General features: G+C 33.6%; 5 protein-coding genes across 12 annotated transcripts in view; 4 read left to right on the forward strand and 1 right to left on the reverse strand.

Moving 5' to 3' along the window:
- Positions 1–21,414: 21,414 nt before the first annotated feature.
- On the forward strand, positions 21,415–21,903 carry LOC120089976 (stigma-specific STIG1-like protein 1). The gene has a single exon (XM_039047431.1). It carries the CDS (start codon positions 21,415–21,417, stop codon positions 21,901–21,903), a length of 489 nt encoding a protein of 162 aa, XP_038903359.1.
- A 6,846-nt stretch (positions 21,904–28,749) lies between these two features.
- Positions 28,750–31,156, forward strand: LOC120090568 (cytochrome P450 71AU50-like). The gene is made up of 3 exons (XM_039048296.1): positions 28,750–29,616; positions 30,026–30,620; positions 31,086–31,156. Exons 1-3 carry the CDS (start codon positions 28,750–28,752, stop codon positions 31,154–31,156), a joined length of 1,533 nt encoding a protein of 510 aa, XP_038904224.1.
- A 9,931-nt stretch (positions 31,157–41,087) lies between these two features.
- LOC120090569 lies at positions 41,088–41,975 on the reverse strand. Its single transcript, XM_039048297.1, has one exon. The coding sequence runs from the start codon at positions 41,973–41,975 to the stop codon at positions 41,088–41,090; it is 888 nt and encodes a 295-aa protein (XP_038904225.1).
- A 14,236-nt stretch (positions 41,976–56,211) lies between these two features.
- Positions 56,212–59,909, forward strand: LOC120091572 (cytochrome b561 and DOMON domain-containing protein At4g12980-like). The gene is made up of 3 exons (XM_039049668.1): positions 56,212–56,890; positions 57,936–58,193; positions 59,381–59,909. Exons 1-3 carry the CDS (start codon positions 56,234–56,236, stop codon positions 59,756–59,758), a joined length of 1,293 nt encoding a protein of 430 aa, XP_038905596.1. The 5' UTR covers positions 56,212–56,233; the 3' UTR covers positions 59,759–59,909.
- Positions 59,910–64,657: 4,748 nt separating this feature from the next.
- Positions 64,658–72,089, forward strand: part of LOC120091816 (pyridoxal phosphate homeostasis protein-like) — a 9,532-nt gene continuing 2,100 nt past the window's right edge. For 2 of the 8 annotated variants that reach the window (XR_005485842.1, XR_005485843.1), the window contains exons 1-7: positions 64,667–65,056; positions 65,148–65,214; positions 65,845–65,891; positions 66,325–66,412; positions 66,911–67,044; positions 67,335–67,433; positions 70,627–70,754. Coding sequence is in view for 6 of the 8 variants with exons in the window: in XM_039049952.1 (XP_038905880.1) it covers positions 64,835–65,056; positions 65,148–65,214; positions 65,845–65,891; positions 66,325–66,412; positions 66,911–67,044; positions 67,335–67,433; positions 70,418–70,523; positions 70,627–70,754 (891 nt within the window). In the remaining 2 variants the exon portion in view is untranslated. Of the gene's footprint in view, positions 65,057–65,147; positions 65,215–65,825; positions 65,892–66,324; positions 66,413–66,910; positions 67,045–67,334; positions 67,434–70,417; positions 70,524–70,626; positions 70,760–72,089 lie in introns of those variants that run through there. The other 6 variants (XM_039049952.1, XM_039049955.1, XM_039049957.1 and 3 more) reach the window with 6 other exon arrangements.

The raw sequence follows: 72,089 nt of genomic DNA on the forward strand, positions 1-72,089 counted from the left end.
TCGAGTAAAGGTCATAGTGCATCGAGCATCGAGTATCGAGTAAAGGCCATAGTGCATCGAGCATCGAGTATCGAGTAAAGGTCATCGTGCATCAAGTATCGAGTTTTTCAGCGTTATGACCTTTTTTTTAGCTACGCTTGAAGACAAAACGCTCATTTCTACTGCAAAATAAGGCAGTGTTACAATGCCCCCCACAACGTTGCAATGCTCCAGATTTTGATGCAATTCATCTCGCGCGCCTTGCCAACTCAACTTTAGCATAGTGTTGAAACATTAGCCCAACGCTTTTTGACTTTTCTACGATTTAGTGTTGCAACGTTGGCTTTGGCGTCGTGACACTATGCCTGCTAGTATAAATTTTGTTGTTTGAATTTTTCAGAAGGGAGAGAAAAAAGAAAAACTCAAACTTTTAGAGAGAGACTTCAAAATTACATAGCTATTCTTGTAAATTTTGTAGAGATTCAATCAATTTGTATTCAATCATTGTACCAAATATGCAACTATCAATGGATTGCTTGAAGAATTTCATCATCTATGAGTAGGTAATCTTTTTTCTTGGGGAATTGTGTAGGTTGACATTTTCTTGAGACTTTTCCTTGAATTTTCTTTCATGTAATTACTTTCTTTTGAATGTTCTTGCTGAGATTTAGAATAAAATTGATTAAGATTGAATTGACGACTCAAGATTAATCAATTTTTGTATGCAAAAATTACATAGTTCTATAACAAAATTGTAATTATGGTTGCAAGAATTAGTAGTCTTGATAGAAAATGTGGACTTCTTTTCCTCTTTTCTTTAAAGAATCTATTAATTTAGAACATTCATGCAATCAATCTTGAATTTTCAGTCTTTTGATTTCAAGATTGGAATAGTTAAGAAAACCCATGAGTTTAATACAATTTAAGGATTAATTGTGAAATGCCTTTAGGAAACAATTAAGATCTAGATTAGGATTAATTGTCAAGTTAGCTAATGAGGGCATTAAGAATTTATTCTTAACTATTGAATAATCTAATTGTATGATTCTTTGTTAAGTGAATGATAGAATTGCCTAGTTTACATAAAATCCCAAAGATTTCATTTCAATTTGAATATCTCATAATCTCTCTTTAACTAAATTTCCTATATCAATTTTTGCTTTTTCACTTAGTTAGCTCTAGTTCTTAAAACAAAAAAACCCGTTTAATCTTTTGCATTTTGGAATTCAAGTGTCTATTTTAGGCCGATTAATAGAGGTTGTCTTGGGATCGGTCTCTTGCTCCACACTATTATTACGTATTAATTCTAGTTGTAATTAAAGTATTATAAATTTTATTTGTGGATAAGATAGAATTAATGACACCTATTTTAGTACAAACAAACTGTATGCACTTACACATATCCTACTATGAGCTACATTTGAATAGTCTCAGCATACACAGGTGAGAGGGCAACAACTTCATGTTAAGAAAGTTAGGTGATTATGTCTATGACTTAATTAGATTTTCTATTTTATTATGTATTTTGAGTTATGGGTAGAATAGTCTTTTCGTTAACTAGCTAAATAGATTAGGTTAAGAATTTAAATGGGACACTGTATATGCTTAATTTTGGTATTTGGAAAGAAACTTTATTCTATTTTTTATGATTGAGTTTCGTTACCACGTACGCTTTGAAGTTCTTAAATTAGGGTTGCATATACTTGAGTTTTCAAGTAATTAAGTTCGATCAACTTGCTAGTATAGTATTCGAAGAACCTTGAACAGGGTCTTGGAAACCTTTGGGAGAACATTATATATTACATTGGTCAATAGAATACTAGATTCCATTTTTTTTTTTAATTATGATGCATCTTGTATATCGCTTAACTGGAATGTTTTTCTTTAGTCTCTCCTCTTTTTGTATCTAACTTTGAGCTCTTCTCTAGCTCTCCTCTTGTATATCTTGATCATCAATGAGACGTGACGATCAAGATATTATATATTTCGTTGGTCAATGGAATACTAGATTCCAATTTTTTTTAATTATGATGCATCTTGAGCTCTTCTTTCATCTTTGGAACGGAGACGTGATGAGGGTGTTATGGATATGTGTCAACTTAGTTGAAATATTCGAATGTGCCTATTGATCCCTTGACCTTTATTAACTTATTAAAAAAAAAATCCTTGAACAGGAAACTAGTCTTCTTTATCTCTTAACCCTCTATCGATAATCACAAGCTAAGAGTATTAATGTATGTCTAGTCTTTTCCTTAAGATAGAAATCAAATTGATTTTTGAAGGCTTCGTATTTGAGAATTAAAGAGTTTGATTTCCTAATTTCAAATCATTAGAGTTAAATTTCATTTAAGAAAAGAAACCAAAACAACAAAGAGAGAAAAAAATTTTAATTCTTATTTTCTTTGAGAAAAATATTTAAAGAAATAACTAAAAGGAAAACATGAATTGGGTATTGGGCCAAAGAGTACTTCACAAGCAAGATGCAATGCTGAGTATGAGAAAATTTCAAGGCTGATAATGTACGTCACAACTAATTTAGTAGTACACCTCAACTTGTTTTATATAACATTAATATAGAAAAAAATGGGTTAAAATCAAGAAAATGGTAGTTTTCTTAAAAAAGGACAAAAATAGGGTAGTGATAATTTTTTTATAAAAAATAATATAGTTTAAAAAAAAAAATTTCAGGAATAGAGTTTTAATGGAAATTATTGGCAAAAATGTGTAATAGGTAAATCGTGGGTGGGGTACATGATAGGTCTACGATTTATCAAAAGTATTTTTCATCTTTGATTTTCCTGGTTCATTTCGTTGTTCGAAGAAGAAAGAAATTTTGGAAATTTCCTTGTTTGAAGAAGAAGGAAATTTTGGATGAGAAATTCTCTCTAATTTTTCTTGTTTATTCATTTATTTATTTATAGGCAATCCTATTTATTTTCTTGTTTGAAGAAGAAGGATATTTTTAGAGAAAAATTTTGGGAGAGAAATGTGGACTAAAATCGTGAGGAAGAAGGAAATGGACCGATCCAGGAAACGAGGGAAAGGGTTGTCAAAATAGGAAAATCTAGAAGCGACTGAAGAGGAGAGGGAGAGGAAACAGAAAATCTAGAAGCGACGAAAGAGGAGAGGGAGAGGAAACAGAAGCTTCTGGAGAAGAAAGGGTGAGAAGAGATTCCAGGTTTCATGTCGTCATCAAAATTGTGGAGGAAGTAGGGCTTTCTTGTTGGGATTTGAGGAATCTATGGGAGAGAGAGTGAGACAGAGTTGTTGAGTTCGGAAGCAAGTAAATAATAACTCTATAACAAATTGTAACAACCAAATCTTTGAATTGAAGTCGTGGACCCCACCTATGATTTTGGAATCACGTGTTTGGCAACCACCCAAAATAACTTTTGAAATATTGTATTTTAAACCGTTTTTAGGGATGTTTACAAATATAGGAATTTTAATCAAAATATTTACAAATATAGTAAAATTACTATCTATTTACGACAGGCCACGATAGACTATGATTGACACTGATAGTAATCTATTGTAGTTTATCACAATTAGAATGTGGTATATTATTATTTGTAAATTTTTCAGCAGTTTATCATTTAAAATAATTTTTTCAATTTTTATAAAAAAAAATTAAATAAAAATGATTTTTTTTAGAAAGATACTTTTTTTCACTAGTCATCCAAACATGCCCTTAATTTGAATAAGCCGAGAGTGTATATATATATACTTTTGGGGTTTTTAAACTTTAAACAAGTGTAATTTTGAAATTTTAATTTTTTATTTTGTCTAAAAGTCCTTAAACTTTAGAAGTACCTAAATTTTAAAATTAAAAATTTCATGTTAAATACGTGTCTAAATTATCAATTTTGTATCTAATAGATACTTGTATCAATGATCCCTGAAGTATTTTTCCACATCCTATGTCTTTTGAAATCCATAGATCAATTAGACATAAAACTAAAAGTATATACTTCATTTGATAACTATTTTATTTTTTATTTTTTAAAATTAAGCCTATAAACATCTTTTATACCTCTAAATCTCTTGTTTTGATATCTACATTTTACTCATGTTTTTTTTTAAAAAAAAAAATGAAAACTAAAAAAAAAGTAGGCTTTTTAAAATATTTTTGTTATTAGAATTTGACTAAGAATACAACTTTTCTACTTAAAATTGATACAAATTTTGGTAAGAAAATGAAAGTAAATATGCTTAAACTTTAGAAAAAAAAAAAAGAAAAGAAAGAAAGAAAAGAAAAGAAAAAAAGAAAGAAGTTACCAAATAAAGTCATAGGGTTTTATTTAGAAAAAAATAATTTTCTTTTATTTAAAATAGATTAATTTATTTTAAATTTTTTAATTATGTGAGAAATCTATTGATACAAAATTAAAATGTTAAAGGGCATATTAAACATTTTTAAAATCTAAAGACTTATTATATTCCAAATTAAAAGTTTATAATTAACTAAAAGTTTTTTAAAGTTAAAGTAATTATTAGACAAAAACATGAGATGTCAAAGCTAAACTTTGTAATTTAACCTCTTTTTCCTGATGTTTCTTTCTTTTCTTTTCTTTTTTTTTCATGAAAGTTTTTTCATACAACATAAAATTAGTTTATAAAAAGATTCATTAATTAATAATGACACATTAGAAAATATCTTCTTTTTTAAAAAAAAAATTTAGAAACTAATATCTTTTATTTTATAAATTAAATTTCTTTTTTTATAGGATAAAATTAAATTTATTTTCAACCTTGATGCATAATTTAGTAAATTCTTTTGGCTTTAATGGTGGAAAAATTATTTCGATATTTGTAAATACATCATACAAATAAATATATAATTTAAAAATAGAAAAATTATTTTAAATGACAAGACAATTGAAAGTATTTATAAATAGTAACAAAATATCATAGTGACCACAATTGTAATATATCGCAAATAGATAGAGAAAATTTGCTATATTTATAAATATTTTAATTCATTTTCCTATATTTAAAAACAACCTTATGAGAATTGTTTTTTTTAAAAAAAAAAAAATAAAATCATGTACCTATTTAATATTGATATGGAATTCTTTTTTATTTATGCTTATCAATTATAGATTAAAGATAAACCATTTTTATAGTACACTTTTCTATATGTGTGTTCCATGTGATTTTTGTTGATATATTTGCCTCCTTTGCTCATTTTTTTTTTTTTAAAAAAACATCCATTATAAAATGGTTAAAAAGTAATAATAGCAATAAGAAAGACCTTAAAATCATAGAAAACCTATGCATTTGTGATTAGATACATGAAAAAAAAAAATATTTTTTAATAGTAGTAAGAATTTAAGAGTTATGAAACTTTTATTTCAATTTTTTTTTTTAATTTTCATGAAATATCATTAATTTCTTTAGAATAAATAAAATGAAAAATTGTTTACATTCATTAATTTTATTTTTCATTTATTCATCAATGATTATAAAGTATTTAAGCACTAAAAAGTGCTCATATAATTGTTTTAGTTAAACTTAGATGTGCAAAGAACTTTTTTTTTTTTTTAAGTTGGGTATATATTTAGTTAAAAAAATAGGATATTTAATTATCTTTATTGCTGTAACTTCTTTAAAAAATAAAGATTATTATCTAATAAATGCAATAAATAAAAGTATAAAAATGACAAAGATGATAATGAGAATAAGAAGAAAAAAATCTCAATTTAATTGTATTTTTATATATTTTTTATAACAAATATTTTAATATTAAAACTCTTATTTCATTTGAAGAAGTGAGATGTAGTATTTCAAAATAGAGAAATATGACATTTTGAAGGAAAGAGATAAATATAAAGACCAAAAAAAAAAGAAACAAATATAATAAATAATGACAATAATAAAAAAAAAATTCCTATAAAAACAAAAAATTACATTATGTTTGTCATTCATAAGTGTCTTTCATTTATGTTTGAATGAGAGAGACATTCCTATGTTTGTCATAAATGTCTTTCACTGATAACTGTTTATATGAGTACTGGTAAATAAGTTTTATTTATGTTGTGGATGGGCCATTAGTACATCTATCCGTAATATACTGCATATGCATATATTAGTGAGCATTGAGCAATTTTATATGTATGATTATTTAATTATTTGATATTTCTATTATCGATTCAATGTTTTTTCGACTATGGATCTTAGTTTGGATAGCGTTAGAGATATGATATCACATCTGTCAAAAAGAACATATTAGTTGAACTCAATAAATCTAAAAACATAAAATATAATTGAAATTGTCTATCAAATAAGCTCTTAAATACTGGTTGATATAGTCTTTCTTTCTTATAAAATGGTTCGATAAAATTTTAAATATAGAAAAATTAACTAACTTATTTACAATTTAGTCTTTAATTAGCTAACTTATTTATAATTTAGTCTTTCTTTCTTATAAAATGGTTCGATAAAATTTTAAATATAGAAAAATTAACTAACTTATTTACAATTTAGTCTTTAATTAGCTAACTTATTTATAATTTAGTCTTTCTTTCTTATAAAAAGTTAAGAATAAAATTTCAAATATACAAATATAGGCAGTAAAATTTTATTATATTTGAAATTATTTCTAGCAATTTTGCCATTTTGTCAGTATTAAAAATAATGTTATAATATGAAAAAGGGTCGATTGGATAAATGACTAAAATAAAATGATATTTTTAAAAAATGGTCAAAACAGTTTCAATTTGCAAAAATGGCCAAACAACTATTTTTTTTACTTTTTAGAATATAAAATAGACAAATATACCCTTATTTTCCAATCCCTACAATTTTTATTTTTAAACCAATCTAGTAAATAAAAAATAAAATATCTAAATCTTAATTACCCGACTAAAAATCTCCTAAAATTTCTAAATTTGAGATAATATACTAATTAAACAAATTAAAAAAAATGATGTTTTAAAAAAAAACTCATGAGATTCGGTGTTCATGATAGCCTCTAAAGAAAGTAAAGTAACCTACTAAAAAGTGGGCCACACAAATACGTTGTAACATCTAAAATTTTGTAGGTTAATTCTTGCAAAAAAAAATGAAATCAATCGCCATACAAATACTTTGTAACAATAAATTAAATCTTTTGATGGAAATACTATATTAGGCAAAATGATTTTCTATTAGATAACTTAGTGTATGATATTTATAAGACATTGAAAATCTTAAATGTTGGAATAACAAAAGGTAAATAAATAGTGTAAAGAAGACTCTAATAGATTTAGAAAAACATGTAAATACTTAATATTTGCACATTTAAAAATCACTTAAAATCTTAAAAAAAAAAAATAGTGCATGCAAATACTCGATATTTACAATTCATAAAAATCTCGAGGGTTAGAATAACAAAAACCAAGAGAATAATGTAAAGAAGAGTTTAATAATTTGAGATAAACATGCAAATACTTAGTATTTACAATGTTCCAATGGAAATCTTCTATCAAGAACACATTTTATTTCTAGAGAGAGAAACCAGATGAGATTAGGAGAGCTTTCGGGCCCTCAAATTTGTCCAACCCTTCAATTTGTCCACAATCAAGCATTTGACAAAAATATTCAGTGATCACGGTGTACTTTTTAACTTTTCCTTGACCCTACAGAACCCAAACCACTCATCTTACTCCATGCTATTGAAAACGATCAGCAAAATAATATATTGATGAAAAAAGGTTGGGGTTATCCACATCGACTTTCCTATTGGATATTATCCTATATTGTTAGTCGCTAGCATTGTTTCCTTTTGATAGAGTATATAAAATTTGGCCTTAAGATTATTCATCAAGAAAGAAGATGAAGATAGGTGGAAAATTATACAAATAATACACTAAGGGAGCATTTGGTCTACTGGGTGGAATTAATGTGAAATTTGGATATGTGTTGATGCCAACGACAACAGACAATAGAGGTAACTAGTGTAAGGCAAACTAGGAATTTATTGAAGACGTTTTTTTTTATTATTATTAATTTTTAAATCTCTAATATTTAAAAACAAATAATTAGCAATCAAATCTTAACAAAATCTAAGTTGGATGAGATATGCACTACAAGAAAAATGAGCTCTCCCGACGCCTAAATCGGTCATCGGGAGCTCGATCATCGAGAGACAGGGTGTCTCCCGACGAAGTAAAACATCGTCGAGAGTTTTCTGACCCCGTAAAGAACCGTCGTACTTTTGCTGAGGTTCCAAAAAAGTTTATAAAATTGGCTAAGAGTCAATTGTTGGTAAATAATTATAAGTTTATTCTTTCAGAGTAAATTGTAGACTAAGAGTGATGAACATCATCTATGCTAATTCTTCCTTCATTTTTTTGTAGCCTCATTTCGAACTTGATCTATCCAGTCAATGACTTAACCATTTTATAGAACATCAAATACAAAACTCCTTCAAGGAATTTAGAGCAGATTTGCACAGACATTACAGGAAATGTGGAGATCCTCAGCAAGCACGTGCCAACTTGTCTAGCTGGCTTAAAAATAGGCCAGAAGATTGGTATTTTTTGTGTGACTGCTTTGAGAGTGAAGCATTTCAGGTTAAAATAATTTAGGGCATGTATCATTTACTGCATTTACTATTATAGAATATTTGTTATTTATTTTTTTGTTGAAAGGTAGGAAATGTAGGAGATGAACAGGAAGAATAGAGAGAAATTACCGTTCGACCACGTGGGCGGATCGAAGTCATTCATGCAAATTCAGGCAGAGTTGCAGGAAAAGGAAGGTCGAGAAATAGGACATGTTGACCTATTTAGGGAACCACACTCTAAATGTGGCAAGTTCGTGAATGAGGCAGCTGAAAATGCACATGTAACCTTTTTTGTTTTATTATCGTGTTATTTTTAATTAGGTATGATTACTACATTATTTAGTTGTCTAATATGTTGCTATCCTACAATTATGGTAGCAAAGTAGTTAGCTATCCTGCAATTATGGTAGCAAAGTAGTTATGTCTTAAGTAGCTTTATGATAAAGAATTGTTGGCTATCCTGCAGTTATGGTAGCCAAACAACTAAATTTTGATGTGCTTTTTGTCGTTTTGTGTGTCTTTGTGTGTTTTTTGATGTTTGGGAGGTTTCATGTTTGTCGTGGGGGGTGGGTAGAGTTTGATTATACTCGTTTTGTCGTTGAACTTGGAGTTCTTGTGTGTTTATGAATGTTTATGAAGTTCTAATATGTTATGGAGGTGAGTTGAGATTGATTTAAACCATTTTGGGGAGAAAATTTGAGTTTTATGTGTGTTCATTCTTGTTTATGAAATTTGTGTATTTTTTGATGTTTAGGAGTTTTCATGTTTGTCGTGGGGGGTGGGTAGAGTTTGATTATACTTGTTTTATCGTTGAATTTGGAGTTCTTGTGTGTTTATGAATGTTTATGAAGTTCTAATGTGTTGTGGGGTAGGTTGAGATTGGTTTAAACCATTTTGGGGAGAAAGTTTGAGTTTTATGTGTGTTCATTCTTGTTTATGAAATTTGTTTGTTTTTGTGTGTTTTTTTATGTTTGGGAAGTTTCATGTTTGTCTTGGGGGTGGGTAGAGTTTAATTATACTTGTTTTGTCGTTGAACTTGGAGTTCTTGTGTGTTTATGAATGTTTATGAAATTCTAATGTATTGTGGGGGTAGGTTGAGATTGGTTTTAACCATTTTGGGGGGAAAGTTTGAGTTTTATGTGTGTTCGTTCTTGTTTATGAAATTTGTGTGTTTGTTTTATGTTTGGGAGGTTTCATGTTTTTCGTGGGGGTGGGTAGAGTTTGATTATACTCGTTTTGTCGTTGAACTTGGAGTTCTTGTGTATTTATGAATGTCTATGAAGTTCTAATGTATTAGGAGGGTGGGTTGAGATTGGTTTAAACCATTTTGGGGAGAAAGTTTGAGTTTTATGTGTGTTCGTTCTTATTTATGAAATTTGTGTGTTTTTGTGTGTTTTTTGATATTCGGTAGGTTTCATGTTTGTCGTGGGGGTGGGTAGAGTTTGATTATACTTGTTTTGTCGTTGAACTTGGAGTTCTTGTGTGTTTATGAATGTTTATGAAGTTCTAATTTGTTTGTGGATGTTTTTGTTTATGAAGTTTGAACGTGTTGTGGATAGATGATGACATTTGAATGTTTTTGTTTTATTGTAGAATGTTGTTCGGAGATGAGGTTAGACGATTGTTCAAGATGTTGTGTTCCAGATGTATTCCAGACGTTGTTTTCATTTTATGTCTTCTATGTATTTGTGAAAACAAATTTCTTTTATTTAATATCGACTTTGTTTTATTCTAGGATATTGTAATTATTTATTTATTTGTTATAGTATGGACTTTGTTTTCATTGTTTTATTTATTATGTGAATCTATTTAATTGGTTAATTATGTTTTACAAGTTATTCCGATCAAATTTTAAAAAATCACAAATTATAAATTAAAAATATTTAAAAGAAAATTTTCAACTAATGAAGGAACTCCCTGCGCATATATTACTGCGTTGGGAGTTCCTGTAACTCCCGACGCATAAAACAAACCGTCGAGAGTTCGAGAACTTTTGACGCATGAAACAAATCGTCTGGAGTTCGAAAACTCCCGACGCATAGAACAAGGCATCGAGAGTTAGTCGAGGAACTCCCGACGCCCTATACATGTATCGGGAGTTCCTTGACTAACTCCTGACACCTTCCTTTCATGCGTCAGAAGTCCTTCTCCCGATGGGTTTTTTCCGACGATTCATTATTCATCGGGAAAGGCTCTCCCGACACATTTTTCACCCTTTTCCGGCGATTTGTGAAGTCGGGAGAAGTTCGATTTCTTGTAGTGATACTTAATTTATGAAGAGATATATCGCACACGTAATTGAAGCAAGATTGAGAGGGCAAAATTGGAAAATTTATCTAGGGAGATAAGCCCTTGGCCATAAATTAGAATTCAAAAAATGACCATTTTTCAATTGGGTGTTTCATTTTGGCCATTTCATTTAATTTCTCAAACAAAACAAAAAAATGATGACCCAAAATGGCATCCGCAGTTTTTTTTAAAAAAATTATTTGTTTTGTACAAGAATTATGGAAATGGGAAACTGAATCTTCAACCTCTAAAAAGTTCATATCAACTAAAGCTGACACAGTTTGGAACACAATTTTTCCATTAAATAACAATCAAACAAAACTCTTATTAAACACAGTAGTTAAATTCGAACTATAGTATTACATCAGTAATATAGATCATACAATATAATCGAAAGAGTCTTTACCTATCCATTTTCCATCTATCTATTTCCCCCAAATTTTTGGTATAAAAATAAAAGTGTACTAAAAAAATTGATTATAATAATTTATGGGTTTAAATCTTATTTTGATTCTCTGAGTTTGAATCTTGTTCTATTTTGGTCCTTAAACTTTCAAAAAACTTCATTTCTAGTTCTTGAACTTTAAAGTATTTACTTTGATCCTTGCTATTATGATTATATTAACTTCTAAACATAATGATGAGATGACTTGTATTTTTTTATGGTTGGGTGACCAAATAAGTTATTCATGCTAAAAAAATCTAGGGTTTTAGTTTTGAATTAGGTGGTAAAATAATTTTCTATAAGAGATCTTAAAAGTCATTTTGCGTCAAACATTTTGGTTGTTCACTAGACACGTTGATTGCTGATATTTTACTTCACCTTCATTTTGTTCAACCCATGCTAGATCCAATTTCATTCTTAAATATATTTTATCTTTAAAATGTTAACATAGTCCTAACAATAGAAACCAAAATAAACACTTTCTAAAAGTTCAAGATCTTAAATAGATGTTTTTAAAAGTTTAAGAACCAAAATAGAATAAGGTTTAAAGTTTAAGGACTAAAATAGGATTTAAACCTCATTTATGTATCCAAAACTTATGTGAGTACTTTTGGAATTCTATAATTTTGAAACACTATTATGAATTGACATGAAAAAAAACTTTAAAGTTCTAATGGAATGTAACATAACTTATTTATATAACTTTTAAACTCTATTACCATTGATAGATTTTGCTATATTTATAATTTATTAAAAATAATACTATCAATTTAATTATTAGCCATAAAAGTATTTTCCATTGTAATTATCCTATATTTTATTTTGGTTCCTAAGATATATTTAGTTGACAGTCATAATTATGTTTTATGTTTTCAGATTCATTGATTTCAAGAAATATGCGTTTTAACAAACAATCTAGATTCTATTTCTAAAAAATGGTTTCAAATTCTATAATCCAAAAAATATAAATTTTGAAAGCAATATTTTTATGCTGCTGTTGTATCTAAATTTTGAATTTTGAATTTTAAAACGTAGAATTATATTAAATAAAGATAAATGGTATAGAAATACAATATTCCTGATACAAACACATTTCATTTGTATTCACGATACAAACTCAATTCATTAAGTTCAAATATGTATTATAAATTATATAATATAAAAAATAATTATATAAGAAAATTAATATAAAACATGTTCATAAATTAATTAATGGGCTTCTTGCAGATTTGGCAAAATAAGCTTAAAAAATTAGGTTCATTGCTCAAACTTGTTAATTTTGAAAAACTAGCAAAAAGCAAGCTCAACCCACTTGATGTACTTGATATATTTGATATACCTGATACACTTGATACCTTTGATACACTTGACACACTTTTGATATACACTTGATACAATACCAGAATATACTCTTGATATACTTGATACATTGCTGATGTCAAGGAAGAACAAATTGCCTCGTCAGCAGATGACAAGAAGCCATGTAGAAGCTGATATAAATGCTCTTGTTGGTATCGCTGGTGTCGCTGATGTGTATACTCTCGCTGATGCTGATGTGTATGCTCTTCTAACAACCTCTGCCATATAATTATTCTCTACCAGCTGTACAGAAGATTCGTTAGTTATTTTTTGTCCTTATTCTAAAACCTAAGTGTATATATCTATACATCACTACCCTGTATTACGTGTGGGGAAAAGATTTAATATACGAAATCAAATATACAGAAAAGGGAATAGAAATTGCTCTCCTAGATCTTCATCTTCTGGGGTAACTTTTTCTTCTTCAAGCTTATCTCATACAGCTGCTCGACTTGGTATCAGAGCACCAGGTAAGCTATGGAAAATAAACCCTCTACAAACTTTTTCTCACCTATTTTTTCTGGAGCTACCAGCAGTGGAAGCATCACAAGTCCTCCTCTAAATCAACTTCTCAACCAAGTGACATCCATCAAAATGGATAGGTCGAACTTCTTGCTTTGGCAGAATCTTGCATGGCCAATTCTAAGAAAATATAGATTGGAAGGTTATCTAACTGGAGAAACTCCTTGCCCAGATCGTTTTATTCAAATTCCAACCAGTGGTCGATCCGGTGAAAGCTCCAGTACAGATCCAACCACTGTCTCAATCCCTGATATCGAAATGCAATCAAATCCAGCTTATGATGCCTGGATAGTAGTGGATCAGCTTCTTTTGGACTGACTTTATAACTCAATGAACCAGGAGATAGCAACACAAGTGATGGGTTTTCAAACCTCCAAAGAACTCTGGGAAGCAATCCAAGAGTTGGTTGGAGTCCAATCCAGAGCTGAAATAGATTACCTCAAAAGAATGTTTCAGCAAACTCGTAAAGACGCATTGAAAATGAGTGAGTACCTTGCTATGATGAACGTTTTGCTGATGGTCTTGCCCTTGCAGGTTCCCTCATCTCCTCCTCTTATCTGACTTCACAAGTGCTAGCTAGTCTTGATGAAGAGTATAACCCAGTTGTAGTAGCAATCCAAAGCAAAGAAACAACATGTTGGTCTGATCTGTAATCTGACCTGCTGTCATATGAGAAAAGGCTTGAGTATCAACTTATTGTTAAGACAGGAATTACTGGAATAGCTAATGACTCACTCTCACCCAGCCTACCCTCAGCCAACATTGTGCATAATCAGTCCAATCCTTCAGCACATACCCCTCGAAACTCTTATGGATATACACAACCACCAAATTTTAGGGGTGGAGGAGGTCGCAACAGGGGTCGTGGTCGTTGGAATAATGCATCCACAACTAGACCAACCTGCCAAACATGTGGAAAACTTGGGTATACAACTGATGTTTGCTACTTCAGATACAATAAGGAGTTCAACAACCTCAGACAAACTCACAACCGTATTGAATGTACTCAACTCCCACCAAATCGAAGTCAAGAACAGAACACCTCTATTCTTCTTACTCATTCAGCGGTAGCTTCACCTGAGTCAATTGCTGACCCCAACTAGTATGTAGACAGTGGGGCGTCCTCACACATCACCAGCAATTCAAGCTTCCTCCAATCCTCATCTGCCTACACAGGTAACGACAAAGTAGTGGTTGGAAATGGTAAATCCCTTCTTATATCTCGCTATGGATATAAAAATATACCTCCTAGTTCTGGTGTTCTGTCATTATTAAATATTCTTTATGTGCCTGCCATAGTTAAGAACCTGGTAGTGAACTTGCCAAAGACAACAATATAGTGGTTGAATTTCATGCTGACTTTTATGTGATCAAGGACAAGAAGTTAGGAGTACCAATCCTGAAAGGCCGGCTTAAAGATGGGCTATACCAGCTGAAAGATGTCAACCAGTCTATAAATAATGCACCAATTACTTTAAGATTGTCAGATGCTCGCTTGACTGCTCCATTCAAAGAGTTCTCACGTCAGTCTGCTTTTCAAACCAGCAGGACAGTAACCATAATCTTCTCCACAGGTGATTTGGCCATCCATCCCCTAAAGTTTTGTCAAAAGTAATTAGTGGATGTAACTTACAAATTACTGATAATGAGAAGTCATTTTGTCAGTTTGGAAAGTCTCATGCCTTACCCTTTTATGACTCTCTTTCCCATGCAAGCACACCTTTTAAACTAGTGCATACTGATCTATGGGGGCCAGCCCCAATGCTTTCTGCGGATGGATATAGATACTATGTGTTGTTTGTTGATGACTGTAGTCGATTTACTTGGCTATACCCGTTAAAATAGAAAAGTGACACTGCAATTGCCTTTAAACACTTTCAAGCCTTTGTTCTTAATCAATTTAACAAATTCATTCACATGTTGCAAATGGATGGTGAGGGTGAGTACAAAATAGTGGCACATTTAGGTGATCAGCTTGGAATTCAAATAAGGGTTCTGCCCCTACACTTCAGCACAAAATGGTCGAGCTGAACGTAAACATCGCCATGTGATTGAAACCGGTCTTACTCTCTTAGCACAGGCTAAGATGCCACTGCACCTATGGTGGTATGCCTTTTAAACTACTATTTATCTTATTAATTCTCTTCCCTCTCCTATCCTTCAGGGTCACAGTCCCATGGAAGTGTTACTTGGAAGCAAATTGGACCTACTATCTCTAAGAGTTTTTAGGTGTGCGTGCTATCCACACCTTCGTCCATACCAGCACCATAAGTTTGCCTTTCACAGTAGTAAATGTGTCTATCTTGGCCCTTTCTCAATACACAAAGGTCACAGATGTCTTACTGAGGATGGGAAGCTTATCATCTCTCGCCATGTTATATTTAATGAAGACAAATTTCCATTCCAAATAGGCTTTGCTAACCTTCAAATCTCTACTCCCACAAATATAGCTCCATCAATCTCCACATGGTTCTCTTCACCTTCTGTCCATCCATCCTCTTCACAACCCTTACCTGAAACAAATCCCTCTATCCAACCTCAATCTTCTCACACTTTTCCTACACCAGCCACAAGTTCACCTTCCCCACATCCTAGCCCATTACTGTCTCCCTCAACTACTTCTCAATCCCCTACAGTGTCACCTTAACAACACCTCTACCCTCCCCTCCACAGCAATCCCTACAACTTACCACTCAACCCCTCATTGGCACTCATCCAATGATCACCAGAGGGAAGGCTGGTATTTTCAAACCCAAGGCTTGGGTTGCTGAACGTATTGAAGACCTTACTCAGAGTGAACCAACTTCAGTCTCTCAGGCTCTTACAGTTCCACAGTGGCAAGAAGCTATGAATGAAGAACTTGCTGCACTGCAACATACAAATACCTGGTCACTGGTACCTCCTTCATCTGATCAAACTGTTGTTGGTTNGGTCTATCATATCAAACGTGATGCTCAAGGCCTTGTTCAACGGTATAAGGTATGTCTTGTTGCCAAAGGGTTTCATCAACACCCTGGTTTTGACTATTTTGATACATTCAGTCCTGTTGTTAAGATGTCTACTGTTAGAATTGTACTTACTTTGGCAGTGTCTCATCACTGGCCACTTCACCAAATTGACTTCAATAATGCCTTTCTCAACGGCAAGTTGAAAGAGACTGTCTATATGTCTCAACCCTTAGGTTTTGAAAGCAAAACTCACCCACATTACGTTTGCAAGCTCAACAGAGCTCTCTATGGTCTCAAGCAGGCTCCTCGTGCGTGGAATGATGAACTCAAAGCGTTTCTTTGTCAACTCGGCTTCAAAGTAAGCTCCCTAGACATTTCTCTATACTATATTCATACCTCATCCTCCATCACTCTATTGCTAGTCTATGTAGATGATTTGATACTCACCGGCAGTGATCCAACTCACATCGATCATCTTGTTGCCCGACTGCATACACAGTTCTCTCTCAAAGATCTAGGATAGCTTAACAAATTCCTTGGTGTCCAAATCTCTTATACACCCTCCGGCCTACATCTGCATGAAGCTCAATACATAACTGATCTTCTCTCTAAACTAAACCTCAACTATATGAAACCTTGTCCAACCCCTGCAGTACCTGGCACCTCTCTGTCCCTGAGCATTGGAACACCCCTTCATGACCCATTTCTATATCGCAGCACGGTTGGTGCTCTCCAATACCTCACTAATACAAGACCGGACATTGCCTTCATTGTTAATAAACTTAGCCAATTCCTCAAAGCTCCTACTGATATTCACTGGTCAGCCATCAAATGTGTGCTTAGATATCTTGCAGGGACTTTCCACTTTGGCCTAACCATCAACTGTGACACTTACCTCAATTTAACAGCCTATTATGATGCAGATTGGGCCTCAAATATTGATGATAGAAAATCTACAGCTGTTTATTGCCTCTATCTTGGATCGACTCTCATTTCTTAGTCATCTAAGAAACAAATGACAGTGGCTCGTTCCAGTACTGAGTCCGAGTATCGAGCTATTGCTCATGCTACAACCGAGATCATTTAGGTGAAAAATCTGTTAACCGAGATTGGTTTCTCTCCAAAGGGTATACCTGTTCTCTAGTGTGACAACATGGGTGTAGGTGCCTTAGCTGCCAACCCTGTCTTTCACGCATGAACTAAGCATATCGAAATAGATGTGCACTTCATCCATGACCTTGTCCTTCAAGATCAACTTCATGTTAGACATGTACCCTCTGCAGAACAATTGGCAGATTGCCTAACTAAGCCTTTACCCTTTGATATATTTGTCTACCTTCGAAGCAAGCTCGGACTAAAGGACTTACCCTCTCACTTGAGGGGGGATGTCAAGAAGAACAAATTGCCTCGTCAGCAGATGACAATGAGTCATGTAGAAGCTGATATAAATGCTCTCGCTGGTGTATATGCTTTCGCTGGTGTGTATGCTCTCCTTGGTGTGTATGTTCTCGCTGATATCGCTGGTGTGTATGCTCTCGCTGGTGTGTATGCTCTCGCTGGTGTCGCTAGTGTGTATACTCTCGCTGATGCTGATGTGTATGCTCTTCTAACAACCTCTGCCATATAATTATTCTCTACCAGTTGTACAGAAGATTCGTTAGTTATTTTTGGTCCTTATTCTAAAACCTAAATGTATATATCTATACATCACTACCCTGTATTACGTGTGGGGAAAAGATTTAATATACGAAATCAAATATACAGAAAAGGGAAGATAAATTGCTCTCCTAGATCTTCATCTTCTGCTGCAACTTTTTCTTCTTCAAGCTGATCTCATACAGCTGCTCGACTGCTGATACACACTTGAGCTATTGATAGACACTTGATTCACTTGATATACTATTGATATACAGTTGAAATGACTGGTTATTTAAGTGTTTAAAAAGATCACAAAAATGATGTTTTTGAAACACTTTTTTCTCTAGTTATTCCAAACACGTCCAAATTATTAAAATGAGTATACTAAATTGAGTGTTAATGAAATTTAGGTTGAATATCCTTAGCCTATTGTACATTTGTACTTAAAAATGAAAGAAACAATATCGTTTAAAAAGGGGAAAAACACTACAAAAGGGATAAAAAAATATATAGTAAATATAAAAATTAAATTGAGTAAAAACTAATATTGCTACAAACAAAAAATACAAAAAGTATACAAATCAATAAGAAAAAACACAACCGATAAACTTTAATTGTGGTATATTAGTTGATTGATATACCAAAAAACGTGGGTTTGTTAAAAGGGCAAAATTGGAATACAAAATAAACTAAAACTTAAATTTGAGAATTTTGTCATATCTGCAATTTTCCATATGTTAAAGAGACACCCGTAATTATATATTTTGGATTTGTTTTTTTTTTTTTTGAAAGGTATTGTAATTAAAGTGTGGGGTGGAGGAATCGAATCTCAAACCTTGAGGTCGATAGTATGAACACTAAGTCAGTTGAGCTACGCTCTTGTTGGCATATATTATATATTTTGGATTTGCCACCCATTGCAAATTCCCTTAATTAATGATAGTTTATAGTCAACCTAATATTTAGTGGATAATTACAACGAGTTTTGTGGTTTATAAATATAGTATTTAAAACACATTTAAAACGATTATTTGAATTGGAATCCAATTTATGAATTTGCTATCAAACACACATATATAAAAACATGAAATGCAACCCTTTTTTCATTGAATCTCTTGTTTCCATTTTTTTTTTTCAAATCTCTTATCAAACATGCCATAAAATTTCAAATATATTCTATTTTGTTTATTTTGATCTTTAAATTTTAGGTTATCCTATTATAGTCCTGAAACTTTTTAAATGTCTTTTAGTCACTAAACTTTTAAAAAATAATAATTTTATCCATACCTCTATAATTTGATTTCAATAAATTAATCACAAAACCTAAAGTATAATTTTAAGTGTGCTACTAAACAAAAAAGTTCTAAATTATGTGTAACATGGTAACATATGCATGTATTCAAACCACATGGATTAACAATCGAATATTGAATAAAAAAAAATTTATGAAAAAAAGAGCAATAATAAGAATCAAAATAGTTAAATTTAGGTCTCATTTGATAATTGTTTAGTTTTTTATTTTTTGTTTTTGAAAATTAGGTCTATTTTCTTCCAATTTTCTTACCATAATGGGTTCATATTTCTTAGGTAAAATAGTTGAATTTTTAGTCAAAATTAAAAAACAAAAACAAGTTTTTAAAAGGGTTGTTTTTAAATATCGAAAAATAAACCAAAATATTTACAAATTATGACAAAATTTTGGAACTATCAATGATAGACGCTGATAGATACTTATAAACTTCTATCAGTATTTATTAGTGATATTGATAGACACTGATGGAAGACTATCAGTGTCTATTATTGATAATTCGAAAATTTTGCTATATTTTATAAATATTTTCAACAGTTTTACCATTTGAAATAATTTTCCTTTTTAAAAACTACTTTTAGTTTTCAAAACTTGATTTGGTTTCCAAAAACATGGGTAGAAAGTATATAACAAAAGAACAAATTTAGATTTAGAAGAGATGTTTATAGGTTTAATTTTCAAAAACTAAGAACTAAAAAACAAATGGTTACCAATTGAGATATTTTTTTTAAAAAAAAGTTTTCTATATGTTGGTTTTCTTCTATGGATTAGACTGAAACAAAACTCAAATCTCAAATGTGAAAGAAAAATATATGAATCTAATATAGAACACACAAGTCAAACACAATGTTATAACCATACAATGACAAAAATGCAAAACTAAAAGATAAAAAGAGGTAGAGAGCCACAAAGATTGGTAACCCAAATTCGATGCAATATTCACCTACTCTGAGGGACGATGTGTTTGATGAAAAGAAACTTCATTAATATAAGAGTTAAGCGATTGCAACAAAAAGTACTTGTTTGTTAGATTTCTTCTACAGTAACTAACATACAATTCACTCGGTAGTGCTTAATTTAGACTCCCTCCAAACTTAAGATCTTCTCTCTACTACTACAAAACTCTTTCCAAGTCTTTTGAGATCCCTTCAAATAAACTCACTTAATCTCCCTTTAAGTATGAGAACGCATCAATACACACAAACTTAAACTCCCTCAAATATAAAAAAAGCTCTTAAGCCCAGTCACAATGACTCTTGGCAACAACCTCATAATGAGGTTCACATGATTTTCTTTGCAATGAAACTTAAAGCACAAAAATAATTCCCATACATTAAAGGGCTAATCCTTAAAAGAACAAAGCACTTGATATATATTAGCTGCTTCAACATACAAGAATCTTCTTCGCAAGAGATATGGAAAGCATCATTTGCAAATCCGAAACATACAAGTAAAGTATTTTCGGACGAAGACTACATAACATAAAACAAAGTACTTGACATCCATCCGAACAAATTAAGACAGACGAACTGTAATAACAGTAAAATTGTAACATTTTGAACCTTAAGGATCAAATTGAAACTATACTTAAAATTTAAAGACGAAAAATATAAATTTTCCGTATAAAAATATTGGAAACAAATACGACATCCTTTAATCGTAGTCCACCAACGTTGAAAAATGAAAATAATGTATATGGTGTAGCATGCCATACCTGTATGCATATGATTCTTGTGAGTTAGTCAACTTGAAATATCATTAAAACTTTGCATTCAGACCTCTCTTTTTCTATACCATCTTTGCTTGTGCGTGTGAATTTATTGCTTATCATTTTATGCCCTTTTAAGAGATTTATATTTAAATTAATGTTTTGGTTCTAAGAAAATACACCACACAACCACAAAATAACATTAAATTAAAGCCATCTCTTTTGCTTCAAATTTAATGTTTTTATTTTTCCTCTTTTTGCATTGCAAACCCCTAACCTTTGCTTAGCCTAGCAGCATGCCTTAATTTCCCTCAAGTCAGCTCCTTCATAGAGACACAATAATATTTCAAAAAATCCCTGATTTACCCCTTTGACCTTTTGAGTTATGACATTGATTAATTAAAATTATGTAGAAAACAAGTTTTGTGAAGTGTCCCAAAGCAATGAAAACCTTCTTTTTTAATTAATTTTTAGGGTTATTGACCTAGAATTCAACAACACTCTTTTCCCTTCCTTTTACCCATCTTTCTCGCATTAAGTCCTACTATATACATCAAAGTCTCCCTCCCCTAACTTCCTACCCCTCTCTCTAAAAAAAACTCTCATTTTCGAAAAAATCAAATCGATCAACATACGCCTTTTCTCTTCGAAACTTCCACAGGCAAAGCCATGGAAGTTAAGAAAGTAATGCTCGTAATAGCCATAACCATGGCTATATCCATCACACTCACCATGAAGAAATTTGAAGAGTCGTCGACGACAACAACAACAGAAACAAAAACATATCAGGCAGAGACAACAACGGCCATTGCCGAAGACTCTTCGACGACAATGACAAAGTTGGAGCCGTCGGGAAGGCTGAGCCGATTCTTAGCGGAGAAAACGAGAAACCCTAGAGCGGCGAGCCATTGCCACAAGAACAGGAAGATGTGCGAGAAAATGCATGGAAAAGGGTGGGAATGTTGCAACAACAAGTGCGTGAACTTGATGAATGACAAGCATAATTGCGGAGGATGCAAGAAGAAATGCAAGTATACGGGGGAGTGTTGTCGAGGACAGTGCGTTGATGTTGCCTATGACAAGCGCCATTGCGGGCGTTGCGACAACCGTTGCAAGCGCGGTAAATTTTGTGTATACGGCATGTGTGAGTATGCATGATATATTCAAAATATTATTCTTAAGACAATTATTACAAAGGTTTCTTTTACCTTATCCATTATTTCAATGGATTATCTAATTAATCATCTTGAATTTTCTTGTTAACAAAAAAAAAAAAAAAAAAGCAATTTGAAAAAGTTTCAAATACAATAAAAAAGAATCACATAATTTATTTATTGTGGTTCTTGTCAAAGTTGAATTAAAAATATATATTTAAAATAAGAGTGGTGTTATACAAAAGAAAATTAATTAAGTATTATTTTGTGCCATTGTTTTTTTTTTTTTTTTGGTTGATTAGGGAGGATTTATTTGTAACTAAAACATGTTATTACATGCTTCACAAGTATATATACCATTTTTTTGTTCTCATTTATCTTCATATTGTGTGATTTTCTTGTTTGATCTGGATGTGACAATTTTTTAAGGAATGAATAAATTTGTTATAATTTATTAGCTTAAATTTGTTGATTTAATTCTAATATAGAAACTACACAAATGTGGCCAAATACAAAAATAAAGTTTTTTTTTTTTCCAATTTGCTTTCAATATTCATTGTGGAGAAATTGAATCTCCAACTTTAAGACAATATAAATTATGTGTACGAATATAGATAAATGAGCATACTTAAATAGAATTAGAACTATAGACTTTACTAAATATTATGTATATTTCTTCCGTCTATAATATATGTCTTGTACATGATGTTATATTTGCATATAAAATGAGAATTAGAGAGAACAAAGAGAAACCTTATGTTTCAATTTTTTTTCTAGTAAATTTGATCCTATGGTAATTTGAAAAAAAAAATTAAAATTTAGATTAAAATTTAATCTCTATCACATATTTCATAAAACTCATAAATAATCTATATAGAAAGAATTATATACGATGATTTTATCAAATCATAGGAACTATAAATTTGGGGATCAAATTTTGTAAATTTATTTTAGTAGACCAATGTATAGAGTCGAATAGTTACTCTATTATTCTACATTAGGTTCTAAAAAACTACAATTTTTTAATATTATTTGAAAAAAAATATATTTTGAGATCGTAATAAGAAAATTTCAAAATTAAAATATTTGTTTCTTGTTAATCATATTTGGTTAACACTTAAAAATTATTATTTTTTAAGTTAACTTAAGAAATAGCATAAGAACAAATAAGCTTACTTTAAAAATTTTGAAAATATTATAAACATAAATATTATTGTACCTAAATTTCGATACCTACTTTCACTTCATTCAAATTTTTTATTCATAAAATGAAAAGAAGTCTAAAAAAATTTTTGGGATCCCCTCCTATAGAACCTCTCATAATGTCCCATATCTATATTAAATTAAATATGATAAATCGACATATATTATATTTTACATCCATTCGCATGTTTGAATCTCTATTTCATCATTATTTAAATTTAAAAATATATACTTTTAAGAACTATATAAATACGAAATCAAATTAATAGACCACATGAATCGAAAAACTCGACTCCAATGGATAATATTTTATCTAGAAATAGAAAAAGAAAAACGGAAAAGTTAACTCTTTACTAATTAAAATTTAATTTTTAAATTTTTCTTTTGACAATAAATTATTTTTTACGTTTCAATTTCTAAAAGTAAGAATGAAAAAGTAATTCAAAAACTAATTTTCCTAATTTTTAAGATTTGGCTAGAAGTTGAAAAATGTTCGGGAAATCATATTGCAAATCGAAAATCTTTTGTTGTAACAATTTTTTTAAAATGAAAAATAAAATACATATTCAACAAGCTTCCAATTTATAATAATAATAATAATACTTTTGTATGAGAATTCCTTTTTTTTATATACATAAAATTAAAGGAAATTATTTCAAATGATAAAACTATTGAGAATATTTATAGATATAGCAAAATTTTAGAACTATCAACGATAGACGTTGATAGACAGTAATAGACTTCTATCAATGTCTATCAAGTCTATCAATATTATATTCTGTAAATATTTTAGTTCATTTTTCTATATTTAAAAACAGTCCTAAAACTAATAAAAGAATAAAAAAAACCCACAAAGGGTACATCGTTCAGAAAAATAAATATATAACTTTTCTAGATTAACAAAATCTAAAAAGAACAAACTTTTTTCAGAATGAAAGATCAAACCATTAATTTTTAAATAAATCTTATGAATTGAGCTATGTTTGATAATTCAAATAGCTTTTATATCAACTTCATTCTTAAGGTTATAGGTTCAAATTTATCTTATATTTTTAAACAAATTTAAGCGTAGATGTTCGGTCAAATGTATCATATAACTTTATGCCAATTGGATTAAGTAATAGGCTACAAATAGCTACTTGTTTAATAGGTAAAAAAAAAAAAGTTCACATTAAAGGGTTTGCTTGCAAATGTGCTATTTATAGTATGCCTATGCGCCTAAGCCTAATTTTCATTACAAGCCAAAGTCCAAAATACTTTATTATTTTTTAATACCCAAAGGTCCAAATTCCACCAAATAAACAGTTGTTCTAAATGTTTGCTTTACGAAAAAAAGTAATAAAAATTGAAACGTAAAATAGAAGCTATACACAAAATATGATAATATTTATCAGCCAAGTTCTCCATCTTGAAAATTGCATGAAATCACATGCATTTTCCCTCGAAACATGCTCCTTCTCACATGTACTTTTACCTTAATATAAGGCAAAGCAAAAGAACAAAGACCCTTTTGCCATAACTTATATCTCAATGTTTCATTATTAGTACATATATTTATGCAGCTGTCCAATCACAAGTTATCACGTGACAAATTCTTATATATATATATATATGATTGAAGGGATATATAAACAATGGATACAACCTGGACTATATAGCAACTAACATGAGTAACATTTAGGGTATGTTTAAGAGTGATTATAAAATATTCAAAGGTACTTTTGATGATATGAGGATTGCATTTAAAAGTGTAAAATTGAATATTAAATTAATTTCTAGTGATTAAAGATGTGTTTTGGAGGGATTTTGAATATGACAGAAATAACTTTAACCCTTTTAAATTACTATCAAACATGCACTTAGTGATAATTGACATTTAGGGCCTGTTTGGCTTGATTTAAGATAAAAATATTTTTCAAAAACTTATTTTTGTTTAACCACTTTTGATAAAAACTGATTGAAATACATTTGAAAAACTATTTTGAGTTGATTGAAATACATTTGAAAAACTATTTTGAGTAGTTTCGGAATACTCCAATTTCTTCTCAAATGATTTATTTTTTCAATTAAACACTTGAAAATGTATCGCAAACACACTCTTAATCTTAATAGTTCAGTCTTCTAAAATGTCAAAATCAAAAAGTCCATTTTTTTTCCTTTAATATAGTTTCTAGTTGCCCTTCGTTTGTTATGATATGCAAATGTGTATTGGGTTTTTTTAAAATTGTGTTAAAATTATTAGGTAAATTTTTAAAAATGGAAAAAATATATGGATACTAGTTTTACAAATACATATGCCTTGGACTTAATATTTCAAGTTTATCTTATCATATATGAAAATTAATTTTCTCTATTACAAAGTTATAGGGTATGTATCAAATGCATTTTTTTCTTTTACAATATCAAATGCATATTTATACTTACATGAAAACAGATTATTCATATTAAGTGAAGTAATAAGTGGTTTCTTAAACAAATTAATAATTATTTTTCTTAAAGTTTACAAATAGTTATTTAAGTAATTAACTTCTATTTGGACGAAAAAGAAATTAATTTTTAAGTTTAATATTAACCATGAGTTTAACTATTTCGTCTTTCCCATCATATTTTTATTTTTTGAAGAGACCATAAATACTTTTACCCAATTTCATAAAATATGTGAGATGGTTTTAATTTGTAATTTGTAATTCACGTTACATTCGGTACAACTTCAATTTAGGATAATTGTTCTAAATTTGCTGAAAATATTTTCAAATATAATAAAATGTTTTTATTTATCAGTGATAGATCGTAATAGATCATAATAGATATCTATCATCGGTACTAATAGATGTCTATTACTGTCTATCACAAAAATTTATTATATTTGTGAATAAGTTAGCTCATTTTTCTTTATTTAAAAATAACCACTCAATTTCATTATATATTTTTATTGTACTAATAGTATTTGATATTTCCATTACACCCATGCTTTCAAATAGGAATTAAAGGAGTTTTTTAATATTGTTTTTAAACATTTATTATAATTATATAATAAATTTGAAACTTAAATTATTGCAGTTTTGTAGATCTCACATTTTGAGAATATTTCTCTAAATCTCGCATTTTCAAAATGCGAGAAATTTTATAATATTAAAAAAAATTATTCAGAATCGTTTTGAAAATACGATGATCAATTAAATTGGTTGGAGGCGGTTGGAGGCATGGTTTAGTGTTAGAGAGGCTTCTATTTTAATGCATTAAATCAATTGGATGCGCATCGTTTAAAAACTAAATATTCATTTAAAACTCTATCTTAAAAATTGAAAACTAAATATTCATTAAAAGCTCTACCTAACTTTAAGTGAATCTAAAGCTTAAAAGGATTTGATTTTAAAATAAATATGAAATTAATTTATTTTTACGAGTGATTTTAATAGATTTAATTCAAAACTATTTTACCAAATGCAAATAACGATTAAAAATGTGAGGTGCTACTGAACAACAATATGAAATTGTGGAGATGTTTTAGAATAATTGTTTTACAAAATTTTATGCTTCTTCGCATTTTTAAAATGCGAGCATATGTGAATTCAATCCTCTTATTTTTAAAAATGTGAGGTTCTGCTAAACAACAATATGAATAATGAATTTGATTTTATACGATAATGAATTTTATTATAACATTAACATATAGGGACTATTTAGGACGCTAAGTGAGATAGGATGTCTAAAGTTCACATGTTTGTGGCGTTCATATATCTATGAAGTTTATATATTCATATATTTGTGTTTGGGGTGCAAAATTATTTGATATGAGTTTATATATTTGTGTTTTGGATGCAGAATTGAGTTTATATATTTTGGGTTTCTAGTGCATTTTTTGAATTCTAAATATCTGCTTTTATGACAACTATTTTTGTTTTGAATTTTTTTATTCAATAATTCGACACATCTTTATTTAAATAAATATTGATTGCAATTTTTTTCTTTTAATTTTTAAAGCTAAGTTTCTTTCTTTTTTCTTTTTCTTTTTCTTTTTTTTTTGGGTAGTGAACAACAATTAACATATTACATTTCTTGCATAAATATGGTTAAATAAATTGAGAAACCAAAGAGAAATCAAAACTTTTTATTTCTAGCTAATTTTTCTCTATAACTTTCATTATCATCTTCTTCTTTTTCTTCTTTTTCTTCTTCTTCTTCCTATTGTTGCTCTTTATTTTTACTCTATCATGAATTTTTTTTTAATTGAATCTACTCCATCATCTTAGCCGCCAATGGAATGTCACCACATTTTTTCAACAATTTCACTTTCAACTCCTCCAAATTTGGAGGATCATAGAGAACAAATCTCCATTTTCAATTATTCTTGCTAGAAAATGTTATAGGAAAATATATTCATTTTACGGTTTTTTGTTATTTCCATACTTTTCAATTACATACATTTTTTTCGTTTAAATATTCTAATCACTCATTTGATATGTTAATTCAATTAAATACAAATATATTTACAAATTTTTACATATAAATATTTCACCTAATGTAAACAAAATAATATTATTTATATAATCAACAATCCTACAACATACTTTTAAAGTCATCACTCTTATAATAGTCGGAAGTGGTTGTAGAAGTTGATTATTGAAGATGATTTTCGCTGGAGTTTGTAATCGGAGGTGATTGTTGGAGCCTGAAATTGATCGCATGAAGGTGATATTGGAATTGGTCGTCAGAGTTTGTCAATAGAGGTGTTTTTCGGAGCCCAAAGTTGGTCACGCAAAGGTGGTCGTCGAAGTTGATTATCGAAGATGATTTTCACCAGAATTTGTAGTCGGAAGTGGTTGTCGAAGTTCGAAGTTGGTCACGTGAAGGTGGTATTAAAGTTGGTTATTGAAGTTTGTTGTCGAAAGTGATTGTCAAAACCCCAAGTTAGTTGTCGGAGTTGCTCGCTTGAAGGTGGCCATTGAAATTGATCATCGAAGGTGATTTTTATTGGAGTTTGTAGTTGGTGGTTTTCGGAGTTGGTCATCAGAGTTTTGTTGTCGAAGGTAGTTGCTAGAGTCTAGAATTGGTCATCGAAGTTGGATCACCAGTGTTGTCATCGGAGGTGGTTGTCGGATCCTCGAATTAGTCATCGAAGTTGGTCACACAAAAGTGGTCGTTGGAGTTGTCATCGAAGGTGGTTGTTGGAGCCTGGAGTTGGTTGCCGGAATTGTCATCGGAAGTGGTTGTCAAAGCTCAGAGTTAGTTCCCAAAGTGTGCCAGCAATAGTTACCAATAAACTTCTCTAATAGTTTTGTAATCTCTTTGATATTTTGATACTTGACATGTACATAAAGCATATATCTTATACTCTTTTTCTACCATTGCTTCTTCTCTTGGTTTGTTTTTCTTCCTCTCTCAACTCTATCTAAAGTTTGGTTTCATATGGTATAGGTAAGTATATAATAGGAAAGCAACATATAACTCTCAAACCCACCACTTCCCCACAAATCTCTATCCTAGGATTTTAATTTTTAAAAATCCTATAATTATTCATTAGTTTCAAACGACCACATTTTTCACACATCCATAAGTTGGTTCATGTAAATGCACTATAAATAACATAAAAACTTATTCTTTTCAGCATCCGTTGTTACTAGCTACAATAAAACATAGCATTATTATGGCTTTGATTTCAGCCACCATTTTTACACTTATCCTTCTTGCTTGCATCTTACATTTATTACTATGCAAAATCAAGGCAAAAAATCTTCCTCCTGGTCCAAAAGGATTTCCCATTATTGGTAGCATCCATTTATTAAAAAAACTTGTTCATAGAGATCTTCAAAAATTATCTCAAACTTATGGTCCCATTATGCACATGAAATTAGGGTTTAAATCCACCATTATCATCTCTTCTCCTACTATTGCCAAGCTCTTCCTCAAAACCCATGACCCTATTTTTGCAAGTCGTCCAATTTCTCATACTTCCAACCAAATGTCTTTCAACAGAAAAGATATAGCCTTTGCTCAATTTGGCCCTTATTGGCATAATATGCGTAAAATATGTTCATTTCAATTGCTTACATCTCTCAAAATCGACTCTTTTTCATCAATTCGAAGGCAAGAACTTGGTTTGTTGATTGATCGTCTTCGAGAGGCTGCGAAAAATCATAGTATTGTGGATCTTAATTCTCAAGTCTCTTCTCTTATTGCTGGTGTGATTTGTGTAATGTTGTTTGGGAAGAAATTTGTTGATGAGGAGTTTATGGCTGCAATACATGAAGTCACTTTCTTGGCTGGTGCTCTTAACTTGGGGGATTTTATTCCTTTTATTGCCTTTCTTGATCTTCAAGGATTAGGTCGTCGTTCCAAAGCTATTAGTAAGGCCTTTGATGGATTTTTAAACACGATTATCGAGCAACATGTCGAGTTTAAGGACCAAAATAACACTAAGAGTGGGCTTTTTGTGGATGTTATGTTGGATCTCATGAGGTCAGAAAAAACAAAGTGCCAAATTGATCGTACGAGTATCAAAGGCGTAATGTTTGTAAGTATACTTTAAAATTTCATTCAACTAAAGTTGGTAATTCGTTAAAGGTCCCATGCTCAAACGATGAAAATTCAAGTATTGAGTACTTACTCTTCTTATTGTCTATGAACTTTTTAATTACAACTTTTCAATAGAATAATTTATTTTTTAAAAAATAATCCATGGGAACCTTGGCCTAGTCCATAAATTAAATGAGGAATTTTGTAGAAATAAGAATGAAATGGGGAGCGAGAACGGGGATAGAGAATTCATCTCCAACTCCGTCCTGCCCCATCCTGTGTATATCTCTATTGGTAATGTATGAAATCTAAAATTAATATCAACCCAAAAACGATGAACGTAAATAGATATATCATCTTTATCACAATCTTCATTATTTCGCTCACATGGAAACCATATTTTGTAGGACTTGATTGTTGGAGGAGTGGACAGCACGAGCACCATAATCAATTGGGCATTATCCGAGCTAATCAAGCATCCCCAAGTAATGAAGAAAGTCCAAAAGGAATTAGAAGAAGTGGTTGGTTTGAACAGAATGGTGGAAGAATCAGACTTGAACCAATTGAAATACTTGGATATGGTCATAAAAGAGACCTTCAGAATGCATCCACCAATTACATTAATCCCTCGCAAGTCCACCGAAGATTGCAATGTCAACGGCTACCATATTCCTAAAAATACACACACATTGATAAATGCATGGGCAATTGGACAAGACCCAAGTACTTGGTTTCAGTCTCATAAATTTTTTCCAGAGAGGTTTGTTGATAGCCAAATAGATATCAAAGGGAAAAATTTTGAAATGATTCCATTTGGATATGGTCGAAGAAGTTGTCCCGGAATGCAATTAGCGATGACTTTGGTTCGATTGATTGTGGCTCAATTGGTGCATTGCTTTGATTGGAAACTTCCAAATGGTGCATTGCCAAGTGAATTAGATATGACGGAAGAATTTGGTTTAACTTGTCCTAGAGCTCAAAATCTTAGGCTCATACCTACCTATCGTGTTCGTATTTGAATTTATTTCAATTCAGTATGGATGTAATTGTTCTTTTATCTTTATGAAGAAAGTTAAAATATCATTTCGATCTCTGTACTTTAAGATTTGTTGAATTTTCGTATTTGTACTTTTGAATATTCAAAATTTTACAATCTTAAATTTAGTTTTTACTTTTATTTTATGGTGGATTTTTTTTTAAAATTTTTTTTTAATTATCTATTAACATTCTTACATTAAATTTTAGAAACATACTCGTATATATGATAATTTTTTATTATTACTTCACCATTTTTTCTATTAAAAGGTTAACTTTGAGAGACTAAATGAAAGATTTATATAAATTTATAAAATTAAACAATTAAAAATTCATAGATTAAAATTGAATAAATTATATAGTATAAGTATGGATGGAACATTATCGAGGCTTTCTATCAATCAAATAATATTTATATTTACTATCTAGCACTTCAACTAACAAGTAGTATCAGTAGCAAGACCAAGTCGAGCCACAGGGAGCCCAAGATAAAACCTTTTTAAGCTAAATCGGACTTTGTAAAGCAATAAAAATGGAGGGGAGGAGTATTGAGTTTAAGATGACAGAAAAACTAAATTGCATGAATTTATAGTGCAAAAAGTAAGATAGATTGAGAGTGATACACGAGATTACATTCGCCAATTAAGAGGTTGTTGGGCTATCTAGGAATTAATTCATTGATCTATCGTGCAAAGATTCATGGGTTTTCTAATTATCAAACCTAATTGACTATCTGGAAAAGTCAGACATATTCCTTAGGAAACACCAAACACGGATGTCGATTCCCAAATTAACTAAGTATTGTCATGCAAGCCTATTCACTTAGCTTAAGCCCATGGATTTATTAGAACATCATATTAAATTGACTAAATTTAACCTCACGTATTTCTATTCCCTAGGTTTTATTATCTTTCATTACTGGGTGATCCTAGGAAAGCTGGCCATTGAACCATAACCATAACTAAAACCCAACGCTATACAAATTGAACATGTCATGGTTACAATTACGAATAACTACAATATGCATAGTGCCGACGAACGAACATACGAATATTAACGATTAAGTTGTCAGTTTAATCTACTAGTATGCCCATTCTAGAAGTTCAATCAAGGAATAGAAAACGAGAAGAAACAAAGAACTCAAGAACAATACATGATAATCTCCTTAAACCATAGAAAATCGTCCAATCAAACCTCAAAATCGACATTTGGACCTTTAACCTTCATCACAACATGAATCCTGATGCCAAAATATGAAACACAAAGCAAAATATGAAGAAATCTCATGGGTTTTTGCCAAGAATGGCCAAAATCGAGCCTAGTGCTCTGAAACTAGACTAAATCTCCCCTTCTCAAACCCTAAAATTAAAGTTCCTATTTATAAAAATTGTGTGGCGTCGTGGCGCTAGGGGACAGCATCACGGTACTACACCTTCGCATGCCCTCAGGTGGTAGAGCCTTGCCACAATGTTGGGTGGCGTTATGGTGCTATCGTGCCTCTCTACGTCCTTTGACTTTGTAGCGCTACGACGCTAAATGCACATCAGAAGATTGATGCTCTTGGAAAAACGCATTGTGGTGGTGCCTAGCAACACAACCGCACCATGTCCTCAGTGGCAAAATTGTAATTTCTATTCTTTCTTTTCCAATTGATGCATTTGAGCTCTGTTTCGCCCTGTTTTAACTCCATTTCGTTACTAACGCCCAATTCTATTTTTTAGGTGCTCGATACCTGTAAAATCACCGAATAAACACAAAAGTCCTAAGAACAATCTTGACTTAAACGGACCAAGATAGCACATTTTCGCTGTTATCAATAATGGTTAAAATATTATTTTAACCAATAAAGTTAATATAGAATTATCAAAGAAGTTACACTCATTTCGTTTGATTATTAACTAAACATTTTTTATTTTTAATCATTCAGAAATAAAAATTTTCACGCAACTTATTTAAGAATTTATATAAAGAAAACATAATGGAAAATATGAATTTAATTATATCCTTAAACTTTAGGGGTTGTATCCATTAAAACTTTTATAAATGAAAATATTTAGATCTTTATTAATGATTTAGTGCTATTTCCATTCCATTCCATTTAAAATCAACTTAAAATCACCTAAATAAAACTATTTTCTTCAAAAAATTCACTAAAGCTTAAGAAAATTATCACGTAATCTTTTTTCTAAATAGATAGAGAAAGATGAGCTTATAAAAATACAATACTATCTATTTGATTTGATTATTGCATCTCTCTGATATCTATTTAAATCTTGATCTTTCCTCAATTTAGACCCAAACTTAACTTTTGCACATGTATAGATTTCTTTCAATGCAAATTAGATAAAATGTCTTTTCAAAAAATAATAATAATAAATGTTAAATTATAAATTTGATCTGAATGATTTAGAGAAAGTTAGAATTTAGTTTTATAGGTTATTATAATCGTATAAATAGTCCTTATAATTCGATAGAATCTCATATTTCTAACAATTATATATTTAAGGCGGGAAAGGAAAATCGAGCCAAGCCATCATCTCTATCTTCATCCTCGCAATTGAAATTATGGGATCGGGTGGGCCCATCTGTAACTAATTAATATATTTATTTACTTTTTATTTTAAGTTGAAAATTTTGACCATAATAGATTATATAGTTAGAATTTAGTCTCTAAAATTTGATAAAATTTTCATATAAGATAGATTTTCATCCAAATAGAATGGGTGCTACTATTGTGTTTATTTCATGCCTTAAATTGTAGATATTATTGATGTATTATTGTTGGAAACAAAAAGACCTTCAGACGACAAACAGAACAGTAGCAAACGATCAGGTCACGGCGGTCGAGCAAAGAATAAAATCTGCAAAACAGAAGCTCATCATAGGCTGAGCCTTAGAGCTCGCTCTCTTTAAGACATTTCGCGACTCTGCCTTAGTGTGCGAGTAGGTCAAGAATACTACCACGTCGTCCCCAGGATAAAACAGCCTAAAAAAATCCAATCAGAAATGCACCAATACCAACCGGAACACACACCCTTTCTGACTAACTAATCGGAAAACAGAAAATGGAGTGGAAAAATAGGAGAGGAGAACTGAAGAACTTTTCGAAAGGAAGTGAAAAGAGCACTGGTTGAATTTGAAGTGGGCTGAAGACCACACTTTTTATAGGGCTTCAACGTGGAACGGTCGAGTGAGAAAGAGGCGGATAGCCTCAGAATGTGGGAGGGCCAGAAGACTCATCGGAAGACCAAGTTTTTTCTTTTCTTTTTCCAGTTTTAAAACATAATAATAATAAATAAATAATTATAAAAGAGAATAATAATAATCACACATGCACGCCATGCCCGACTGACCAACCAGACGGCGACGTGCGTGTGGGACGTCCACCGAACCCACATTAGTCTATCTCTTCACTCCTTCCAAATCATGGGTACCCCTTGGGGCCCAAACCCAAAGCTCAAGGTTGGAGTACATAAGGGAAACTTTCAAATCAAAATTTTCCAATGTGGGATTCTCCAACCAAAGGTTGGTTTCCTCTTATTTTTGAAAATTAAATTTTCACCCAACAATCCCCCACTTGAAAATTTAAATAAAAGAGAGAATTTTTTTTTTCATTGAGCAGTTTCAGTCTATACAACATGTGCATAAGCAAAGGTGTCTTATGACTTGAACCATTACATAGTGTAGATGATTCAGAATATATAGAGTAACCCTTGGTTTTGAACTCTATCTCTAACAGCATCTCACACAGAGTGACATTAGAGTGTAGTACGAAAGCCCGTGCTTTAAGACCTAGTACGTGTATCCTGGTTTAGTGAACACTCCAGAGAGTTTGCCTAAAACTCCATACGAAGCGACCCTCACTTCCACATTCACATAGGTGAGTCTATCAAGAGTATTCCTGTAGCTACGTACCCCACTTGTCATCAAATAAGATCTCACTAAGAACTAAGTTCAACCTTTCTTACGCTTCAGAATATCATGCTCAGACTATAATTCATAGAAATGGAACTCTGTGTTTGGTTTAACATGATTCACTATATATCACTCGTGATCAGTTATTACCCGTTGAACCTGTTTCTTGGGATCCAGTCTACGGGTTGGGTTTTCCGCACCGTGATTCATCTTTCTATAGCATGAGTCCCATCCTTTCTGAGGTTCTGAAAACCTTCTCTCTGGCCAGTTCTTTTGTCAAAGGATCTGCCAAATTTTCATCAATCCGTATATGATCCACTTTAACTGCACCAGTAGTGAGAAACTCTCTAATGGTACTGCCCCAGTAGTGAGAAACTCTTTAATGTCCTGAACTTTTGCGATTGCTGCAGTACAATCACAATGGATCAATATGACTGGTACCAGCTTTTCTAATAAGGGAATCTCTGATAGCAGACTTCTAAGTCAACCTGCTTCTTCTCTAGTTGTCGCTAGTTGTTATCATTTCTGACTCCATCGTTGATTGGGCTAAAATAGTCTGTTTCTTGGATTTCCAAGAGACAGCTCCGCCTGCTATATTAAAGATATAGCCACTTGTAGCCTTTGAATAATTCGAAATAGAGTTCCAATCAGCCTCGCGGGACCCTTCCAGGACAACGAGAAACTTTTGATAATGTAATCCTAGGTTTTGGGTTTTCTTCAAGTACCTCATTACCCTTTCTATAGCATTCCAATGCTCTTTACTAGATCTGCTTGTAAACCTACAAAGTAATCCTACAGCATAAGCTATGTCAGGCCTAGTGCAGTCAGCAGCGTATCTAAGACTGCCTATGATATTCGCATACTCAGATTGATTAACACTGTCACCAATGTTCTTGAACAACTTAACACTAGGGTCATAAGGAGTACAAGCTAGTTTACAATCAAAGTAATTATATTTCATTAGAATCTTTTCTATATAGTGAGATTGATCTAAAGAAATTCCTTTTTCAAACCTATTCACTTTTATGTCAAATATTACACTAGCTTCTCCTAAGTCTTTTATGTCGAAGTTTGCACTTAATATTGATTTCACATCATTTATGACGTGCAAGTTCGACCTAAAGATCAACAAATCATCTACATATAGGCACAAGATAGTGCATACCCTTTCCCTACATCAAATCATCTACATCATTTATGACCTCCGTTGCATACCCTTTCCCTAAAAATACATTATTTTTGGTAAGGGTATATAGGTCTGCCTCTATAGTTTGAGTAAACCCAACTTTGTTGAGGAGATAGCCCAAGACTAAATTCTTTCTTATCTCCGGAGTGTGCAGGACGTCCTTCAACGTGAGGGTCTTCCAAGAGGTAAGATTCAGTTCCACCTCACCGGTTCCAGCAACTTTCATGGAGTGTTGATCCCCCAACAGAATATTCTTATCCTTAGTTTCAGTATAAAGTTTTAAATAGACTAAGATCATGACAGACATGGTGCGTAGCGCCAGTGTCGATCCACTACCCTTCACAACCACCAATCACATTTACTTTTCTAGTCATGGAGACTAACGGTTCTTCTGTCAGTATCATCTGATCAGCAGGACGACGTCTGTTCCTACAGTTTCTAGCCATGTGCTTAGGTTTATTACAATTAAAGCAAAGGAATTGTACCATTTCTCCTGAAGGGGCTTCTGTTTTTTCTGTTGGTTTTGGTTGTTGGAGCCACGGTTTTGACTTTTTCTCTTTCTCCCCTTAGATTTTTTGTCAGGTTTTACCACGAAGAAGGCGGGTTTCCCAGGTACTGTGTTCACCTCCTCCCTCTGGTCCTTCTTCTGAGCTTGATCCTTAGCTGGGTGATAAAACTCTCCAAGGAAAACTCCTTCATCTTACGCCTCAAAGTGTTCTTAAAGTTCTTCCACAAAGGGGGTAGTTTATCAATAATAACAACAATTTAGAATTGTTCTTCTACAGGCATACCTTCAGTAATTATCTCGTGGGCTATCTTCTGGAGTTCATGGCACTGGGCTTCCACAGATTTGTCATCCGACATCTGGAACTTGAGATAACGGCTAACAGCATATTTCTTCAACCCAGCCTCCTCAGTATTGTACTTCTTTTGCAGGGCATCCCAGACCTCCTTTGTTGTTTTCATTGTACTGTAGTAGTCATACAAATCATCAGTCAAACCATTTAAAATAAAGTTCTTAAAAAGAAAGTCTTTCTCCTCCCAATCAGCAGCTTCTTTTATCTGTTGTTCAATTGGTTCTTCTAAAGGGACGATCGGTTTATCTCTGGTACAAGTTTCAGCAACTTTCTTGAGGGTGGAAAAGAACAACATCTTTTGCTTCCTGTTGGGATTTGTGTCCTAATTCTCCCAGAGTCTCATTATTTTGTAAAGATACACATTGTTTAATGAATAAAATAAGTGTTATTTAATTCTGGCATTTACTCATATCCAATAAACAAAGCTCCTTGGTTATCTTATGTGAACTTAAGCATGTATATGTGATATACAAGTGGATCATGCCTTAAGTGATAACTTAAATAGATCTGTAGTATAAGGATTAAGGTGGGATACCTGATCTTGGTGACACTAGGGATACGGCCCGTTTTATAGAGGTTTCCAAGTGTTGTAAACTCCTACAAATGGTTTATCCTAACCATTCATGTGGAGACGTGCGAGCGGGGGTGTCCTATACAAAGAGTTTGTATACGACCTGAACCATGAGATGACTAGACTCTGTATATAATGCCGTTGATACTAGAGACTTACATCTCACCTAAACGACCATAGGTGACAAGACCTCAAACCTGAGTGTTTTGTGAACTCCTGCCTTTGAGGGCGGTCCTTTGATTAATATGGGTGAAAGTGACCAGATTACCAACTCAACATGTCTACCTTTTTGGGCACTTGTCTGATCTGGGAGCTGGGAACTCAATTCACAATATGGAATTCACTTCTTTCCCGAAGCAAGGATAAGTAGAGAGATTGTTCCCTTAAGGACTGATTCTGGGGCTTGAACATAGTGGCCACAGCTTCTCTTTGGAAGAGAAGACTCAATCATAGTAGGACTAGGATTTATGTTCATTAGAGAGATCGGTGGTACTTAAGGAGACAGATGTAACTACAAGGGCATAAGGTTATTGGCCCAGCTGTACTTACGAGTGATCTGTGAAGGGTTGTCGCACTGCTCATTGGTTAAGATGAACACATAATATATCTATAGTGAGGAGAGTTCAGCTGTCAGTCTTTAGTGGAGTGCCTAGCAATTAACGGATGGTGGATCCCATGACTAAAAAGTTTAGTCAGTTATTCACGTATCGTTGGAGCTTCGAGCTACAGGTCCATGAAGTCCCCTTGGTAGCTCAATGGATTCAGTTGAGGATCAGTTCTTGGTGTTGATTTGAAATGTTCAAATTGATCAGAGGTATTTTGATTATATATGATATAATTGGTATGATGTATAACATACATCTAGTAGAAGATTGATGTAAATGAGATTTACATTAAGTACCATTGAATAGAAAAAGAACTATGGTTTACATGTTTCATGAGATGAAATATTAAAACTATAGGTTATAAATATAGTATGATAAGTTGGTTATCATTTATATTTATAATAATATTAATTATTGGATAATTAATTTTTTTGGAGATACAGTTCTAGGAACAGATGCAAAACATATAATAATTGTAACCTCCCCAGCCTGCTAGCTAGATATTCTAGGCAAGATTATGTGATCTCAGTTCCCCGGTATTCTCCACGAATAACCTAAACTATCCGATGTGGAAACAATCTCAGTACCCTGATAACCTTCCAAATGTGCACATGTCGACATTCCCTATTAGACATGTTTGGGGTACGCTAACAATCCCAGCCAGATACCCTAGAAATCCTAACCAAGAGATCCCAAAGCATGCTAACAATATCCCGGTACTAATTCAGTCCCCAATACAACCATCCATGCAATATACTAATATTACAATAACAAATCTCAACAAACTATCCTTCCTAATCATGTCAATATTTCAAATATAACCTATATATATTCACATATATACATAGAAATCAATCGTGCAAACAATAAAATAACCATTCACTGTTATTCCTGTAAGATTTTCTTCAGGTTGTTTCCTATGTAGCTCTTTGGATTCTTCCTTTTCCAAGAATTTCAATTTAATACATTATTTTTTCAATAATCTCAATTTATTCATAAATAATCTTAAAATCCATAATAGCCAGCTTACCCACTTAAAATAACCCACATATAGGTTGAGCTACTAAAAACTGAGCTTTCTTAGAGGTTATTTCGGCACTTGGGAAGCGTTGGGCGGCAAAGGGATGCGTCAGTGTGCACAAATGGGCAGAGGGATGCTCTAGCTGATCGCTCCCTGCACAGACAGCCGTGGGCACCTGGGCGTCCGTCTAGCCGACCAGATGGGTGATGTGGCGTGCGTCTGCCGATTGATGCGTCCCACAGAGCGTGCACGGGGTGGGCTGGAACGCGCGACAAGGTTGCTGCCTAAGCCTGCCACTAGACCCCTTCACCTTTAATGCAGGTTTTTCCTTCTCTTCAGCGTCCTACACGTAGTAGCAGCCCAATATTCCTCACCACACTATTTTCCAAATCTTCTTGCTCTGCTTTCACTCAAATAGCCCAAGTGAATTGTGAGAGTTCCCTGCCTCAAGCCCCTCCATTTATAGGTGTCCAAAATCTTTCCCAATGCGACACCTCCTGCTTAGCTGCATGGCCAGTCGTCTTATTCTCCTGTTGCCAACGCAACCTTTGCCACAACACCCTTGAAATGTCTCCTTTTCCCTCAGCTAACATATAAGTCCTTTCTTGCATGTAACCTCAGCCATCCACTTCATTTGCATGAGATCTCCGATTTCTCTAGCTCGCCACATGTCCAGACAAGTTGATTCTTTCAACTTGTTTTCCACATTCTACCTCATATACGCATCACTCCCTCTAACTTGGTCGTGTGCTTGCTTTGCAATGAGCTTTAATCTTATCTGCCAATAATCTCTTATTAACGCACAATTTAGATGGTTCTAGCTCCTCAGATATCGCAAGTTCTCCCTTGGCCGCAGACCTTTCTTCGCTCGGCTTACTTCTGACATATACGTTCTATCATTGAATCCTTTCCATGCATGGCACCTGTCCAAGCCCTGTCCTAGTTGCCCATATGTCCTCGGGTATCCTTGACACATAGCGTATTACCAACGCATACTAATCCTTGGGGTAAACTAAGACTCTATTCAACGCCTCATGTATAGCTTACCGTCACTTAGCCTCTGCTAATGCATCCCCTACGACTAACGCTAATATGTCCTTGTTGCTTATCAACGTCCTCAGTCCCTTGCTCAAGACCAATGCACAATGACCTCACAAGCCTTATGTACCACCAGCCTTAGCAACGCAGACATTTCACTATGCATCCACCATGGCTTGTCCTGTCGACTAGCTCCTTGTCTAGCTCTTCCACTTATCGCCTAGTTCATCGTCTAGTAATGTTGCCGCTCATCGTATAGCATCAGCGCCTATTGCATAGTACATAGCCTAACGCACAGTTCTTGCTCATTGTGCAAATCTCACTAATGCCCATCGTGTAACGCTGACGCCCATCGTCTAGTGCAACACGGTTATCATTTAGTGCATCATGGCTATCATCTAGCGCTTCACGGCTATCGTTTAGCACTGATGTCGATCGTGTAGTGCCAACACCCCATTGTTTAACTCTATCGCCCATCGCATAGTGCTATCGTTTAGCGCGACTTACCGCATTGTCTAACGTCGTACCGTGCCGCATGATCGCTTAGCTCCGCGCATTGCTACACGATCGCTACCTCATCGTGTAGCGCCGCTCATTTGCTACACGATCATCTTGCACACGCAACTCCAATGCTCAGTGCCCATGCTCGCATACACTTAAGGTTGCCGCATGCTTTGCTAACCTCTCAAGACTTTGGTTGCCGCATGCTTGTCCACGCATAGCCTTTCCTTTTGGCCACACTTTGGATTCCCTCAATGCCCAAATAACCTCTCAAGGAGTGTGGCCAACGCATGGCACAACACCAACGCTTAGCACAAGGCCAACACCTTGACTAATCCCTAGCCATTTTTTCTGGCTTCCAACGCATGGTTCTTTTTGGCTTCATACTTAACCAAACTTTTATTGTTTAAGGTTTATCTCAAGGCTATTAAACAATCTATTTAAACACTTGGAGTTTTCTTTAACATAGGTTTTAGCTTATATTTAGCTAATTTCCTTTCTTGTTATCCCAAGTAGGGAAATAAAATTCGGGTTTCATATTTACTACCCCCTTCAGAAAATTTTGTCCTCGAAATTTAATGAACATCTATAACACAAACTATATATCAGCTTTATTTGATTTTCATAGTTTTAATTAACGAAAGTTGTCTTTTGCTCTAGTCCTCTATAGCCTTGCTCTTGTTTCTTCTAACGTGGGGCATGTCCTTATCTCGAGTTAGGCGATATAGTTGTCCCAAGGTTTATTTTCCTTCCACCTCTTTTCCACCTCCGGTACCATGTCCCTTGTCGGATTTCTGAAGTGCTACACTCTGGTTGACAGTCTGTGATATGCTTCCACCAGCATGACCCACCACCTGGGGACACCCTCTTTTAAAATGTCTCAGTTCTCCACACTTGTAGCAAGTACGTACTTGAGCCAGGTTCGAGCACCTTCCCCAATGGTGTTCATTGCATATAAAACACCTGGGTCTTTGTTGTATACTTGCTACTGATTCCTTTGTTTGATTTGCTCCTGTTAAACCTGGTCCAGTTCTTGTTGCTCCTTTCCGCTTAAATAAGTATTTATTTTCAACACCTAGAGTACAGTCTTTTCTCCCTTCTTTATTCCTTTTACTGCCTAACAGGCTCTCCTTAACCTTTTCCATCATCAAACTTCTTTCTACCCTCATGGCAGCTTCTACTAATCCTGAAAAGTCTACCCACGCCGCACTTTCTATCACGTGAGTCCTGATCTCTCTTTTTAACCCATCTTTAAACCTCCAACATCGTTCCCTTTCGTCTTCAATAATACCTGAGGCATACCTTGAGAGTTCAGCATATTTTATATCGTATTCTACTACAGTCGTATCTCTCTGTATGAGCTGTAAGAATTCATATCGTTTTGTATCATGGTACGATAAAGGATAAAATTTTTCATCAAAGATTTCACGAAATTCTTCCCAGTTGGGTTCTCCTTTGCCTCTTCCCCTATTTCTTAGTACCTTCCACCATTCCTCCGCTCGTTTTTGTAGCAGGAAAGTTGCAAGGTTGACCTTTCTATCTTCAGGGCATCTCATCACGTTAAAGCATTTTTCAAGCTGGTTGATCCACCTTTCCGCATTCATCGGATCCGTCATCCCCTCAAACATCGTGGCCCCCAATGACTATAGCCATTCTATCATGTATTTCTTTTCGAGATCCAGCTGTAGGGTTCCCAGGCTTTCCTGTAGCCTGTGAGAAAATCTATCTATTTACTCCTCATCTCTAGGTCTCGCCTGAGGATGACTCGATGCGCCTTCACTCTCTTCTCCAAACTTGTTATGGTCAGCCTGGGTGCGGCATTTTCCACTTCTCAACAGTTTGTCTATAATTAATCACACACGTGTTAAACATATGTTTTAACTACATAATTTATTTATTTCTAGCACAACATATTTATATTAGACACTATTTATATTCTTTTCTACTATTTGTTTAATCTCGTTACTGATCTTCCAGAGTTAGATTTTTAAATCCCCTGCCACATGTAAGTCGCTCGTCTCTTTAGAGGCAGTTAGGGGCAGTTTTCTTTGACATGCCCAAACTATTGGCAGAAGAGGCAGAATCTGTGGGTTTCTTTGATCCCGAGCTTGGATGAAGAGCTCCCTTCAAATTCTATGATTATTATCCGGGGTATCTCCGTCTCGATGCCTCTTAATGCCTCTGTTAATTGAGATGAACCCCTGTTATGTTGATGTTCATTTCACTATCGTTGGTTAACTTGGGCAGGAACTCCTGGTCCCCGCTATCTACGGGTTACAATTGTTGTAATTGATTTAGAACTTGTTCTTTTCTTTCTCTATTTTTCTTTTGAAAGTAGTGACAATTTTTCCGAATGTGGCCACGTTTCCCACAGCTAAAGCGGACTCAGACCTTTAGGATCCTCTCCACATTTTGGGCATCCTACCATATTGGTGGATGTCGAGAAGTCTACTAAAACAAATATTCTCAAGTTCAAGATTTAATAAACGGTCGCCGTCACGGATCGCTTCCAGTGGTTGGGATATTTGCCACCTTCAGAGTCTGTTTCTCAGATCCATTTCCTACATTGAAAGTCATATAGATTATTTACTAGATTACCCTTTGTATTTTCTTTGTTTTTCTCAAGGCCCCCTGTATCCTTCTTTATCTGAGCTTTCTATGAGCTAGCCAAAACTTCCTACATTATTATGTCCTGATATAACCTAGGTATCAAATGATCTTTCCTCGCTTTTATGTAAACCTCACTCACTACTACTTCCCAAGGTTTTTCGTAAACCTTTACTCTGATACCACACCCCTTCTCGAATCTTATTCATCCCCAGATCCGGAAGAGGATGTGAAGACAGCCAACACCACCCTTTTATGGCATCAGCTATTGTCACACCCCGCCCCGAGCCCGCACTCCTGAGCCCGAAGTGAGGAATGATATTAACTGATGCTACTTTGGTTAACCTACTAGTTTCTTTTAATAACCTTACTTATAACAGCAACAGAAAATATTACATTCTTTTATTAGAAACTAGTTTACAAACTCAAGTTACCTTTACATGAAAGACCTTATCCCGATAACAAATCTAATTTAATACTATTTCTAGACTTGTGGAAGACCTTAACCAACACCGCAACTTGGACTCGTCAGCTACCTGCAAGAGAAACACAGAGACAAACCATGAGCTTTACAAAGCTCAGTGAGTGGTAAAACTAATACAAGTCTTTCACAAGCATTATCACGAGGTTCTCACGTGAACCTCCACCATACCATAAAGCTTTCACAAACCCACCTACACACACGGTAGAAGGTTAACATTTCATAACTAACTTATCAACCTATGTGCACATAGTTCTCCCTTTCATAGGCTCAAGAACTAGGCCCGTCGGCCCTCCGACCATCCCATTTCAAGGTTTTTCTGTCCCACAGGCTCAGGCACTAGACTCCTTGGTCCCCTGACCATCTTGTAAGGATTTATTTCAGGCTTAGGTTCTAGNGACTCCTTGGTCCCCTGACCATCTTGTAAGGATTTATTTCAGGCTTAGGTTCTAGGTCCATAGACCCCCTGACCATCCCAATGTCATACACATTTCATAGCATAAAATACAGCATATTAAGTCGCAATATGCTTAAAAGAACAAAGAAAGAAACCACTCACAGTGATTTGTTGAGAACTTTCCTCCCAGTTCACCCGGTTTCCCTTTTCCACCATTGGACCCTATTTCAGGTTTAATTTTAAGCTTAGATTACTAACTCCTTTAGGCCTTAACTCAAGACATTCCCTTCTTAAAAAATGTGTGAAAATGTTTTAGCTATAATAACTTAAAGTTTCTCCTTCAAATTTCTTGGCGAAAGTTCCGAGTCTCAAGTTTATTCCTCCTGGCTCGACTATCTCTTCACTAGTGAGCACCTCTCGATTTTCCTTGAATTGGACAACCTTAGAGTTAGAATTGCATTAAGGCAGCCCTCACACTAAAACTACACTTAATTTAGAAACTCTTGGTTCAAAAATCATCTGATTTGCACGAGTAGTTTGGAAAAGCTTCTTCTTTGAAGTTAGCATATGCATCTGTCCATACAACCCTGCTCCCTTTGGCACCTTTGCTTGCACCTCCGACTGAGCACTGCTTTCCCTTCTTCGAGTATCTCTTATCTTTTCCTTTCTTTGTGGTTTCTAAGCACTTAACTGATGTGTGGGTAGAAGTGAGGCATTCTCCCCTTTTTATAGGCATTCAACCTTTCACCTTTGCCCGACACTTTCTCCCTTGATCACATCCAAGTGTTTTCCTTAGCATCTGCCAACTTCCAGCCTCCTTCACCTTCTGCTTGAGTTGCCTTCACCTCACACTATCAACACAACCCTTTCATCAACGCAATCTTAAGTGTCTTCCTCCTCCATAGCCAACGCTTTGAGGCTTAACTTTGCATGTCTGCTCGTGCACCCACCTCATTTCCTTAAGGGCTAAGACTCCTTCCTAGCAAGCCACATGTATGGATGATGTTCTTCATATACGTTCATCCTTCATATGCGTTCATCCTTTTCAATATGTGCTCAACTAGGATGATAACCAACACCCCTTTCAACGCATACTACTAGCCTTGTACTATGCGCCCACATGCCTTTGGATATCCAACGCATAGCATATCACCAATGCATAGCAACCCTTGGGTCAACTTGGTTCTCAACTCAACACCTCAAGGCATAACTCACCATCACCTAGGTTCTTCCTAACGCATCTCTCATGACCAACGCAACCCACCTTATGAACCTTGGTACCGCAAGCCTTAACAACACAAGGGCAAATCACTATGCATCCACCTTAGCTCGTTCCATCGTATAGCTCATACATTAACAAGGCCGTTGCATCCATCGTATCCATCGCATCCATCGCCACAGGCCATCGCATGCTACCAACGCGCTCCTTCGGCCGCATATACCCATACCATGGCCGCATCACTGCATGCCCTTGGACGCACACTCTCGTGTAGCAAGGCCGCCGCAAGCCACTAATGCATAGCACTGTCGCATGACATCAACGCATAGCACCACCCCATGTCATCAACGCATAGGTTGCCACATCGCATCGCATCGACGCATAGCATCACCGTGTGACATCAACGCATAATGCTATCGTATACCATCGACGCATACCTTCGGCCGCACAACGCATAGCACCGTCATATGATGCCATCGCATGGTTGCTGTCGTATATCGTCGACGCATACCTCATCACCGCATGCCATCCTTCCTAATCCCGGTACTAATTCAGTCCCCAATACAACCATCCATGCAATATACTAATATTAAAATAACAAATCTCAACAAACTATCCTTCCTAATCATGTCAATAATTCAAATATAACCTATATATATTCACATATATACATAGAAATCAATCGTACAAACAATAAAATAACCACTCACTATTTTTCCTGTAAGATTTCCTTCAGGTTGTTTCCTATGTAGCTCCTTGGATTCTTCCTTTTCCAAGAATTTCAATTTAATCTATTATTTATTCAATAATCTCAATTTATTCATAAATAATCTTAAAAACCATAATAGCCAGCTTACCTCCTTAAAATAACCCACATATAGGCTGAGCTACTAAAAACTGAGCTTCTTTAGATGTTATTTCGGCACTTGGGAGGCATTGGGTGGCAAAGGGATGCGTCAGTGCACGCAAATGGGCAGAGAGATGCTCTGGCTAATCGTTCCCCGCACAGACAGCCATGGGCGCCTAGGCGTGCGTCTAGCCAACCAGGTGGGCGATGCGACATACGTCTGTCAGGTGATGCGTCCCACGGGGTGGACTGGAACACGTGACAAGGCTGCTGCCTAAGCCTGCCACTAGACCTCTTCACTTTCAACGCAGGTTTTTCCTCCTCTTCAGCATCCCACATGTAATAACAGCCCGATATTCCTCACCACACTATTCTCCAAATCTTCTTGCTCTGCTTTCACTCAAATAGCCCGAGTGAATTGTGAGAGTTCCCTGCCCCAAGCCCTTCTATTTTTAAGCCTCCAAAATCTTCCCCAGCGTAACACCTCCTACTTGACTGCATGACCAGTCGTCTTATTCTCCTGTTGCCAACGTAGCCCTTTTCCACAACACCCTTGAAGTGTCTTCTTTTCCCTTAGCCAAAATAAGTCCTTTCTTGCATGTATCCTCAGCTGTCCACTTCATTTGCATGAGATCTCCGATTTCTCTAGCTCGCCACATGTCCAGACAAGTTAATTCTTCCGACTTGTCCTCCACATTCTACCACATCTACAAATCACTCCCTCTAACTTGGTCATGTGCTTACTTGGCCATGTGGCTTTAATCTTATCTACCCATAGTTTCTTATTAATGCACCATTTAGACGGTTCTAACTCTCCAGATAACGCAAGTTCTCCCTTGGTCGCAGACCTTTCTTCGCTCGGCTTACTTCTAGCATATGTGTCCTATCCTTGAATCCTTTCCATGCATGGCGCCTGCCCAAGCCCCATCCCAGTCGCCCATATATCCTCAGGTATCCTTGGCGCATAACGTATTACTAACGCATACTAATCCTTGGGTTAAACTAAGTCTCTGTTCGACGCCTCATGTATAGCTTACCATCACCTAGCCTCTACTAATGCATCCTCTACGACTAACGCTAGTATGTCCTTGTTACTTATCAACGTCCTTAGTCCCTTGCTCAAGACCAACGCATACCTGTCTCTTATACACATCTAGATGTGTATAAGAGACAGCCTTAGTCTCTTATTCAAGACCCATGCAACTAACCTCACAAGCCTTATGTACTGCCAGCCTTAGCAACTGTCTCTTATACACATCTAGATGTGTATAAGAGACAGGCTTTATGTACTGCCAGCCTTAGCAACGCAGACATTTCACTATGCATCCACCATGGCTTGTCCTGTTGACTAGCTCCTCGTCTAGCTCTTCCGCTTATCACCTAGTTCATCGTCCAGTAATGTTTCCGCTCATCCTCCAATGCGTAGCTCATCGCATAGCGTTGGTGCCTATCGCATAGTACACAACCTACTGCACAGCTTTTGCTCATTGTGTAAATCTCGCTGATGCCCATCGTGTAGTGCTACGCCCATCGTCTAGTGCAGCACGACTATCGTTTAGTGCTCACGGCTATCGTCTAATGCATCACGGCTATTGTCTAGTGCTGATGTCGATCGTGCAGTGCCAACGCACCATTGCTTAACGCTATCGCCCATCGCATAGTGCTATCGTTTAGCGCAATTCGCTGCATTGTCTAGCATCGTACCTTGCCGCATGATCGTCTACCGCATCGCTTAGCTCCATACATTTGCTACATGATCGCCTACCTCATCGCTTAGCTCCACGCATTGCTACACGATTTTCTACCTCATCGTGTAGCGTCACTCATTTGCTACACGATCATCCTATGCACGCAACTCTAATGCCCAGCGCCCATGCTTGCACACACTTGAGGTTGCCGCATGCTTTGCTAACCTCTTAAGACTTTGGTTGCAGCATGCTTGTCCATGCATAGCCTTTCCTCTCGACCACACTTTGGCTTCCATCAATGCCCAAATAACCTCTCAAGGAGGGTCAATGCATGGCACAACACCAACGCTTAGCACAAGGCCAACGCCTGGACAAATCCGTAACCATTTTTTCTGGCTTCCAATGCATGGTTCCTTTTGGCTTCATACTTAACCAAACTTTTACTATTTAAGATTTATCTCAAAGCTACTAAACAATCTATTTAAACACTAGGAGTTTTCTTTAACATAGGTTTTAGTTTATATTTAGCTAATTTCCTTTCTTGCTTGCCCAAGTAGGGAAATAAAATTCGGGTTTCACACACACCACCACAATGGCTACCTTAGTATTCTCGGTGTGAGAATCCAGAAGTGTGGGCTCTGTGTGGACTTGGTTAGAATAAGAGACTAGAGGAAGAACAATTGTGTAAACGATTGAGCAAGTGGGTGATGACAGAGGTTTATCGTATAGACAATGCCCAATCGTTTAACAAATATTATGTGATCGTTTAGCAAAAGTTCCGCGATCGTTTAGCTATTGGCTAGCTGAGTGAACTATCGTATAGTGTCACTCCACGATCGTTTAGTCTCTCTTCAGCTATCGTTTAGTGAATCTAATCTACTTGGCAACATCTGCGTAAGATCTTTCCGAGAATGGCAATTCTCACAACAATTACTAAATTTAGGAAAACATTTTTCCTTTTATCTCACAGTTACCATGAAACCATCAATAACCTCCCACTCAATTGGTTATTAGAGAAAAATAGATAATTATCCAATAATTAATATTATTATAAATATATATGATAACCAACTTACCATAGTATATTTATAATCTATAGTTTTAATATTTCATCTCATAAAACATATAAACCATAGCTCTTTTTCATTTCATGGTACTTAATGTAAATCTCATTTACATTAATCCTCCACTTGATGTATCTCATACATCATACCAATCACATCATATATTATCGAATTACCTTTTGTCAATTTAAACAATTCAAATCAACTCTAAGAACTGATTCTCAAATTGAATCCATTGTGCTACCAAGGGGACCTTATGGACCTTTAGCTCGAAGCTCCAAAGGTACGTGAATAACAGACAAAACTCTTTAGTCACGGGATCCACCATCAGTTAACTGCCAGGCACTCCACTAAAGACCAACAGCTGAACTCTCCTTACCGTAGATATACTATGTGTCCATGTCAACCAATCAACAGTGCGATAACCCTTTACAGATCGCTCGTAAGTACAGTTGGGCCAATAACCATTATGCCCCTATAGTTACATCTAACTCCTTAAGTATCACTTATCCCTCTAATGAACATAAGTCATAGTTCTATTATGATTGAGTCCTCTCTTCCAAAGAGAAGTTGTGGCCACTATGTTCAAACACCAGAATCAGCCCTTAAGGGGAGCAATCTATCTACTTACCCCTGCTTTAGGGAAGGAGTGAATTCCATATTGTGTAACTGAGTTCCCAGCTCCCATATCAAACAAGTCCCTAAAAAAGTAGGCATGTTGAGTTGGTAATCTGGCCACTCTCACCCATACTAATCAAAGGACCGCTCTCAAAGACAGAAGTTCCCAAAACACTCAGGATTGAAGTCATGTCACCTATGGTCATTTAAGTGAGATGTAAGTCTGTAGTATCAATGGCGTTATATACAGAGAATAATCATCTCGTGGTCCAGTCTTATACAAACTCTTTGTATAGGACACCCCCGCTTGCATGTCTCCACATGAATGGTCAGGATCTACCATCTGTAGTAGTTCACAACACTTGTAAACCTTTACAAAACAGGCCGTATCCGTAGTGTCACCAAGATCAGGTATCCCTCCTTAATCCTTATACTACAAACCTATTTAGGTTATCACTTAAGGCATGATCCACTTATATATCTCATATACATGCTTAAGTTTACATACAATAACCATGAAGCTTTGTTTATTGGATATGAGTAAACTCCAGATAAAATAACTCTTATTTTATTCATAACAATGTGTATAGATTACAAACTACGAGACTCCGGGAGAATTAGGACATCAATCCCAACAATCTCCCACTTGTCCTAATGCCTCAGGAGACTAATGTACAATACAAGATAGTACAATATACAATAAACTAGGGCATACCCCAGTATCATTTCCCACTTGCCCTAGACAAAATGTCGCATGTCCCGTAAACCCAGACTCTCTAGGTGACCCTTGAACACTTTAGCCGTGAGAGCCTTTGTATATGGATCAGCAACATTGTGCTCCGATGCTATCTTCGTGACTATCACATCACTGCGATGCACAATCTCCCTAATCAAGTGGTATTTCTGCTCTATATGCTTGCCTCAACGATGACTCCAAGGTTCCTTCAAATTTGTCACAGCACCGCTATTATCACAATAGAGAGTGATTGACAAATCCATATTTGGAACAACTTCCAAATCCATAAGGAATTTCCTCAGTCAAACAGTCTCCTTAGTTGTTTCACAAGCGGCTACGTATCGGCTTCCATAATGAAGTCTGCGATGCATCATTGCTTGATGTTTCGCCACACTACAACCCCTCCATTCAGAGTGAACACTGACCCTGATGTCGATTTACGAGAATCTCTATCGGTTTAAAAGTCGAAGTTGGTGTATCCTGTAAGGATAAGATCCTTATCTTCATACACGAGTATGTAGTTCCTCATTCTCTGAAGATACTTGAGGATCATCTTGACCGCCGTCTAGTGATCCAATCCTAGATTGGACTAATACCGATTGACAATCCCTACTACATAGCAAATGTTAGGTCTGGTACACAACACACGTAAACTAGCATGCTATTGGAAAAAGGATTAGAACGATTCTTACCTTTGTAGATTCCCCAAGTGCCATGAAAAATCCTCTCAAAGGTTCCAACCAACGGATTTCCAAACGATCTTAATCACGAACAATTTGTTGAGCAATCTAGAACACTACCATGAGAGTTACCCCCATGAGAGTTACCCCGTTTCTTCTTCAAGGTGAAAGAGAAGATGATTCTTTGTACGGAAAGGATCGGTATCCCAATTTTTTTTACAAAACATATGCACAAATAAAGAACGAAAACATAAACACTTGATTTAATTAAACATGCAATCACACAAAAATTGAAAAGGAAGAAGAGATCAGAAGGTCACTCACCTTTGAAGACTGAAGCTCTTCATGTTCCTCCCAAAGTCACAAACTCTTCGAGTTCTCTTTCAACTCCCGAACAACCAGAAAAAAACATAACAACGGATCTCCAAATTCTGAACACAATCACATGGAAATCTCAGTATTCTCGAAGGGTAGAGAATCGATGAGAGTTTTGTGGGCTTCAAGATTAATTTGAAAAGGATGATGTTCTTGATATTGAGAAAGAATAATTTCATCAAGAATTTTCTATTTTTGTGTCCTTTTGAATGCAAGAAGATGATAGTTCATGTACCACCTCCTTGCCCTTGCACTTCCACATTGATAGCATAATGGTTCATTTAATTTTTTGAACAATTTAATATATATAGCTTATAGTTTATGTTATATCACATATAATATAATCTATGGTTTAATATTCTCTCATTTAATCCATAGTATTTAATATCAATCAAATTCATATTAATTTTAACCTATGGTTTTTATATGAATAACATGCATACTAATATTTGAACAATATTCAAATATTTATTTTCTCTCAAATAAAACTTTGTATTATAATGTATCATATACATTATTATATTAATTATATCTTATATAATTAATTCCCTTTATTAATTTGAACAATTCAAATTAATCCAAATTAATTTGATTCTCATTAATCCCAATTGGGCTAATAAAGGGATCTTATGAACCTGTAGTGTGAAGTTTCAATGATACTTGATTAATTAATTAAACTCTTTAATTAAATTAATCAACTTCCATTAACTACCAGTCACACTGCTAAAAACCGCCAGTTGTACTCTTCGCACTATAGATATACTCCTGTATCTATGAGATATAACCAATCAACAGTGCATTGACCCTTTACAAATTGCTCGTAAGTACAGCTAGGCCAAAATTACCATTTTGCCCCTGTAGTTACATCTAACTCCTTAAATACCATTGATCCCTCTGATGAACAATAAGTTATAGTCCAACTATAACCAAACCCCTCTCGAGCCAAGAGAGAGTGAGACACCACATTGTTCAAGCCTCAGAATCAGCCCCTAAGGAAGCAACTTGTCTACTTACCCTAACTATAGGGCATGAGTGAATTTCTTCTTATGTAGTTGCATTTCCAACTCCCCAATCAGAAGAATCTCCAAAATGATAGACATATTAAGTCGGCGAATCTGGCCACTCTCACCCATACAAATCAAAAGACCGTCTTCATAGGCAAGAGTTCACAACTCACTCAGGATTTAGATCAAGTCACCTATGATCATTCTGGTAAAATGTAAGTTTCTTCTAGCAACGGTGTTATACAAAGAGACTATTCATTTCATGGTTCGATTTTATACAAACTCTTTATATATTATACTCTTGCCCACATGCCTCCACATGAATGATCAGGATCAGATCATTTGTAGCACTTTACAACAATTGCAACAACTATAAAGCAAATTGTGTTTGTAGTGTCACCAAGATAAGGTATCCAGCGTTATCCATCTACTATAGACCGTTTAGGTTATTACTGAAACATGATCCACTTGTATATTTTCACATGCATGTTTAAGTTACACAAAATAACCCTGGATCTCAGTTTATTGGTTTTTGTGTGTTAATGCAACTAAATGTCGAATAAAATACTTATTATTTTATTAGGTAAATAAAATCTTTGTACAATACAATTACAAACTATAAGACCACAAGATTTAGGGTATCAACCCCAATACAAGGGTTGACCCTTAGTTCTTTTTAAGTGTTGGTTTATTAAACCTTCCTTATATTATAAATGAAAAATTGTTCAAAAAGGTCACAATAATGTGATTGATAATTTTGTACGATTGAATATTTGAGAGAGGAAAAAAACTTTGAAATTGTACTTAGTGGTTATGAGCGAAAACGTAAACTTAAGACATTCATGAGTAGAAATCTTGTAAAACAAATATAGTTATCTAAATATTTTCATATATCTACAAAAAAAAAAAAAAAAAAATTCCTACAACACAAATATGATTATCTAAATATGTTAAATCTATCATTCCGACATCTGAAAAGACCCTTCTCGTTCAATAATTTTTCAATTTCAGCAAAAAAAATAACGATAATAATAATAAAATAATAAAAAGTGTGAGGTTATATGTGTCCTAAATAAGAATCATATCCGTACGGTCGTATGTTTTTTTAGTAAGCTATTCATTAAAAAGCTGCAAAGGGTTTCTTAATTTGGTCTGCAAAGTATAAAACAGCAAGCAAGTGCATGAAACACGAGAAGTTCTTTCTTTTGCTTCTTCTTAAACTACATTGGCTTTAAATTTTAAAGTAATGTATATACGTGTATGTATCACTAGTTCTCATGTATATTTGTAAACTTTTTTTTTATTTATTATTTTTATTATTATTATACAAAAATTGAGATGTTTGGAAACCACTCAAAATGACCTTTAACACTGAAATCAATTTTGAGGAGAAAAAAAAAATCTTGTGTTTAATGACTAAATTCTCTTTAATTTGTTTCATATTAAAAATTACTAAAATATCCTTATTAAACGTCTACCTCACTTCCACCATGACTGCCCCTAGCTATCACCGCCTTTTGTTTGCCACCTCCAACTATTAACCCATCAACCAACTTCGATGATAACCTCTGCAGTCAACCTAATCTAACAACAGTCACTACTAACTCTGGCGACATAATCGCCAATGACCACGTCTAGCAATGACAAACTTCAATGATCATTTTGGACAACTAACTCAGATAAATCACCTTCCGTGACCAACTCCATCGACCAAAACTTTTAGCGAGGTACTAACTGCTTTTATCTACATAGTATATTTCAAACCTTTTTTATATTTAAGGGTATTGTTGAAACTTTATTGGGAGTTCAATAACATTTTTGAAACAAAGTACTAACGATTAATTTTCATTTAAAATTAACTAATTTTTTTTTTTTTTTAAATAAAGTCCAAAATTAAGTAATATTTTCCATAATTTAGCTTTAGTCTTTCATCCCATTATGTGTGAAACGGAAAATTCCAATAATAACCCTATAGTTCAAACGTGAGATTTGTGCCACTTTTCTTGAATTTTTATTAATATTAGTTGATGCATCTTTTGTGAGCCAGTAAACTATTACAATGGTTACTAATTACTTTATTCTTAAATAAAAAAGCAGAAATTGCCGCATGTTTAAAGATTATCCTTACTTAATAGAATCATTCCCTATATCAACTTTCCAAAATATATTCTTAAATGGAAAGAAAAAGAACGAGAGAGATCAATAAAATATAAATGTTTGATATCACTAATAAAAATATATATATTCAATGCATCTTGGCCTGCACTCATTTTTTACCCATTTAATTCAATTATCTCAACTAACATATTTTATCACATTATAATTTTTTTTTTCAATTTTTTTAAAAAATATTTTTGAATTTATTCGAGATGGAGTGAACTAAAAAAAATAGATACAACTAATTAGAATACATCCAAGTATTATAAGACAAAACATAACTAGTTTGTTCTCTTTTAGAAAGAGATTGAGAGAGCAAGAACGGATCTATGGAGTGGCTAGGAGGCACGTGCCCCTCACATCGTGTCGGTTTACATTTATATATATATATTTTTTTTTATTAAATATAAAAAAATGTATATATATTGTGTGCCCCTCTAAAGCTCAAAAGATGAGGTTTGGCATAGTGTTTGTGTAGTGTATCTTGTCATCTTGAGTTCAAACTAACAAAGATGTAGATACTTTTTATCTTAGTTCAAACCAACAGATATGTAGATACTTTTTCTTTTTCTTTTTTATATTTATATACCTATTTTTAATGCTTAAAATTTCAAATTATATATTTTTATATAATTTATAATTCATTGGTAATGGGCCAGAAAAAAGCAATTCCATTTTTATTTTTTATCACATATGTGAACATATTTATGTATAAATATTTTTTAGTTGTAATTATTTGGAGCCGTTTGGTAACCATTTGATTTTTTGTTTTTATTTTTGAAAATTAAGCCTATAAATACTACTTTTACCTTCAAATTTCTCCATTTGTTATCTACTTTTACCAATAGTTTCGAAAAATCAAGCCAAATTTTTTTTAACTAAAAAAAATAGCTTTTAAAAATTTGCTTTTATGTTTAAAATTTGGCTAAGAATTCAACCATTGTACTTAAGCGAGATGCAAATCATTGTAAGAAACGGAGAAAAAATAAACTTAATTTTCAAAAACCAAAAACCAAAATACAAAATAGTTACCAAATAGGACATTGGTTATTGGTTTTTAGTTTTTGAAAATTAAGGCATACAAACACCATTTTGACACATAATTTTTTGTTTTCTATTTACTTTACCATTGTCTTAAATTACATTTTAAGTTAGTACAAGTTTAATCCTTAGTTTTTAAAATTGTGGCTAATATATCTAAACTCTCAATTATAACTCTAATAAGCCCCTTAAAAATGGTACTAAAAAACCCTTAAAAAGTCTAATAGATATATAACTTTCAATTTTATTATCTAAAAAAAATCATAAAATATTTAAAATGCTTAAAAAGTAATTGTTGTATTAGACAAAAAAAATTATTTTTGTTTTTATTATCAGTAAATAATATATATATATATATATATATATATATATATATTCTAATTAAAGCTCAAATTTTCAATTTTGTAATCAATTGTTACTTCATTTAAAATGTCTAATACTATGTATAGAACACACAAATCGAGATTTAAGTGATCTAATATATATTTTTTAAAATTCAAGAACTATATATGACATAAATTTAAAAGTTAATGGACTAAAAATTTTAACCTTATATAAAGTTGTGCCCCCTTCATGAAATTTTGAATATGTCATTATTCGTATGTCAATTAGTTATGCTCGCTTTGACGATATTATATCGATGTATCTAAAATTAAATTTATATGTACTTGTGCTCCCTTGGATAAAATCCTAGATCTGTCAGAGTGTGAGAGCTAAAAAGAAACTTGGACAGTGTAGCAGGTATTTTAATCCCTCTTGTTGACAGATCTCAAGAACACCCTTTAAACAAATAGCTTGAAGAGAGAAGTTAGCTTTCGCATAAAAAAGCAAACAAAGTGAATTGCATGCTTTGGGTAATACCAAAGCTTCCTAATATTCCCACTCCAAACCAAAAACACACCAAATATATATATTATATACACAAACACACATAAAACACACAAAATTTCCCCAACAAGAAAGCCAAAGAAAATGCATTATCATTCATCAATTTCCTTCTTCATTCTAACCATCCTCTCAAGCCTCTTTTCCTCAGCTGAGCCGGCTCATCGATGTACAGAAAAATTCCATGAGCTCGTCAAAGGTAGAAACCTCACAAATTGCCAACGGCTCCCAACTCTCGGCGCAGAGCTCGGTTGGAGCCACCCTTCATTCGACAAATCCCGCCACGTATTTCAAGTCCTCTTCGGCGCCCGGATGGAAGACGAAGGGGGATGGTTGGCGTGGGGCGTGAACCCTGGATGGAAGGCAGAGATGGTCGGGACGAGAGCCGTGATTGGGGTTAGGAACCCTGACAATGGCTCTATTTACTGTAGGACGTACAATGTGAGCTATGAGACTAGGATTGGGTGTCCCCTCTGGCCGACGGATATGGAGGAGATCAAATGCTTGAAATTTGAATATGATAACTCGACGGAATACCATTTGATAACTGCCACTTTGAGTCTCTCTATAGCTGATTATAATGTTACGAGGCTTAATATTGTGTGGCAGAGTGGGTCGCGCGTTGCTGACGATAGGCCTTTACGGCATGTGGCTAACTTAAAGAATGTTGATTGTGTTGAGACGCTTGATTTGCTTACTGGTAAAAGTACTGACATGTCCCACCTCAAGATTCACCTTAGACAAGTATGGATTTCTCTTCACACTTTTTTTTTCTTTCCATTTTTCTCGGATTCTTAAATCAAATTACAATATAAGAGGAGTAGCTCGTATTTCTTGTAAAGTTTTATGATGTGTCTTGAGTTTTCTTTTGTTTTTTTTTTTAATCATCAATAGATTTTCTTAAGATATAGTATTGTCTTTTTGGGTTTGCCATTTTTAGATGAGAGAATCCAATTTTTGTTTTCGGATTGAATGTTCGTTTAGGTTTCATGGGTTCATATTAAGTAACATGGAGTTTCATCTCAAAACCAATGACAATGAAAGGAATAGATTAAGCATCTTGTATACATTGTGATGTTCATTTCTTGATTTTCTTTTAGTAACATGGCATGCCCTCTCAAGATGGTGTGTTTTATTGAGAATCTCACATTGAAAAAGCCAATAGATCTCACATTCCTCATAAGATAAATAAGTTACTCCTTCCATTGTAAATTAGTTTTGAGATGAATCTTCATACTATCAAATACGTTCTTGGATTCACCATTCTTAAATTGTGAATTTAAGATGAAACTCCATGTTATTTTATATGACATCAAGGAATTCACAAAGCCCAAACACGCATTCCAATCCAAAAATAAAAATTAGGATCCATTCCAAGAATGGTAAACCCAAATGGACCTCATCTTGCTAACTATAATTTTTTTCCCACTTTTTAGAAACATGCTTCTCATTTTCACAAACACTCCCTAAAATTGTTTAGAGATTTCAGAAACACCAAAAAGTTGAGTCCGTTACCATTAAATAACCATTTTGATTTTTAAAACTAAACAAACATAATTTTTAAAACTAAAAACTCCAATCCCTTTTGACAATGACTTTAAATTCTCAATTTTCGTTCACTTTAGTCTTTATATTTAAGAAAAAAACGCACATTGATTTAGTCCATTCAAATGAAATAAAAAATAAAATGAAGAGATCAATATTGTCATTTTCTAAAACACAAATACCAAAATGAAATTAAAAAAAAAACGTAGAGCTTTAAACTTTGTTTTGTTTGTTTCTTCAATAGGTGCATGGAGTATTGAACATTATAGGTTGGGGAACGTTCTTGCCAATTGGAGCAATATCAGCAAGATTCTTTAGGAAATTTCCATTTGAATGTGAAATTTGGTGGTTCTATACTCACGTGGGTTGCCAATTGGCTGGGTTTTCCATTGGCGTCGTTGGTTGGGGCATTGGAATGTGGCTCGCTCATAGTTCCCCTCGCTACATTTTCCGCACTCATCATATCTTCGCCATCTTCATCTTCGTTTTCGCCACTTTACAAGTTACCATCTCTCCCTCTACCTTTTCTCCGTATTCAACCTCTTTACAAGTGATTTTGAAATTATTAAAAGTCACATCTATCTTGGATCGATATAATTTTTTTAATTGTGAGTTTGAAATTATAAACTCAGTAGTTTAATTCTTTAGTGATTTTAAATTTGATAAAAGTGGAATTAGTCATATAGGTTTGGGAGATATTGTTTGTTGAAGTAATGATTTTAAAAAATGAGATTTATATATAATTGATTTTATAAAGTTGATGTTTTTTGTTACAATTATTAAATGTGATTTTCTTATATCTGAAAGGAATTTTGATTTATTATGTTTGATTTCAAAAGTGATTTTAATATTACTAAGATTCTGTTGGGTAATTATTTAGTTTTTTGTTTTTAAAAATTTAAGTTTATAAACATTGTTTTCACCTATAGATTTCTTTGTTTTGTTGTTCACTTCGTCCCGAGTTTTTAAGAACCAATTCAACTTTTGAAAAGGGCAATTATTTTAAACGTCAAATCTGTTGAAAATATTTTCAAATATAACAAAATATCACTGTTTATCAGTGAGAGATACTGATAAATGTCTATTAGCGTGTATCAGTGTCTATCCTTGATAGAATAATAACATTTTGCTATATTTATAAATAAGTTGACTTATTTTCTTATATTTGAAAACAACCCTTAAAAACTAATAAAAATAATTTAAAAAACTTGTTTCTGTTTTTAGATTCTAACTAGAAATTTTGAGTGTTCTTTTAAAAGATGTTAGATGTTATAATTGAAATATAGATTTAAAAACAAAAAAACAAAAAAACAAAACCACTAATTACCAAACGGAGCTAGCTAAATTACAAGAAATGATTCTTTTAAAAAAATAATAATACATACTTTTACTTTAAAAACAAAAGAAGAAGAAAGTAGGAAAATTTTGGTGGACTGATCCCTGGTCAATCACTCCAGTAAAAGCATATTTTAAATAATGGTTGAAAAAACAATTCTAAATAATTTCAGATTCTTCTAAAATCAGTTTCAACATTTGTCAAACAACAATTTTGAAAGAAAAGTGATTTCTAACCCACTGAAAATCACCCAAATATATTTTTATAATTATTTCAAAATCACTTTCAAACAATATGTCCCTTACAATTAATGTCGTTTACATTCACATCTAACATTCTTTCTTTTATCATAGACATTGGCGATAAGGTTTAGGCCATCGTTGCAGGACGACTTCCGAAGAGTGTGGAACATCTATCATCATTTCTTAGGATATTCTTTACTAGCATTGATATATATAAACATATTTGAAGGAATAAAAATCTTGAAGCCAGAGAATAAGGAGAAATGGAGATATGCAGTGATTGGAATTCTTATAGCTTTGGGGTCGATCACTTTGATCCTTGAGGGTTATACTTGGAGAAAGTTTATTCATCAAAAGAATGAACTGAAGAAATCAGAGCCTTTACCTAATCAAGCTAAGCCTGAGGAAGAAGAAGAAGGTGGAATAATAACTCAATCAACATTCACAAGAAGAAACTCTCCCTCTACACCTACATTAATGGATGAATAAAAACAATACTATTGCTAAAATTATTCAATCCAACTTTTTGTATGGAGCTAATTTTTTTTATATGTATATATTTGGGATTTTTGTCATTATATATGTTGTTTTGGTGTTTCAGCTAATTTGTAATGTTGAAATTTGGAAGAAAAGAAAATTAGAGTGGTTTTAAAAAAAAAAAAAATTGTTCTTACTATTGAGGATTCCACATCAGGTTCTTATATTTGTTCTTACGGTCAAGGATTCCACATATAAGAAAAAAAAAAAAAAGATTCGACATGGTGTTTATTAGATGCATTCTTTGGAAAAAAAAAGTTTTTAATTAGATGCATGGACTACTCTTTTTATTCTCAATTGGTTTTAAGATGAAATTTTATGTTATTTAATATTTAAAAGAGCTACTTGCATATATAGTAAAATCTGACTAATTTATTGCAAAAATAGCAAAACTTAAAACTAATTGTAAATATAGCAAAATTTAGCTTCAACTTATACAAAATGTCAAACAATAGCCCATAGAAGGTACGGAATTCTTGATTTTAGTGATATAATCTGATATACTATATAACATTTTATGTCTGATAAACTTTGATAAATGTATATAGATAAGTTTATCATGGACTTTTTTTTTTGTTATTTCAACTCTATCAACTATTATCATTAATAGACTTCAAGTAACAGATAATTCTACGAACAATAAAAGAGATAGAATGAAGAAGTATATTAGTACACTACAAGAAAAATGAGTTCTCCCAATGCCTAAATAAAGCGTCGGGAGTTAGGTCGTCGGGAGAGACTGTCTCTCCCGACGACGTAAAGGCCCGTCGAGAGTTCCCGGAGAACTCCCGATGCCGTAAAGGATCGTCGGGAGTTCCCCGGGAACACCCGACGGCTCTCCCGACACCCGTCGGGCGGCGTCGGGAAAGGGGTCTAGTTTAAACCAGACCCCTTCTTCCCCATCTCCCTCATTTTTCCACATTTTCCCGAAACCCTAACCCATTCCGACGCCACCCCTATATCTTCCCCCTCTTCCCCCTTTCTTCCGCCTCTCCCTCTCCAATTTTCCCCTCACCGCCGCTCTTTCTCCCATTTTCCTCATTCTTCTCCACCATTCTCTCTCTCTCCCCATTTTCCCATCCTTTTACAAGTGCCACCGCCCTCGCCGCGCCGCCTCTCTTCTCCCTCCCTCTCCCATTTTTCCTCTCTTACCCCGCCACCATTCGCCCTCCCTCTCCCATTTTTTCGCCACCGCTGTCGGTAATCTTCTCATTTTATTTTATCTTGTATATTTATTTAAATCATTATTTCACATCCTTTTGTACAAATCATATCCATTCAAATGTGTGTACATATTGTTTTTGCTTTTGTTAAGATCTCGTCAACTTTGCAGAATATATTTGTTTTACAATTCCCTGAAATTGTTGAGAATAATTTTATAACGAATATGTCATAATTCGTTAGAGATAAACATTATAAAATTCTTTTAAGTTTCAAGTTGATTATAACACTATGTTTATATCTAGAAAATGATATGATGTTGGTTATTTGGAGCCTAAGCATGCATGATTTAACATTTCGAACTTTCCTTGAAAGAAGAAAGAAAATTAGTGCATAGATGCTATGTATTATTTTTAGTATATGAACTTTTTTATGCTTATATGTTTGTGTCTAATAAATCTATATATCTAAAAAATATAAAATAAATCTTTAAACCTCCAATTTAATACTTAATAGGTCCCTAACACATTTAATATTTTAAAAAAGTTTAAAGAATCTGCTAGACATAAACCTAAATTTTGTGTCTAATAGAAAATTAATTTAAATTTTGTGTCCAATAGACTTGTAAATTTTAGAAGATGTTGAATAGATGAAAGGCCTATATTAGACACAAAATTGAAAGCTTTGAGACGTACTAAATAAAACATTTGAAAGTTGTTAAGAGAATTTAAACAGTTTAGGGACCTATGTGTTTATTTTGCCTTAAAAAATGAAAATTATGGAACTCAATGCTTAATAATACTTTGTACTTTGTCCTCTAATCCAGGTTATTGTTTTGGATTACAAGTTGGTCAAATAAGTTATCAGTGGAGTATAGAGAAGAAGTATCACAGTTCTTAGATATGGAAATTTCATGTTAATGATTCCAGACGAATAAGATGTCTATGCAAGAATTGTATGAATTCAATTTGGGAAAAGATAGATATTGTGGAACGACATCTATTAACATATGGAAATATCTCCCTCATATTGTGAATGGGTATATCATGGAGAGTCAGTAAACTTATCTAGAAGTCATACAAGTCATTCAATACAGGATGTTGAAGTAGATAGTATAGAGAGTAATGTTGTCGAAGAAAATGAGATGTTGAATCTTATAAACGATTTACAAGTTCCAATTGAAAACAAAAATGCAAATGAAGGAAGGAATGAGAATGAAATGTCCTTTAATGGTCAAGAAAGAGATACCACAAACTTATTCAAGGATTTAATGATCGAAGCACGTAATGAATTATACCCTGGTTGTTCACAATTTTCGTCCTTGAACTTTTTAGTGAAATTGATGCATATCAAAGTTCTCAACGGCTGGAGTAACAAATCGTTTGACATGTTGCTGGAATTGTTAAAAGCAGCGTTTCCAACTGGCACCTCTATACCTACTTCCTTTTATGAAGCCAACCGAAAATTGTGTGATTTATGCCTAGGTTGTGAGTCTATTCATGCATGCAAATATGATTATGTATTGTATTGGAAAGAGTTTGCAGATTTGCAACAATACCCTATTTGTGGTGAGTCTCGACACTCTATTAGTGATAGACATCTATTACTACATATCACTGATAATATTAGTAATAGATTTCTATTACCACTCTATATGAGTGATAGAAATCTATCATTGATTCTATTCTATCATTGATAACCAGTGAAAGAACACTGATATACTTATTACTGATAGACCTTTGACAAACTCTGATAGAAGTATATAGAAGTCTATTAGTATGTTGATAGACCATGATAAAAGTATATAGATGTATCATTGATAAAATTATAAATATAACTGGTTTTTTTTATAGAAGTATGTCACTGATAGATTTTATATAATTATATGTATAATTTGATAATCAAATGATATCAATCTATCAAAGTCTACCAACGTTTCATTTCTTTTAATTTGTAAATCATATGAAGTTTAGTTTCTTACTCTAAAATGAGAGGGATACTATTTTAATATATCTCAATGCTCCCATATTTTAATATATTCCCTTGAGGTGTATCAATCTAAGTTTAGGAAGGGGACATGAATAAATCGAGAACACATTCAAATAAGAGGGATCCTGAAGACATAAAAGTATAGTTGAGAAAAGCTTAAAAAATTTGAAATTTACTACCTATACTAACAAGGTGTACGTTTCTTTTTTATGGCTCAATCATAAGAATTCCAAAGTTAAAGCGTGCTTAAACTTGTAGTAATCCTATGTTGGGTGTCCTCCTGTGAATTTTCCTAAGATGCATATGAGTAAGGACAAAGCATGCTGAAGGGACCAGTGTTAGTTTGTGGGGACAACTTTTACTTCTAGAAGCATTCAAGACAAGTGAGGATGGCGTAGCCAAGTCGTAGGGAATGCAGGAAAATGGTGGGGCCATCAGGAGCTGAATCTAGATTTCGAATCCTGGGTCTAGGGCATTACATGAGGCGCACACTCTTTCACCACCATCGCCCTTTCTCTCGCTTTCTCGACAAATCCCTTCGGCAACACCTCCACAATTTTGTCCTCTCTTCACCTTTTGGACCTAACCACCCATATGAAATCAGCTCTACTATCCTATAACTTATTATTTTTTTTATTAATTTAAAATGCGTAGACATGACTAATAACTAAAATCTCATACATTTCAAATGCTAAAAGCTAAATATCTATGATTTATTACAAACTTTAAACAAATACAAACATCATAACAGTTTTTAAAAATATATATTAAAAATTCATAAATTCATTAACTCAAAGTAGTCAAATTTTAAACAAAAAGAAATATGTGTATATATTCTAATTAATATATATTTAATTCGGGTTGGGTTGAGTCAATCCGAACTTCCAACCCGAGACCCAACCTAAACCAACAAAAAAAAAAAGTTCTATCTAACCCAATCCAAGAACAAAACTAATCCGACCCTTATTATTTGGGTTGACTAGTCCGAATTGTTCGAATTGTCGAGTTTTTTTTTAATACCCTTGACTTCTATTTCTTCATTCAATGGAAAGAATTGGCTTCTAAATGCCACCAAAATCGTCGACCATACTTCCTTTTCGTTCAAGCAATTTTTGGAGGTCGTAGTCATTAGAGACTTGGGCAAGAGGTGGAAGAGCAAAATCGAAATAAATAAATTCAAATTTAATTTGTCAAATTTGCTGTAACTTTAAAAATCTTGCTTGTTTATAAATAATTAGCTTGATTTTACAATTTGTTACCATTACCCTATTTAATACCTATATATTTATATGTAATTAACTGTTCAATTGACAGTGAAAATTTTACTAAGTGTGCCAACAAATATTCAACTAACAATTCAATTCATTAATAAATGAATTTAGTAACAACCAGAACGAGTAATTTTTATTTGATGAATATTTCAACTAATAATTCATTTAGTTGTTGAATTTTTTTTATTACATCAAAATAATATAACTCAATTCACAATATAGTATATATTATCGACCAACAAATTTGGTTAGAATTCTCGGTATTGTTAGTTACAAATTTAAAAATTTTACTCATAATAATAAATCACTGATTGTGCTAAAAAAAATTGATTAAAATATTAATTTTTATTAATGAACTAAGTTCTATTTGAAAAATGTAGCAACAAAATGAAATATGAACCAGGAAATAATAATAATACAAATTAGTGTATACATTTTGAACATTTTTGGCGAAGATTTCTCCGAACCACAAGCTATTGGAAGCAAAAGCATGGAGAACATTAACAGCCAACGACTTCCTTTCACTGTAATCGCTAATCTTCATTTCTCTTCCACTTCCTCCTTAGCTAGCTGAACAACGACCAACAACTCCAAGAAAACCTCTCTTATGGCTGCTCCTCTGGTCGAAGGCGCAGCCGCCGCAGCTCTCCGATCGGTAATGTTTCGAGCTCGGCAGGCCGCTGAGCGCTCTGGTCGCCATTTCGATCAGGTCCGAGTCGTTGCAGTCTCGAAGACAAAGCCTGTATCCCTTATTCGCCAAGTCTACGATGCCGCCCACCGCTGCTTCGGCGAGAACTATGTTCAAGAGATTATCGATAAAGCTCCTCAGGTTCCTTTTGTTTTTCTAGGGCTTCGGTTGGAGTTATGTCTTTGAATTCGCCACTTACGTCTGTTTGTGCTTCTCGTTGATTTGATTTCAGCTTCCTCAAGACATTGAATGGCATTTCATTGGGCATTTGCAGAGCAATAAAGTTAAATCGCTTCTCGGTACAATCCGTTTCCTGTCCTCTTCTTCCATTGGCTTATTACAGAGTTCTTTTGTAATTTCCGCTTTAGTCGAACTTTCCCAAGGATAGTTATTTTCTTGATTCTTTCTAATGTTTTGAAAATCTTGGCTCCCAAACTTTGAGAATTGTGTCTAATTGGTGCTTAAACTCTAAAACATGTCTATTAGTTTCCTAAATTCTTAAAAGTGTTTGATGAATTTCAATTTTGTATCTAACTGTTCTTGATATTTTGAGAAACTTTAAAGTTTAAAGTTTTGATATGAAATGGGAAGTTTAGAGCCTATTACAAACTTTTTTAAGCTTTGGGACTTGCTAACACAAAATTAATAGTTTAGATGAAGATCTATTAGACACAACTGAGGAAGTTTAAGGACTGCAATTCAACATCAAATCTTCCATAACAGAAAGCTTCTCTGTTTGCTGCTTTTATATTCTATGAAATACTGTTAACCTCTAGCCTTGCTATTAAAAATATAGGCGATTGTCGTGAAAACAGTGATTGAACCGTAAAATTCACATTTCCAGCACGAGATCATTCTATGTTGTACATATCACATTTAGAAATAGACCTTATTATATCATTGCTCTCAGGGGCATTTTTTCCCTGCAGCTGGAGTTCCTAACCTGGCCATGGTTGAGGGTGTAGATAATGAGAAGGTAAAGACTTAATCTAATTCTGTTATATTTCTAAAAGGTAAGATATTTCATTTTTATTGTTCATGAAGTTTTTTTTTTTAAACAAGAAACAACTTCTCATTGAAATAATGAAAAGGAATATTATTCATGAAGCTTAGTGGTGCCACTTGTTGCAGTTTGGCCTTTGTTGGATATTATTGTACATGCTGCATTTAGAAATGATGCTTGAAATGTGATATAAAGATCAGCATGCAACACTATAAGCTACTTGTGGTTCTTATTTTTGGGTAAAAAAATAACTTTTTCTTATGCATGAACAATGTAGTTGGTAAAACTTATGGTTTTCTCCCAGTAACGAGCTAAATTTTCAGATGTTCTAAAGGGGAAAAAAAAAGGAAGAAAAGATGCTTAAGTTGTCACTTTTAAGATTACTTGGTGTTGTCATGCTGCGCAGCTTGCAAATCATCTTGATCGTGCAGTTTCAAACCTTGGAAGGGATCCGTTGAAGGTTCTAGTCCAAGTAAACACCAGTGGAGAAATATGTGAGTTACACAGTTCTTTGATGAATTTGTGCAAGATCATTCTGATAATTGGTTGAATAAGCCAAACAGTTGAAGCAGTAGAGTTTGTAAGATACCATTCTACCAGACAACAAAGTCTCATTTGAAACTAGGGGGAGCTATATCTTATAGTAAAATTATAGGTATACGTATATGTAAAACCATATTTTTATTCTAGCCTCTAATGAACAAAGTTTCAAGTATAAAGTAATTCATGGTTGATCGGCTCTTGTTTCTTGGATATCTTTACTGTCTTCTTCTGGCCACAACTTTGCCTAGGCTTATAAAATTTCATCACGTAATGAGTTTCTTTCTGTTGGACTTATACCTCATGAACCTTGAGGTCCTTGATGCTTTTCCTAGGCTCATGCTTGAATTATAACATTTTGTGTTTTATGCTTTGCTTAGATCATAAATACTCTTTTTCCATTTGGATTTCCAATGTTTATTCTGAAAATGACTTGGGTGACAATTTGGCAGCAAAATCTGGTGTTGAGCCTTCTGGATGCATCGAACTTGCAAAGCACGTGAAGTTGCGTTGCCCACATCTACAGTTTTCTGGCTTGATGACAATAGGGATGCCAGATTATACTTGCACTCCAGAGAACTTTAAGGTTATATATTTGTACTTTTCATTTGTTATTTTATTTTCTATTTTTTGGTGAGATATCTTTACTCCATAGTGAAAAGCGTGAATGTGATATGAAATAATGTCTTCAAAATTTTAGATTCTAGATCTTTTAAAGGAAGAAAAAAGGGTTCAATTTATATATATTTGTCTACATTCTTCGCTGTGCTTCACATTCATCAATGGAGTTTTCTGGTTATTTTCTCTCTTTTTTGTTTTTCTTTTCTTTTTCGGCTCAATTTACTAAAGCCATAAATTGTTTTCCTGATTTGCTAGACGCTACTCAATTGTAGAGCTGAGGTCTGCAGGGCACTTGAAATGGCAGAAGAGCAGTGTGAATTGTCAATGGGAATGTCTAGTGATTTCGAGTTGGCGGTTAGTATACCTAATTCTCTGTCACTTGCCTATTTTTGTTGCACTACATGCGTTTTCTTCGTTTTCTTTATATGAGAGACCTTGAAATTACTGCGGTTTCTAGGATACCTAATACCACATTGTGTTTAATTGAGAAAAGTATTAAATGTGGCTGCCAAGTTGTGATTGCTCTATAATCTTTGGATGCATGGTGAAACCATAATATTTAGTTATTCTCTCCTACATCTAACGGGATAAAACTACTAACTAAACTATACCAGCTTCAATAAGTTGATACTATTTCTGGAACTAGCTAACTTAATTGTTGCATATCTCTAACATATGGTTCTGAACTGAAAGGGGAAACAGTCATATTTGCTTATAGCAACAGCCAAGACAAGATGTTGTGATCTGGGTGTAATATAACCAAGTTACTTTTTTCCCCCTTGGAAAAACAAAACCAATGCCCCAAATCAATATGTTGATGTAAGAAAATTAAAAAACAACGCTAAAACTGATTATTTGGAAAGAAAAGTGACCGCAAATTGAAAAACTGAACCAAAAAACTGATAAATCTATCTTCCATGTAGACTACTTTTCATTTTATACTCTAGAAGTCTGAACTGAACTGACTACTAAGTATACCTCAAATCAATCAAATATTAAGTCTTAGCTTGATCGTTTTTGGGGTTGCACCCTGGCTTTGGAAATATTTAGGAGGTTGGCATTTAGTCATTGACAAAAAAGAATTCTAATGTATTTTATTGCTTAAATTACAAGAATTTAAGTTTAGTGTTTCGAACTTTTAGAATTGTGTCCAATAGTTTTCTAAATTTTAAAAAGTGTCTAATACTTCACTACATTTTTAACCGTGTTGATTATGGTCCCTTAAGTTTGAAAATGTCTTGATAATAGGTCCACACACTTTTTATTGTTCGTCTACTAATTCCTTTTCATATTCAAAAATCGTTAAATATTTGCCTTTCCTTGAGAAAGGAGGAAATGGAGAGATCGAGTGAGGAAGTGTGGGAGGGGGCTAGTTTCGATGCCTCGTCTTGGGTGTCTGTTAATAGACTCTTTAGTAACCATGATCTTACTTTGATTTTGTTGGATTTAAGTTCCTTTGGATCGAGAGAAATATCAAGTTTTTTTTTCCTTGTTGTTGGCTTTTTAGTATGCCTTTGTTTTCCTTTTATTCTTTCTCAATGGAAGCTCAGTTTTTTAATCAGAAAAAAAGTATATATATTCCCATATAATTCCCATACCAGTTAAGCATAAAATTGAAATGTAATGATCAGTATTTTAAAATGCCCTAGTGTGCAATGGCCCTCTGGAGTCTAGGCACAAGGCGAACAAAAAGGTGTAGGCTTTTTTAGTGAGGCGCCCTATATATAAAAAAAAAAACGTTATAAATTGTTATTATATATAATTAATATACTATATATATATATATTATATACATGTTTATTTACACAACCAAAACATATATGGATGGAAATGGGACTTAAAAAGAATATACAAAAAAATAATAATAAAAGATAGATAAGATTTAAATATTAGTCATTGTCATTCAACACCAAGTTAAGTGAAACAACATAAAAACAATCACAAATACAATTCTAAAATCCTAAAGATCGAACTCATCTTTACTAAATAGGTCTTCATCCTCATTCTTTCCATCATTCGACTTATAACCATCTATATCTTCTCCGTCGGTCTCAAAGTCATCCAAATTAACTGGTGTGGGGGTGGGTTGAGGCGGTGGTTGTGTGGAAGATGAACATGAACATGAAGTGTTAGTCTTAGACTTAGTTCTTGAGGTACCAGCTCTAGAATAATATGTAAGTTCTTTTGTTCCAGCAGCTCTTGAAATATCGCCCCAGTGTTTTGAAAGACGCGACCTGACGCGTGCCTAGGCACAAGGCGCAACGCACGACAGAAGGTGCGCGCCTTCCACGAAGTGTCGAGGCGTGGCGCACCTATCACTTTTTTATTTATAAATAACTTAAATGCAAATAAAATTGTCTTCTTCTCCTCAAATAAAATTTATAGTTACTTTCTTTTTCTTCTTCAACTTCAACTAAAAGTCTCCAAAAAACAGAGAGAGTTTGATGTGTCCAGTTCTAACTCCCAAATCCCAAATCCTCACTTTTGTGATCAATTTCTTAAGGTAGTTACTAATCAATTTTAGTTTCTAATAATTAGATGGCTAAGGACGGTTTAAGAAAGGATCCGGCATGGAAATATGCAAAATTGCAAAATGATCCAAAGTTGAATATATTAGTGTGTGGATTTTGTTCAAAAGTCAAAAGAAGGATTTTTAGAATGAAACAACACCTTATTGGTGGTTATAGAAATGTCATGACATGTAAGAAATGTCCGGATCACATGAAAGAAGAGATTAAAGAGTATATGTCTAAGAAAAAGGAGATTAAAGATCAGAAATTTGATTGTAGACATTGATCTGGAAAACTATGGTATTGAAGACGAGGACGAAGATGAAGTGTGCGAAAGTAATTCGAATAAAAGAGTGGCACCTAATTCAAAGAAGTCGAGACAAAAGGGTCCAATAGATGCATATTTTGCACCGAACCTGAAAAATGTGGTGCAAAATAGAAAGAATGACAAAGGAAAGGGAAAACAGACTACGATGAATGAGGCATACAAAAAGGAAATGTGGGAGCGCACCATTCAAAGAATTGCTCGATGGTTTATGATGCGAGAATACCTCTCAATGCCTACAATTATGAAAGATTTGCCCTTATGATTAAAGCAGTTGGGCAATTTGGTCCTGGATTGAAACCACCATCGTATCATAAGTTGAGAGTGTTAGAAGCCACAAATGAGTTGATGAAGAACCATAAAGTAGAGTGACCAAGGTTGAATGCACTATTATGGCAGATGGATGGATAGATAGAAGAGATAGGACATTAATTAACTTTTTAGTTAATAGTCCTAAAGGCACCATGTTTATTGAGTCTATCGATGTTTCATCTTATGTGAAGGATGGAAAGAAAATGTTTGAGTTACTCAATAATTTTGTAGAATGCATTGGAGAAGCCAATGTCACACAAGTTATTACAGATAATGCATCAGCAAATGTTATGATAGGTAAGAATGCAAAGTACTGGCTCTTTCTTAAATTTGTTAGTCTTGTGCTTATTCTTACGCATTTAAGAAGCCTAATTATGTTCTTATTTTACTTTGTTAATAGGGAGATTTTTAGAAGCAAAACGACCACAATTAAGTTGGTCTCCATGTGCCGCTCATTACTTGGATTTGATGTTGGAGGATATATACAAGATCCCACATATTCATAAAGCACTAAAAAGAGGCATCGAGGTTAGCAATTTCATTTATGTTCGTCCTAGATTGTTAAACATGATGAGGTAGTTTACTAATCAAAATGAGTTAGTTAGACCAGTTAAGACTCGCTTTGCTACAGCTTGCATAACATTATCAAGTTTACATCGTCAGAAAAACAATTTGAGAAAGATCTTTACTTCGGATGAATGGAAAAACAACAAATGGAGCAAAGAACAAGGAAAACGGGTTGTTCAAACAATTTTGTTGACAACTTTTTTGGAATAGCATCGTATTTGCTCTTAAAGTATCTGACTCTTAAAGCTGAAGGACTATTTGGACAGTCTTTAGCAATTAGACAGAGAGATAAAATATCTCTAGATAAACTTTAACTTTAAGTCTTTGATTAAAGTACATTGAATATCGTTTCGAATTGAAAGTTACTAATATAGTTTTGATCTATAGTGGAATGGTGGGATGATTTCGAACAATCAACTCCACACTTGCAAAAGTTAGCTGTGAGAATTTTAGGTCTCACTTGTAGTGCCTTTGGATGTGAACGTAATTGGAGCGTTTTTTAGTAGGTTAGGTATCTTCTACTATTTGTAGTGCCTCTAGATGTGGATGTAATTGAAATTAACAATGGAACTTTTGTTGTGTATACTTGTAGCTTCATAGCAAGAAAAAGAATAAACTTGCTCAAGGTCATCTGAATGACTTAGTATTCATAAAAAATAATAGAGCACTGAAGTGTCGATATAATATTCAGGACATCGTTGACCCTATTTCTTTAAAAGAAATAGATGATAATAATGAGTGGCTGATTGGAAGAATGGATGACGATTTAAAGGAGGATGATGATCTTGTTTTTTACGAAAATTCTTTAATATGGGTGATGTTTTAAGAGCGGTTGGAGCAAAAGGGCTTGCCTATTATTCTAGAGCTGGTACCTCAAGAACTAAGTCTAATACTAACGCTTCATGTTCATCTTCATCTTCCACACAACCACCGTCCCAACCCACCCTACGCCAGTTAATTTGGATGACTCTGAGACCGACGAAGAAGATATAGATAGTTATAAGTTGAATGATGGAGAGAATGAGGATGAAGACCTATTTAGTGAAGATGAGTTTGATATTTAGGATTTTAGAATTGTATTTGTGATTGTTTTTATGTCGATTCACTTAACTTGGTATTGAATGACAATGACTAATATTTAAATCTTATCTATCTTTTATTTTTTGTATATTCTTCTTTAAGTCATATTTCTATCTATCTATGTTTTGGTGGTGTAAATAAACATGTATAATATATATATATATATAGAAAAAAAGCCTGCGCCTTGCACCTAGGCACCAAAGGGCCATTGCACCT

The sequence above is a fragment of the Benincasa hispida genome, chromosome 11 (assembly GCF_009727055.1).
Source record: "Benincasa hispida cultivar B227 chromosome 11, ASM972705v1, whole genome shotgun sequence".
Lineage (NCBI taxonomy): Eukaryota > Viridiplantae > Streptophyta > Magnoliopsida > Cucurbitales > Cucurbitaceae > Benincasa > Benincasa hispida.

What these genes read in the sequence shown, in the direction of transcription:
- LOC120089976 (XM_039047431.1), top strand. Translation starts at nt 21,415, where the DNA reads ATGGAAGTTAAGAAAGTAATGCTCGTAATAGCCATAACCATGGCTATA.
- LOC120090568 (XM_039048296.1), top strand. Translation starts at nt 28,750, where the DNA reads ATGGCTTTGATTTCAGCCACCATTTTTACACTTATCCTTCTTGCTTGC. An exon ending in GTATCAAAGGCGTAATGTTT is followed by an intron (nt 29,617 to 30,025) that starts GTAAGTATACTT and finishes CATATTTTGTAG; the next exon opens with GACTTGATTGTTGGAGGAGT. An exon ending in TCTTAGGCTCATACCTACCT is followed by an intron (nt 30,621 to 31,085) that starts ATCGTGTTCGTA and finishes ACTATCTAGCAC; the next exon opens with TTCAACTAACAAGTAGTATC.
- LOC120090569 (XM_039048297.1), bottom strand. Translation starts at nt 41,975, where the DNA reads ATGTTTGAGGGGATGACGGATCCGATGAATGCGGAAAGGTGGATCAAC.
- LOC120091572 (XM_039049668.1), top strand. Translation starts at nt 56,234, where the DNA reads ATGCATTATCATTCATCAATTTCCTTCTTCATTCTAACCATCCTCTCA. An exon ending in TCAAGATTCACCTTAGACAA is followed by an intron (nt 56,891 to 57,935) that starts GTATGGATTTCT and finishes TTTCTTCAATAG; the next exon opens with GTGCATGGAGTATTGAACAT. An exon ending in TCGTTTTCGCCACTTTACAA is followed by an intron (nt 58,194 to 59,380) that starts GTTACCATCTCT and finishes CTTTTATCATAG; the next exon opens with ACATTGGCGATAAGGTTTAG.